General features: G+C 42.3%; 4 protein-coding genes across 5 annotated transcripts; 2 read left to right on the top strand and 2 right to left on the bottom strand.

Moving 5' to 3' along the window:
• Positions 1-9,224: 9,224 nt before the first annotated feature.
• On the bottom strand, positions 9,225-10,658 carry LOC308111621 (progonadoliberin-1-like; the record flags this gene model as incomplete). Its single annotated transcript, XM_080466583.1, has 3 exons — positions 9,587-10,658; positions 9,403-9,501; positions 9,225-9,272 (listed from the first exon to the last, which is right to left on the bottom strand). Exons 1-3 carry the CDS (start codon positions 9,725-9,727, stop codon positions 9,225-9,227), a joined length of 288 nt encoding a protein of 95 aa, XP_080322709.1. The 5' UTR covers positions 9,728-10,658.
• Positions 10,239-18,615, bottom strand: kctd9a (potassium channel tetramerization domain containing 9a). Its single transcript, XM_080468335.1, has 12 exons — positions 18,497-18,615; positions 18,088-18,209; positions 17,959-18,002; positions 17,783-17,879; positions 16,646-16,704; positions 16,428-16,556; positions 16,257-16,324; positions 16,070-16,165; positions 13,849-13,998; positions 13,013-13,118; positions 12,793-12,926; positions 10,239-11,865 (listed from the first exon to the last, which is right to left on the bottom strand). Exons 1-12 carry the CDS (start codon positions 18,542-18,544, stop codon positions 11,749-11,751), a joined length of 1,170 nt encoding a protein of 389 aa, XP_080324461.1. The 5' UTR covers positions 18,545-18,615; the 3' UTR covers positions 10,239-11,748.
• Positions 18,616-18,980: 365 nt separating this feature from the next.
• Positions 18,981-24,321, top strand: ankrd39 (ankyrin repeat domain 39). The gene is made up of 4 exons (XM_080466816.1): positions 18,981-19,357; positions 19,438-19,541; positions 21,882-22,085; positions 22,165-24,321. Exons 1-4 carry the CDS (start codon positions 19,267-19,269, stop codon positions 22,309-22,311), a joined length of 546 nt encoding a protein of 181 aa, XP_080322942.1. The 5' UTR covers positions 18,981-19,266; the 3' UTR covers positions 22,312-24,321.
• Positions 24,322-36,724: 12,403 nt separating this feature from the next.
• On the top strand, positions 36,725-69,329 carry fgfr1a (fibroblast growth factor receptor 1a). Of its 2 annotated transcripts, none has more exons than XM_080466667.1 (18): positions 36,725-37,390; positions 42,060-42,240; positions 52,358-52,600; positions 53,070-53,156; positions 55,200-55,372; positions 57,236-57,359; positions 58,176-58,366; positions 59,515-59,659; positions 62,420-62,610; positions 62,948-63,093; positions 63,247-63,368; positions 64,167-64,277; positions 65,641-65,831; positions 65,913-66,035; positions 66,118-66,188; positions 66,289-66,426; positions 67,655-67,760; positions 67,858-69,329. In XM_080466667.1, exons 2-18 carry the CDS (start codon positions 42,087-42,089, stop codon positions 68,032-68,034), a joined length of 2,493 nt encoding a protein of 830 aa, XP_080322793.1. In that variant the 5' UTR covers positions 36,725-37,390; positions 42,060-42,086; the 3' UTR covers positions 68,035-69,329. The 2 variants fall into 2 exon arrangements, with proteins under 2 accessions (XP_080322793.1, XP_080322792.1); XM_080466666.1 differs by lacking the exon at positions 59,515-59,659 and adding an exon at positions 58,581-58,731.
• Positions 69,330-69,914: the final 585 nt, after the last annotated feature.

The following is a 69,914-nucleotide window of genomic DNA, read 5'->3' as shown; positions in this document are numbered from 1 at the left end:
CTGTGTACGTCTCATCCTCCCATGCTGCCCACCAAAGTCACACACACAGCACATATACATATACATATACATATACATATACATATACATATACATATACATATACATATACATATATACACACACACACACACACACACACACACACACACACACACAGACACACACACACACACACACACACACACACACACACACACACACACACACACACACACACACACACACACACACACACACACACACACTGTGTATGGTGTATGGGATGATGATTCTGCTAAAATGTGCTATACAACAACCATATATCAACTGCAATAAAACTAAATAAAAGTGTCAGTAACAGACTCTGTCCTAGCAGCAGGTTTCCACCGCTGTATATATATATAAACATATATATATCATATGACACAGTTATAGCTTATGGTGTGGTCGGCAGAAAAGGGCACCTTGTCGCGTAGCATCTGTGGAGTTCAATTGCATCGAAATGTTTACTTCATCTGCTGTGAAAATGCCTGTATTAGATTTTCTTTTTCTTGTTATACATTTATACTGCACATTGTTTTGTTTCATTTGTTACAGCACAGAATATATTTTTTTCTATTTCTTGTTCTCTTGCAGGTTTGATCATCTATATCAGCAGTTACTAACCTTGGTCCTGGAAGACCCCGGCCCTGCACGTTTTAGACTTTTCCCTACTCCAATGTACCTGATTCAAATGAATACTCTGTGTAACGTGGAGTTTTATGACGATCCATTGATTTGAATCAGATGTGTAGGAGCAGGGAAACATCTCAAAGGTGCAAGGCAGAGAAACACAGATATACAGTAGATAGAGTATTGATTGTCTATAAGTCTCTCATTGAAGGCACAATTCCATTATGAAGCTGGTGTGTATCGGAGAGCACTTGTTCAACATTACGTTGTTGTACAACTTAAATGAATATGTTTATATGTATGTATAGTGTACAAACGTTAAACCCTACTTCAAAATATTAAATATTTCAAAATCCTTCCGAGGTCAACTTCAGTGCGCAGCCTTTGTGTGCATTATTTAATGGGGGTGTGGGGGGTGGTCTGAGATTACAACAAATTTTAGATATGCATGTCGTGTTAAATAAATTAGTGTTGTGTTTGGGGCAATACATTTCAAAAGGCGAAGGGAAGAATACAAAGGAGAGATCAATGGGAATTTGTTGGCAGGGAAATATATGTCTTCTTTTGTATTAAAGAGGAAGGCAGATGAACCCAGAGAGAAAGGAAAGGTGAAAGTCTTTGCTCTCTTGTGGCTTTGGTGGTATGTCAGGAGGTCAGGCACAAGATGTTATCACACCTGACAGAAAGAAAATCCTGCTCTCCGGCCAAGCTGTTTCCAAAAAGCAGTTTAGCCCTGAGGAGAGCTCTCTCAGGTCCTTGTCAGCATAATTGACTGTGCACTTCCACTTCTTTGGCCCGGGCCAACCTTTACACATTGCGAATTCCCCCTTTAATTCATTATTTCCCTCCTCTCACCTGTCTGGCCTGTTTCGGAGCCACTGAGTTAAGTGGCAGTTTTCATTTGGTCTGGAACAAAGGACCCGAGCCGCCGGAGGTGCCGACGTGCGACAGAGCTACTCGGCAATGAGTGCCAACCTGAATCATGCCATTTTGCATTGTTACCCATTGTAGCCAGGCTTTGGGCGAATTAGTGCAGTATGAAATGAAGCTCAGCTGGAGACAAACACTTAATGAATCCACAGGGCCAGACTTTCCTTTTCAGTGGAGCAGTTCCAGAAAGATTAGCATCTCGGCTCCCTGCATTTTAATTTAGAGAGATTCGCATATAAGCAACCTCTCCAGATCACAGGAACAACGTGCACTACTTGGCCAGAGATTTGCCCAAGCTGTTGTTTTCAGCACTTAAATTCTCTTCCGTCATAATTTGTCTGTTTTATCATTCAGCAGAATTCATCCTGTTTTCACTTGTTCCAATATTAATAGCAGCACAGTCTATAGTGTAACATGGATCAGAGGATTTCACGAGGTGAAAGACCTATGGAGAAAAACAAATGTTGATTTGCTACAAAAGGATTTTTCAAGTGAAACTCTTTTCTGCGATGGTGCCAAACAACATCAGTGTCTGTGCGCGCCTCTGATCCATCGTGAAGAGACACTTATCTTTTTATTTTGGCAGATGAAGAGGTCAGATTGAGTCGGGCCGACTTCCTCTGGGGAGATAATCATGTTATGTTAAATACTAGCATCTAGGATACACTGAAACGTCCAGGTATCTCATTTACAGGTCAAACATGGTAGATCAGCTCTGTCAATATTTTCCCGTTCCCGTATCTTACAATCAAATTGCCTTAATGTTTCCGCATGGTGTCAGATGCTTCCTCGCTCATCAGATTCGCAAAGGAAGGGTTTATTTCAGGCAATCTAGCTCCACTGGTTTGATCTATTTATGAGTTCAGACATCATAACATGAGCACGTTCATGAACTGGACCTCAATCACACAAATGTCATCGTTCAAAAGCATTTCTGAGCGATAGATAGATAGATAGATAGATAGATAGATAGATAGATAGATAGATAGATAGATAGATAGATAGATAGATAGATAGATAGATAGACTCTTGCAAAAGCATCTCTACAGTCTTGCCCCGCCAATTTAGGACCCGGCCCCTGCGTTTGACCTTCCGATTTCTTCGATGGAGGAAAAGATGACAGCCCGCTTCAGTTGCCTGGTTACGGCTTCCTCGAGGTTTCCGTGGGTCTCCTTCAAGCTGACAGAGAGCATCCAACTATTAAAGTCACTTTATTAAGCGCGGACAGTGGAGTCACGCCACGCCGAAGCATGGAATCACCTCACCCAGATGGTTTCTGATCGCGCTTGAAAAGAAGGACGCAAAAGCAGGCAGCCGGAGACGTTCCATTTGTCAGTGGGGGGGACTCGATGACGCACGGCAGACCGTCTTCTCCTTTGACTTGAACTGACTAATGAAACTTAAATAACTGTAGCAGAAAGATGTGTACATCCTGATGCCTTTTCATGGCAGGGCGAGCGCAGATATCATCAATTATCTTCTTAGTAGCATTGCCCTTGAGAGTGACACAAGATTTAATGCTCCATTATGCTTCTTCTGTCTTTTGTTGTTAAAACAGACAGAAGAAGACTAGAAAGCAAATAAAAGAAGGGTTTCTCAAAATGCAAAACAATGACTGTCATGCACGCTGCTTCAGCTGCTGTCTTCCTGTCATAGCAAATAAAAATGTCTGCTGTGACGAAAGTCTATTGTTGATTCATCTTAACAAATTCGGAAGGAAAAGACTGCCAGTTTCAAACATTGTTTCTACACACTGAAACTTCAGATTGTCACAGTGAGTTACATACACATATACAAATGCCATTTGCAATTTAGCACGCAGTCCAATGGTTTGGTCAAGCAAATGTTTTGTTACATGCATCCTGTTTATACTTCTTTAATGGGCCTTGTTCAAAGATTTCAGCTTTATTTAAAGTAAAAAGTACAATTGATCATATCACTTTAAAGGGTTATATATGTACCTCAAATAGTCTGAGTCGTCTTCCAAAATTTGGGGTCCAATTCAGCGAATTCATGATTTGTTGTTGTGTGAGTTTAGTTTAAAAGTTAAAGTTTGATTTGAAAAGTCCAAATTCAATTCAATTCAATTCAATTCAAGTCCCAACTCTTGCTTTCGGAGTCTGGGTGTTGTTCTTTTATGTCTGATCGCCTTGCATGGCAGCCGCCTCCATTGGTGTGTGAATGTGTGTGTGGAGGGGTGAATGTGATTAACAGTGTAAAGTGCTTTAGGGACTGTTTAAGCCAAGGAAAAGTGCTGCATAAGTGAAAACCATTTAAAGTTCAAGTCAAGCTTTAAAAGTCAGTTATATTGTATATTCAGTTCACTGAATTGTTCTGGAAAATCAGACTGAAGAAGGAGATAACAGCTTTTCTTAATGCAATATGGGTGTTTGAGGTCAAACATCTGGCTGTTGCTCCTCCAAGTGGTTTTGCTGATGGTGGCTGTGGGGTTTGCATGTTCTCCCGGTACATGTTTGGCCTTAACCAGGCACTCCGGCTTCTTTGCTCAACCAACAGAAATCCAGATTAAGTTAATAGGTTGAACTAAATTGACTTTAGGTCCCAGTGTGTGTGTCATTTGTTCCTCAGTGTGCTACTCCTGCACAGACTGTAATATCCCTGAGGGTTCATGCCTACGACTTGATTTTGAGTAAATATCACATATGCTGCTGTGAATTTTGTATATTTTCCCCCTGATCACTCTTAACAAAAGACAATATTTGAAAGCAAGGCATCGACTATATGTCCAGAGAGAATAGCATCCATGACTTCAATCACATGAGACCTTTGGAAAGATCATTTTCTATCATGTATTTGCTGAGTAACACCATGGTGACAAAGAAAAAAAACAAACATACTGTGCAAAACACCTTTTCTGCTGAAGATAAGAGCATGGTCACCCTGTTCTCTCACAGTCACCAGGTTATTACAGATATCACTGCTGTTTCACCGTCAAATCACCATGATGAATAAACTTTGTCCAGAAAGTCCAGACTTTATTAGCAAACACAAGTGTCCTGGTCAAATAATTGTCTTGCTGCTAACCTTAACCCTTTTATAATTCTGGGAAATGCGGGGGCCGTAAGTGAAATAAGCCAGGCAAGCAATCTGTTATTAAAATAAATTAGCTCCAGGCACATGTCCTCAGTGAGCAAATATAATAAAGCGTAATGAATGTTAATAAATAATTTTTAAACTGGGATTTAATAGAGCTTTGCAGACTATAATTCAGCCACACTAGCAGTGAGACACAGATGATGCAGACACTGGGATTTGATTTTTGCAACTTCTTTTGAGAAGCAGACATTTGGAGAAACAACCCACTGAAGGGACAAACACTCTGGTGTTTCCTGTTGATTTTTAGTTCCCCCTGGTGGCTGAACGTGTCACATTGTGATTGTACGTGCAGTAAAAAATAAAAAGAATACTCCATAAAACTAAACTTGCTTTTTTTCCCAGTTAAAGAATTGTATGAAAACCGGATTTACCCACGAGTCCCTCGTCCATGAATAAATAAAGATGTAAGCTCTTGGTTGGAGATGCATGACAGGAGAGCTAGTGCACAGTAAAGGGTAGACATTTAGGAGAAATCAATAATAATAATAAAACATACAGAGAGTAGAATGAAAGGATGAAAGAAACAATGTGACCTTTCTCATTTGGAGTTTGGGAAAGAAGTAGATGATTCATTATCTCAAAATAAAAAAGGGAGTTAATGATGAAAATGATTGAAATCCTACATCTAAATAACAAGAATAAAAGATAGATGGTAGATCAAAGAAAATAATGAGAAAATGACTCAGTCAGTGAAGGGTACATGTGAGTGAGGAATAAAAAATAATGAATGGAAATTGAGAGAACATGAGACGGAAAGAAAAAAGGAGGCAAAAGGGAGAAAAGCTTAAGATGTAAAGAGCAAGAGTGAGAAAACTTGAAGAGGGAAAAGGAATTTATCCCAAAGTAATGAGGGCAGAAGTTTAGAGAGGAAAATGGAGGAGCCCTTAGCTTTACAATGTCAGAAGAGACACAGGAGAGGAATAGCATGAAGAGGAGGAAGAGGACAATCACAAAAAGTAAACCATGAAAAGGATGGAGGAGAAGACAGGAAGTGTGAAGTGGCTCAGAAAGAATGAAGATGGATGTGAGAAACCAGCGGGCATGAATGAAGTACAGAGAGTCTGAAGAGGAAAAGCTGAAATTGAAAGGCTGGAATAGATGAAGTGAGCCAGTTTGGAGAGGCAGGAAGATGAAGTGAGGACAGTTTGATTGGACTGAAAGAAGAACGAGGGGGAAAGGTGGATTAAAGGAAAGGAATGAAGAGATTAAATAAAAAATACTCCACATTTCTCTTTGTGTTGATTGCGTTTTCACCAATTCCTGTTTTCTGTTTGGCTCCTGCTTAGTTTCATGTGGCAAGCAGCTGTTAGCCGGCAGTGTTATTTTCCTCTTTTTGCTGATGTGAAGCCACATGATGGATGTACGTATTTATTATGAAGGAATGTCTGCTCACAGGATTGAATTGTCTGCAGCCTCCCTGGGATAATTGGAGCTAATCAGTACAAACATCACAGAGCATTAAAAATAATGAAACTGAGTGAAGCCATCACAGGCCTGGACAGCTGCTCTATGAGAACAAATGGTGGTGCAAAGCAAGAAGGACGTGAGTCGGGCTCCCCACAGCTGGTATAAGGGAGAGGTGTTCAAAATAACAAGAAATGTAAGGAACATGAACATTCATTGAAAACTCAAGATGGATTGTCAAAAACCCCAAAACTGTGTAACTCCTGTATCTGTATGGTCCTGCCCTGTTCTACCCTGACTCTAACCTGTTTCTGCAACGTGTTTTCTTTAATCTCTCCTGTGCCGTTGTTTTGTTCTGGAGAGGTTTCCTCCTGTGCCAGCTTGATGTGTGGATTCAGAATAAAGCCTGTGCGTCCCTCCCATGAGCCGTGTCAGACGTGTCTTTGTCTCACACTAACCAGCTGTTGCTTCAGTATAATAAACTGCTTGTTGCAGGTCAACACACATCAGCCGGCTGACATGTTTGCCTGTTGCGGCACATTTTTGTGGGAAAATAAAAAACCCCTTCAGTCAACAATTTGTTATTTCCAGATTTTTATCTTCAACTCAAACCAAACATGGGCACATTTCCATTAGACATGTTGTGGTGAACTTATTTCTTTGCAGCGATCCAACCTAATCTCTTTCTGTAACAACACTTATCATATATACCGATTATGTACTGCTAACATTATACTTGTGTCGTGATTTTCCAACGTGAGGACGCTTCATTTTTAAGTTTTGATTACCATTAGTCTAAATAAATTAAAGTTGGCCTTCAATGTAGAAGGAAAACTATTGAATTGCATGAATCATTTACACCAATTGTATTACGATTCATAAGGCGTGTGGCCTGCAGGTCTGTTCAAGACAAATATATAATATATTCCATCCACTCAAGCTGGAAACAATATATGCTGAAATAAAAATAATTTAGGGACGAATAAGAAAATGTCAGGATATTTCTTGTTCTGTGATAGCTGTAATCCATCCAATCTATATTCTTTCTTGCTGGGTCATAATGTTTTATACATAAATATATAGAGCACAGAGAAGCATCCAGACTTTTGGGAGGAACTTAAGATATAATCTCTCCGGTGGATCCTGGGCAGACCCCAGGGACACGCCTGCTGTCGGCCTCTAATGGGAGGCAACTGAGGGGCATCCTAATCAGATTCCCAGACCACCTTAACTTGCTCCTCTTAGCGTGGAGGAGAAGCAGGTTCCACTTTGAGTCCCTCCCTGGTGGCTGAGCTCCTCGCTCTCCCACAGAGAGTGAGAGCAGAACTCATTTCCTCCACTTGTATGTGTGAGGATCTCCTTCTTTCAGTTCAGCAACATCTGGACGAAGCATGACGGATGAAAAGACGGATTACTTCAGTGTTTGTTGCCTGCAAATGTCCAAGGAAATGTTTCCTGCTCCGACGTCTGGGTTTCAGTGAGTGATGTGAGAGGAGGCTGCGTGTAATTCAGAATGTGGAGCAGCCGGTTCTCCAATGTACAATGTAGAGACACCAAGGGAGCTCATTATAACAGTCTACAACCTTCACTTGCTCACACTCTGTATTTAGACCCACTCATTTACATTACATTTCTTTTATTTTCTTTCTTTCCTTTTTTTTTTTACAGGCTGAAGATGAATGAAACTATGTTATCTCAGAATTCACTGTCATCTGTAGTGAAGCCTTGTTACTTCAATCAAAACAGACATTTCAGAAAACCCAGAGACTTTGGGTGCTGCTGAAGACAAGGCTGTACAAAAATCTGTCATCCCATAAAAAATTTGCTTGAATACAGTACTACATCTGGTGTACTCAATGTCTCTCTGGACCGGCGCGACCTCAGGTTGACTGAAGAGCGGGGGATATTTGTGGGATTTTAAGAAAATCCATGACCTGTTTTTCCTACAATACTCATGTTTGACTGTATCATTTTGGAATTAAACAACCAAATACCTTTAACTGCGTAGTGTTGAGCTTACTGTAGTGAATTGGCCACACACAGGCCAGTTTGATATCAAAAAAATCAAAAGCGGGAAAATGTACAGTATGAATACAGACAACATCTCCAAAGGTTCAGTTGCAATACAAAATCTATCACATACAAGTTGAAATGTCTTAAAGATAAGTACAATCTACTTTGAGCGTGCACGTTTTCACTCCCCATCGTGGCAGGCTATTGCTTTGTTTAATGTTTTTACTGCTGTTTCTCTGAGCTCTCCGATATGAGCGTTGTTCCCATCTGCTGTTGAAGACTGTGTCTCAGTGTTGTTTCCGACCTTCAAACTTACTCAAACGTCACGATACAAAGGTTATTTTTATTGATAACTTGCTGTTTATGTCATTTTTCCTCCGCCCCAGTGAAGACCGTTGACTCTACTTTGTAAAACGACATAAAACCTTAATATTCCTGCTGCTCTTCATCCTGCACTGTTTCACCAATCATCTCCATATCTTCCTTCCCTTCATCTATGAATCTTCTCCTGCCCGGTCGCTTCATCTCCAACATCCTTTGTCTCATAAATCCTCAGCTTCCTTAACCATCTCCACCTATATATCTTCTCTTTGTCTCAACCTGAGCGGCCCTTCTGATCTGTTCACTTATAATCCAGTCCATGGCCGATGAAAGCTTCAGTATCTTTATCTCTGCCACCGCCGGCTCAACTTCCTCTCTTTTAGACAATGCAATGGCCTCCAAACTGCAGCAGATCTCACTACTGTTCTCACATAATACGAGGATATATTTTAAGTAAATGCTTATATTGTCCTTCCTGTACATGGTCAGCCAACAATATGTCTCCAACAATGGTGTGGAAACAGATGTGTTCCTCTGCCAGACCCAGTTCTAATCACGTTACCCATCATACAGCAAACACAGAGGTAATGTGGATCTTTTCCGCCTCATTGGCAATAATATTTGCACCACTTTGCTGTCGTCCGTGTTATCAAAAAGCCGTGTTGTAAAAGACATTTACTGAAGTAAAAGAACCCGCAGTGCTCGTTTATTAAGCTTTGTCATACAATGACCACAACAGTTATGACATGCTGAAGGAAAAAGTTTATTGTGGAACTAGATATTCATCATTTCCCATATGATCTGTGTCCATTTCCACTGTCGGTCACACTCCCCTGAGAGAAAACAAGAGATTAAATGTTTCAGAATAAACCCACATTTTATCAACAGTTTGAGATACCCTGACAATAACAAAAGGAGGCATCAGTTAAACAAAACATCTCATTATAGACGAGCTAAACTTACAAGCAGTCCTTTCATCCTGTAGATCTTGGCGAGCGGCGGCTCCTCCGCACAGCCCAAAACACTGCATGGTGGGTCCACATGTGGAAAACCCTCGACCATCTGTCAAAAGAAGAAGAGATTAAAGAGAAGTTGTCCTGCCGATACTCTTTTAAAGGTGAGAGGGGACGTGAAGACGGAAGCTCACATTCCCTAAAGTGTCGGCCAAGTTGTCCAGCTCCCTCTTCCCTCCTGGGCTCAGTCCGTACGACCAGTGCTGACAGCAGCTCTGTGGCAATACGATCCCCATCAGCAGCAGCAGCCGCAATGCCAAGGTCCCCGCAGCCATCCTGGGAGAAGAGAACACTCATATTGCACATATACACAAGCTCGTAATTCATCTTTAAAATTACGATTCCAGTATTAATTCTGACGATGTCCGAATTCCATTTTTCAAGAGGCGACTTCTTACCTTCTGTAAATAAAACACTAAACCTGTCTGATTTATTGCGCCGTCTCCGGTGAGCCCCGCTGCACACCATTTTCAAAGGCTTATATAAGCCTGTTCTCCTCCGACTCCTGCGCTACTTCACCACAGGAGGTCAGAAAGTGGGATTAAGCCACACTTTGCAACACTGGCAACCCACAGAGCCGTTTAAAAGATTAAACTAGATGCGATTGTTTTTTGGGGTTTTTCCCTCAATAAGTAATAAGCCACATGTTCCTTCACAAACAGTTTTTCTGCAGCAACTCAAATGTAAATTCATTCAGAAGTGAGAAACAATAGGTTTTGAAAAAAATCAATCAATAAAATGGATGAAACAGAATTTCTTCTTCATAGCAGTTTATTCATAACAGTCTTTTATGGAAACGTGTTTCCATGGTCGAGTGCAATATTCATAGACGGGGAGAACCACAGCGCTCCCCATCTCAAACAGAAAAGTCCACCTCTGCTCCCTATTGCATTCAGCGAGACGCATTCAAATAAATAACCGTAGCTCCTCCATTGATTTTTTATTTTTTTTTCCCACACTCAAGGTGAAATACACAACATGATTGCCTTCATCGTTCATTCTCACAGGCCGGGTACCTTTTCATTTATCTGAGGGAAAAGTATTGCATCGGAGCAGCTTTGAGCTTCAGTCCGAGAAACTGCAACCACTCAAAGACGAGCAAAGTTCACACATGCAGACAGACGCAATCCAGAAAATTAAAACTGAAGGGAGATCCTTCACCAAACAGCTGATGACGCCCGCCTGTACACTGACAAAGGACTACACTCAGGAAGTTTTTGGAAGCTCTGGATTTGATTTACAAAGGAGTACAAGCACCAAATATTTTGTTTTGTTTTGGTGAAAGAGTATATATATATATATATATATACCATGTTACAAGTTAACATACACTTGTGCAAATAGGTTCAAAGCATGATTATGTGATATACAAAATGACACGAGACCCATTTCCAGGCAAACCCACTTTGACAGCATCAAACTAACAAAACGGCTTTTCCGGCTGGATTATCTTCTCAGAGCGGGAATGTGGGGAAGCCGCTGACTGACATACAGAAAACACTATGATACGCCATGCCACATTCAAATGCATGCAATTGTGGATCACTCACACATCAGATTAATAGAAGAGGTAGATTCACAGAGCACGGGGGGGGTGGGGGGGTAAAGTAAGAAAGGAGAAACCTCACAGCTCTATATCACGTATTGCATACCTAAGCTGTGTTTAAAACTAGTCTGTAGCATAGTTTTGAAATGGTGCACTTCAACAGCACTTCCAGCCTCACAGACTGTGCTATTATATGGCTTTGGCTTGCATTGCTTTCTTTAGAATATGGTAAAATCCAGCAAATTTAAGTTACAAACTTAAAGAGGAATATATAATGACACAGTTGTTGGTAGGTAAACTCTCCTAGTTGTGCTACAGCAGCGTCCAGTGAAGCTCGCTGCTCTGAACTGCGCCGCTCGCAGCTCGTCTTGATTTTCACTCCTATTGACACGTCAAGTAAATACATATTACGCAAAGCATTGAATGAGTATAGTAACGGGATTGCATCCAGATACAGTTACACAAGGAACATGACTTTGTTTTGGTGCTATAGTGGACACAGCTGAACATTAAAAGTAAACAGCCTACCTACAAACAAACAAACAAACAAACAAACAAACCCTGGATAAAGTCTAGTGCAAGATATTTAAAGCTAACAAAACGTTGGTGGAATGCCGGGGATGTGCAGACAAATAACTGCCCTGCAGACGGATCGGACAAAGAGGAATTCACTGCATGACGGGCCGGAGAGGAACGAGCAATAAAAGAAGCGGGTCGAGGTTCCGGGTGGAACTGCAGGAGTGTGTGGAGTTATCTGACGCTCTGCGACATGTGCAGAGGGGTCAGCATCTCCTCGAAGATGGCTCCTTTAACATTGGACCCTCTCAGGTTGGCTTCTTGCAGATCACAGCCGGACAGGTCACAGTTCTGGGAGAAGGAAGGGGAGAAACGAAGAGGGAGGATGAGAGACGGCAAAGAGTAAATGGAAAGTTGTATATGCACAGTTCGATACGACGTCGATTATTTTCATCAATTAATCTAATTACTTGAGCGTGTCTGTGACTTTCAAAATGGAAACTTTCAGTTCGCATGAACAGCGACGGCAGTTTACTGCAGCTTTCCAGACAACACACGTTTCATGACCTCTCAGAAAAGACTCAGAAAACAGCAAATAAGCACAATTTAAAAGCAGGAAACAATTATTGCAATAACAATACATTGTTTGTTTTCCAGAGCTGCGGCTCAGTCTCATTATGTTTCGCAAAGCCTTTAATGAAACCTCAGCAGATGCGGTGAAATCTTGTCTTAATTAAAAAATAACCTATTGAATCAGCCAAACTGATTTTGGTCACATGGGTGATTTTTAAGAAGTTGATGCTCATCTTTCAGCCCACCAAAATCAAACTGAAATCTCTAATTGGAGGCTTTTATTTGTAAAATTAGTCTAATGACGCTAATAATGTTGAATATATTTGAGTTTTTACATGGCAGTGCACAAAAGTTTGCACTTTAAAATGAAAGAATAAATTTTACTTTATATGAGAATTTTTGCTGTATTGCAGTCGTTTTCAAAGTGTGAGGTGTGCCTGTCCTCGGCTTCAGTGACCCATGAAATCTATAGTTCAGGGGGAAGCCTTTTCCAAAAATAATGTTTTTCACACATTGAAAACGCCCGCTGTATTAAAACATGCAGTGACAAACACAATCAAATCAATGAGGCACGTAAAAAAAAAAAGAAAATGTAATGTGCTTAAAAAAAAAGACTCATAATAGGTGCTTTTATTGTGGTGAGTCACTACATTTGACCCTGTAAAGCCGCTCTGGAGATAATCCCGTCGGACAGCTTTCGCGTACCTCGAGATCCGTCCCCGCTAAAGTGGCTCCCCGCAGGTTACAGTTCTTCAGCTTGGCGTTTTTCAGCGTGGCCACACGGAGGTTGATGCCGGTCATTTGGCTTCCCTCCATGTCAACTCCTTTCAGATTAGCACCTGATGGGGAAACACAGCCGCTTGAAAGCGAGCAGACGACCGCGAGGCCGCCTCTTCTCTGACGGGGAGCCGCCGTGGCAGCTTACCTTCCAGGTTGGCCTTCAGCCCCGATGGATCCTCAAAGTTGCACCCTTTGAGAGACGCCCCCTCGGCGTTGGAGCACAGCATCTTTACCCCTTGTAAGTTAGCGCACTTCAAAAGACAAAGATTGACGGCATCTATGTCAGAATGTTGTTCACAGTTTGAGTCTCTTCTGGTGAGGATTACAAATAGTGTCTGCTTCTCCTTTTTTGTTTAACGAGACGCGTGTGGAAGTACAGACACATCTCAGAATATTAGAATACAATGGAAAAGATTATTTAATCTATAACTGTCAAAATTCTACATAATTTAGATTCATTGCACAAATTGAAATCCGATTTCTTTTTTCTTTCATTTTAGCTTATAAGTTAAAAAATAGAGCATCTCAAAATAATAAAATAATTCATAAGATCAAATGTTTTTCTTTTTCCCTCATTTCTTTTAAAAACCAAGTCTCATCATTAACAGATCGACTCATTGAAAAATAAAAAGGCTTACAAATATTCATTTAAAAATGTGAAAGAACGTTTCAATTACAATAGATCGTTTTCAATTCACTGGCATGTGTGTGTGTGTGTCAATGAGCCTGTTTACATGTGCATTAAAAATGCAATCATTACAGGGTAAAAAGGAAAATATTACAACCAAAGAAACAAGTCCAGTATTCACCGAAAAGAACAAAAAAATTTAAAATTAAACATGCATCACGAAGGAAAGAAGAAAAACCTTCTCTTGTCCTGTGGTGAGGTTATTTTAGGAGCGTTCACCACAGGTCCTCTGGTACAGCATGTGTAACATCAAACATTCAGTGGCTATAAGAACCAAGGGGTTACACACTTACATCCAGGTTGGCTCCGGAAAGATCCGCCCGCTCCAGGTTGGAACAGCACAGGTTGGCGTGCGTCAGGTTGCAGCGGCTCAGGTTGGCCATCTTGAAATTGATATAGCGCAGATCCAGTCGAGACAGATCGGCGCCGCTGAAATTAAGTCCCTGAAAACAAAAGAATGACCCAACAGGAGTCAGATTTTTTAATTCGGGGTCACAGAACATACAGAAAGACGAGCAACTAAACATTTCCACGTGAGGCGACAAGATAATATATATGATCGGTGTTGCCCTTTCTGTTAAAAAGTACATTTTAATAACAAGTAGTGATTAAATTGCTGAGGCGAGAGCGGACATTAGCAGAGACCTGCTTCAACTGTAAAACAAGATAACTCTAATTAGATAGGATTCTATCTGCATATCATGAGGTAATATGCTCAAGAGGAAAACTCCACCATTCTTAATGTTCCTCTACATTTAAACACGGCTTCGCCTCTATTAACCCCGTTGCTTCCTTCATGGCACGCCTTATTAATCCTTCAACATGCAGGTTTTCTTAAGCTCACCTATCTGTGTTTCACTGCGGAGCAGGCAATAAGGCAGCTTGCTTCCACTGCTGCAGTCTGAGCACTGGTTCTGTATTGGCTGTTGTTTTATTTCCCTGCCGACTTATAAGATCATTTCACAAGAACACGTCTCTGTATGTTCTCATTCATCCACACTGATCTCACAGATCAGGCTGGGTTCGGTTTTGGGCACTCCTGATGTACAACTTGCTACCAGAGGCCTAAAATGTGACCGATCGACCGTCAACATTTATGACAATTATGGAGGCGAAATGTAATTTTAATCAACATGAATGCTTGTATTTATTTTTTCTTTAAAGTTCACAGTCATCAATAATTTACTCACGTTAGGGAATTCGGGGTTGTGGGGGTTACAAATTTGTAACTGAAACCCGGAATAAGTGCATTTGTGTTTTGTTTTTGTTTGTTTTTTAAAAAAGGAAGTTAGCTGACATGATAGCAAGTTATGAGAAATGTAAATCATACTTTGAGTTATGTAATTAGACTGATTACAGGGCAGCTGTATCGCAGTTGGAGGAGCAGTTTATGGTTAAATTGCCCTGTCCAACTGTCCTTGAGCAAGGCACTGAAATCCAAATTGCCGATGAAGGTCGAGCGCGCCTTACATAGTCGTCGATGCCACTATTGTTTGATTTGGACTCCCTGTGAGTGATTCTGTATCCAGTGGTGTTTCTAGATGTAAATACTTGGTGGGGCAGGACTTTATTCCAGGTGTAGTGACAGCACTGGATGCCAAAGTAAAGTGGCTGCACCACCTTTTAGCCACATTATAACAACCATATAGGCGCTTATCCAGTAAAAATGTTGAGCCTTGGAGACAGTCGATCAAAAAAAAAATTTTTTTTAATTAAATTTTAAAAAATCGAGACCAGGTCCTGCCGTTTCAATGATGAACGTTCTACTGCGCGACCACTGGTAAAGCTGCAAATTAATGACATTCTTGGAAAGTGTTGATCACCGTGTCACTCAGTTTACCACCAGTGACCTTCAGTTTGTCAGCTAAAGTAAGAGTTTCAAACTTCTACTCGTAAATAAGCCACCTAATTAATTTAGATTTTTAACTGTTTGTTAGCTTTAGCGGCTAACAAGCTGGTATTTGTTCGACTTGCTCCGGTTCTGTGAAGCTCCGCCTCAATCAGCGCCAGCCAATCAGCTCTGAGTATCTAAATGACGTTGTTAGTGGGGTTTCAGGCTCCAAACCCCACGAGACATCAAAATCATGTGATCTGAATGAACGGAGCCTCAGCCTGAGCATGAACACTGACACTTTACTGCATCCAATACACACTGCATGGTGAGGGAGGGGCGAGCGACACTAATGCACCATCGGTGTGGATCAGGAGGAAACACAACCTGGAACCGCAAGAGGAGACCAAGAACCAGGGAGTACCGTCCTCACACAGTCATTATGTGCCATATAGGAGGAAGTTTTATTCACAGACAGGAAAATATTGTAGATAATCTTAAAGAATTAATAGCATAAATTGCATGCAGTCCTTTCTGATGACACCAGGTGGCGCTCAGCCTCACCTGCACCTAATGACCAGTCGCCCCTGTCTGTATCCTAACCTTGCTTTTACCATAGTTTCTCCTGAGCTTGGGAACAAACACTCTCCGAGGAGGATTTAAAGACATTCCTGAGGTTGTACCTGACAGCGGAGCTCTGACTTGGTGGGTGTCGCCAGAAGAAAACGCACAAACTCCTTGCGGGAAATCGGAGAGTGATCCTCCGGAGGCTGCGAGCTCTGTTGTAAATATGAGCAGATTAAAAAGTCACAATGGATTGGGAATGACATGATCCCATCATATTTGGAGTTCACCTTCTACGCTTTATACCTTGATTGAGGCCTCCAGCTGTTCAGCAAGCTGCTCGATCCCAAAGAAACGCGCCTCCTCAAGGACGCCTGGAAGACATTAAGGACAATGATAGCGGCTCTTACTGGGGCTCTTTTCTCGACTGATCCTCTGTTGACCGACTCGGGTGGACCTCGTCTTTCGGCCTCTCACCTCGTACGTTTATGCCTTCATTGATGATGAGCTGGCCGTGCCTCAGGTAGTTAAGAATCGGCTCAAAGTATTCGGGGCTGCGATCGATGAGGTAAGCCCCGTGCTCGTCCTGCTTGTTCCCCCAAACGTCTGAAGCAAACATATCGACGAGCCCCCGTCAGAGAGAAGCCTCGCATGGATGAACAAATGCATTATTATTGATTAAATTGTCAAAGTACCTTTCTCTCGAAACATATGAGCGAGCATGCTCTCCGGCTCTTTGCTCACCAACGTGCTCCTGAACGCACCGAGCAGAGAGAAAACAGAGAAGAAAGAGCATGAGTAAAGTCTGTGGTGAACAGAGGTATAATCCATGTTGGATAAGGTTAAATTCTAAGATTTGAACTTTTACTTTTTGAAGACGGCTCAACAGAAGATATACCACTGATCTTACTCTTTATGCTTAATGGGCTTTACTACTCCAGTTGGTTACAGGATCTTTCAAATGTATAAAGTACAATATGCATCTATTGAAATTGGAATTCAGACTTCCTGGGTTCAGACATCATTGCACTGACAAGTCAGAAAAGATCATAAATCTAATAAATTATTAAGCCTGCGAACACGTGCAGAGATACTTTTATGAATTATAAAATGCGGTGCACCACTAAATGAAAGCACAACAGATCACTTCATAAGACACCTTACATGAAAACTACAGGCCGACTTACTTTTACGGCTCCTTTGGTTGAATGTATAAATCAATATGGATGCTCACCTGCATAAAAATGATTAAATTTTAATTTTGTCCTGATGTAAAGGATGCATGCCAGAATTACTGTACGTCCAAGCATTTCTCTCTTTTCATCAAGGGAGTGATTGTGATTCTTCTTCTGAACTGATTTACTGTATGAGATCAGTTTGGCACCTGAAAGCAGGTGTGTCACACAACAACAAAGTCACATCGTTTCACTTCCTTGTGCATTTGTAAGAGGACTTATTCAAGATTCAGCAACAGTGTTTATACCCAAGGGTAATTCTGTCACAATCGGTAGTCTTTGAAAAGAAAAGTTGAAATAAATAAGAGGGAACCATTCGCAATCCACTTTGCTTCCAGACACTTGTCAGGCATAAACTAATTTTAGGGAACCAAACACAACAAGCTCAGACCTCAACGTGAGAGTTGATCATAAAAAAGTAAAATAAAAATACAGTGTGCGGCCTGAATAAACGAAGGGATTTGAATATGCACGTCCTTCTTGAGGCAAGGGAGTGTCTCCTTGAGGTCATCCAACAGGTTCTCCTTCAACTTTATTAGCAGCCTAACAACACGTTTACACAATTCCCAGTGGATGCGGTGTTTGGATCGTTCATACCTGGTGGTGGTGAAGAGACGCCCACCGATATTCAGGGTCAGCCAGTCAGTGTGGGCTCCCTGCAGGTCTGATGGAACCTTGGCTTCATCTTGAGGGTCTGTGACAAGGAGGGAAAACAAACCCCTAAAGCAGTGTGCAAACCTTCCACTGAAAGGGCAATTCTGAGGGCAACTCACCAATAAAAGGGTCTCCCTCTGACACGTACAGCACATCATCATCTCTGTTACAAACACAGATCAAACACGTGATGAGGGAAACGTCTCCATTGACATCGGATTGAGTTTTCTGGCTGTAAAGGAGCTCACCTAATGAGGGCGATGTCATCTATGAGTCCACCTTTCCCATTGTAAAAATAGGAGGCTTTGATTCCTAACTTATTGCTGGCTACTGATAGTAAGTCAGACAAGGTCCCGTACACTGCTACAACCTGAGAGGAAAACAGTGGGATTAGTGAGGATTTAATCCCAACATTAAAATGGGGTTTCACACCAGATTAATGGACTGCATTCGCAGGCTTAAACAGTGATGGAGATGAGTTATCAGCTTGAGGTGGTGTGATATCGTGGTTCATTTTGGATGTTGTGCTGTGTTAGATCTTGTGAGGTTTTATAGTGTATTTGAAGGGTGAGCAGTGTTTTAGTCATGCTGAGTGGAAAAATCCAGTCATTCTGCGGCCCGACCTCCACACACTGATCACCCCGAGTCATCACCTACCTTGCCATTTTTAGATGTCCCGTTAACAAATAATGTAACTCTTCTCATTCTTTACGCGCTTTGGTTTAAGAGTGACTTGAACAATAAAGTAGTTTTCCCCCTCCCAGCTAACTACTCGCTCGCAGAAACAAATGAAGCTGGTTAGCTAAAGCAGCATATGACCACAACATGAGACAAAAGAGGCCTTCACAGCTCCCAGAGAAAAGTAGGATTTATGAATCTCGTGAGGTTCTCTTTAATTGTTCTGTTTGTCCTGAGGAGGTTTGTTTGCATCCTCATCATTTTCTTGCACCTTTCGTTTTAATTCTTTGTCACATAGAATTAATCTAGCATCTTTTTTCTATACTTCAAATAGAGGTTATCCTTGAAGGGAATCTGCAAACATTAACATATAAAAGTCCCAAAGTACATGAAGGCATCTTTCCCGTCTCTGCTCTCTCATTGGCCAGAAAGCTGTTACGTAAGTACGTTGCATGCGTCAGGCAGACTGACGTTTTTTTTCCTACAGTGAGGAAAGAGTGTTCGTTTTCCTGGTATAAACATGTTTTCTTTACGTTTTTTTCGCAATATAACATAACCGAGCTTCTCTTTCTGAGCTCATTTGTTGTAAATCGTCTTGATGGTGGTGTTAATGCACCACAATGTTGTCGTTGACCTCACTGAGAAGAAGAAGTTGTCTAACATGTGAACCTTATGGTCTCTGAAACTTAATACTTTTTTTTAATTTATATATATATTTGAGTTTTTGATCGACCTGCCAGTGAAACATCATGTCAGACAAGCATCAGTGTGCATGCTGCTCTCACCCAGCCTCCGCTCCCAGTGTTCACCAGACCCTGGATGAGATGGACTTTGAACGAGGTTTGCAGACATGATCAACAGTGTCACCCAGATGCATGCACAGTGTTGCAGGCTTTATGATAGTTTGTCTTTCTGTGCAGGTATCTGGTCTGCTGCAATTGATGGAGACTTGGAGAGGGTCAAGTCTTTCGTCCAGAAGGGGACAGACCCAAACGTGAGAGACTCAGCAGGATACACAGCTCTGGTGGGTCCTGGACAGGAGGAAGTATCACTCTTTTACTAAAACCTACAAAAGAGGGAAGCCGTGTCGAGCCTTGTTTGTGTACCTGAAGCTTTGTGTGCAAAGTTCCCTTCGTACATTTTACATCATATTTTCAAAGCAGCTTCTTCATTTCAGGTTCAATCTGATTAGCATTCCATTTCAGAAGTGGAAAGAGTGCTGATACTTAAGTACTCACTTAAGTAAGAAAAAACCCTGTCAATACTTTAAAGAATATAATAATAAGGTAAAGAATTAACCTATCTGCTCCAAAAATCCAGACCAAAATATTTAGGATCCATAAAAGTGTGAGTTTATTCAGTTTGTGTGATTTTGAAAGTAGTGAAGTTTATTACCTAGTGTACATTCTTTTTACGTTTGAGTAAAACTTCTTTATTTGGGCAGTACACAGATATACTAACAGTGTGTATTTGTATTGTGCTACTTCCCTTGTTCTTGGGGGGAAAAACTCTTTCCACTCGTTCCTAACCTACAGAAATCAATTCATGCTTTTTGAATAAATGTTATTGCAATGTAAGAGGGATGTGTGAAATGTCACAAAGTCATCTTAAGTTAGAAACACTCAAATTTATCACTGAATTCAAGCATATTGTTGGTAATCTGTAGGAATGTAGCTGTTTGGGGTTAGGGTCTGTCTTTAATGTGCTGCAGCAAGCTTTAGTGCAATTGCTCTTTTTTGTGACACTTGTATGCATGTTTTTATCACTTCTGCTTTGTCTTGTGATTCTAATGTTGAGATCTTTATGTGACTTCCAGTAAAATATAAACAAACTACAATCAATTCTAATAGTCATAGTCCATCGTAGAGCTAACACACACTCACAGTCATGCAAATGGACACTTCAGCCGAACAACTTGTCGAACAGATGCTTGGATTGTGGGAAAAAGCCGGAGCACCCTGGGAACACATAATTACAGGGAGAACATGCCAGCTTCATGCAGTCTTTCTGTGAGGAAACACGACAATACCTTTCTATTACCCAAAACAAAGACTGGCTTACTCCTAAACCATCGTGACAGCCACACACTTTGTGTTCACCAGAGTATTTCATGCAGATACACTGTAGGTAGGAAGAAAAAGCATTTAATTATACAGAGCAGATAAAAGATGAACCTGAAGGTAGTGTCTCTGATGGGAAGTGTTCTAAGTGTGGGAGATTGACAATGATTCAGATTAAGAACAAGACCAGATTCTCCAACTATTGCCATACTTAAAGGTAAGGTATGTCGCATATAATAATATATCTCTTAAAAGATAGTATATAAGTTAACATATCACTATGTTTTTCAATTAACTACCTATGTGTTGTTCTGTAACCATGTCTGCTGATGCCAACAAGTCAAACAGCTAATCTAAATCCAGCACCCAGTTTCTCATCAGTCCGATAAGAAAAATGGGAGATTGAATAGGAAACAGAAGAGAAGCTATTGGAGACCTTGATAATCCCAAAGTGAAAAACAAACTGATAATAGTGGCGTCATCTAACCTTTACATGCTGCACATTTAAGTAAATGTGTGGCTCTGTGGGCTGGAAAATGGGAACAGAAACTTCAGTGCAGTTTTTATTTGTGTCCCTGTAGGGCAAATGGTATTGCAGTAAAGTATAAATACGTACATACATACTGTACATACTGTACATACATACACACATGAAATAAAACATTTAAAAATCCAAGAGTGAGGGGATAATACTGTGTGCTGAACATCAATAGTACTGAATCAGAATTGTAAGATACACCAAAAATAGGTCGGCTCCGACACCTATCGACTTTAAAATCAAGGTGGTTAAAGTGACATTAGTGCATCTTGTGAGTTTCTGCCTCCTGTGAGAAGCCACACATCAAACCAAATTAGGTCTGACTCCTCCTACCCTGTCCCGAATCCAGGAGGGAAATGGCTTTCGGGACGAAGGAGTGCTTCTACCTATTACTCTTCGTATGCAGAAGTCTGAGCCAAAAGCCAGAAAGCAAAAACTGGAACTCGGCATGTAAGGGATGGGAGTTGTTGGAACAGATGGCATGAGCCTTCCTGATTATTTGTCTGTTGAACAGATCAGTTAGAATCTTACTGTTCAGTGCTTTTTATGACCTGGTGCTGAAACCAAACCAGCAAAGGATAGAAAACATCAGCACAGATTCAATGCATGATCAATAAAATAAAAATCATAAAGGACTTATCGATTTGGAACTTTGAAAACTTCGTCAGACGGTACAGCTGTTGTTGCCTTTTTTTGAGGAGATACTTGCAAGATAAATCTGCACAATAATAATTAAAGGAAAATGTGTGTGTGTGTCTTCTCATAGCACTATGGGAGTCGCAGCGGTCATCTGGCTGTATGCACCTTCCTCCTGGAGAGCGGCGCCTGTACGTCTCCTCAGACCCCTGGCGGAGCCACGCCGCTCCATCGAGCAGCTTACTGTGGCCACCTGGACGTGGTGCGGCTGCTCCTGCGTCACAGAGCTGACCCGATGCTCTGCGATGACGATGGTTCATCCGCTTTGCATAAGGTACACAACTGTCGCACCATTCTCATTCCCCACTTTACACCCGGGCCTGCGTTTGCTGATTTGTTGATGTCCTGAGCAGGCTGCAGAGCGAGGCCATGGGGGCGTGTGCCAACTCCTTCTTGACTGCTGCCCGTCTCTCTGCGGCGTGGTGAACAAGAGGCTGCAGCTCCCACAGCAGCTGGCACAGCAGGAAGCCCTGCAGCAGCTTTTAAAGCCACCGCGGTGACGGTGACAGACCCACACACACACCTGAGGCACGGTTCACGTCACACAAGTGATTCAAGATGATCCTTGCTGAGGATTTATTAAGTCAGTATTTGACTGAGATTCATCTCATTTAAAACATTTATTTTTGCACAGTTACACTTAAAAGTGCCTCTGACAGGAAATATCTAAGATTACATTACAGTTGGGAACTTTTTTTTAATACTGTCCTGTTTTTTTACATTTTGAATGAGATGCATCTCTATTAATTACACCGTCAAAACATCACACCGTTTCAAATACATGTCTGTGGAGGATTAGGAATAAGACTTACGGTCAGGGATACTCCTGTGAAATATTAATAACAGACTTCCTGGTTTCTTTCTCATCATAGCCTAAGAGTAAATAGGTTAATATAATTAGCATTGGTAGCAATGTACAATAACCCCAATTATAAGATGACTCCTGCTTGAACTAAGATCTTTCTCTGAAAAGCAGATTCATTGTTGTTTTTAAGAAGATATACATTAGATTTAATGGGGGGAAAAAAGACAATAACAACACTGGAATTTACCAGATGGCGATGAAGATGATAATAATAATAAAACATATTTCTAGTGCACTTTTCATTAAAAAAGAAGCAACATAATGGTGATGAGACACAAGCGGCTGCAGTCACACTTGAGAGACACGCTCACTGACACGTTCACTCAACATTGCAATTTCGCTGAAGTTATCAGATGCTTCCTGGTTGAGTTTACACTTTTATTTATAGTCTCCAGACGATTCCTCACACAGATCCCCTCCCTCGCAAAGTCAGCTTCGGTTATCGTCGCTCTCAGGCTCCGGTAATGCCTGCTCCTCCCTGGAGCCTCTTGTGTTCAAAGGAATATGATAAAAATCCTAATGTCGATTACTGTGGGAAACAGCGAGAGAGAGTAATAAATTACTGCCACAGCACTTTGAACATGTGCCCGCTTGATGCAGCAATATCTATTAAAGCTGGAGTCCAAATGCTCCCTGCGTTGGAGTATTTATTTACATTTATCAAAATAATGGTAAACGTTGCTCGTGGGAGGGCTGCAGCGTCCTGTAGTGGTTAACAGTCCTGACTCTTATCAATGATGTCCTTGGTTGAAATAAGGGTTGGGATTTGGAGAATTTATGTGTAGTTTGCATGTATATTTCTCTGGAGTACCCCGATGAACGTGAATGTGTGAAACCGTCTGACTTTCTGTGTTTAGTGACCTGTCCAGGGTGTAAACTCTCCCTGGGATCGACTCCAGCCCCCTCACCAGAACACAAATGGATAAAAATGGTGACAAAGACGAGTAGATGGGCGTTTTTTAGGGAGTATGAATCTTTGCCAGCAGGTGGAGCTGTTGTCTTTGAAGCAGCTTGGCATTTTTCTGAGGACACCACGTGAATTGGATGGCCGCAAAGAGGGTGACCTCATTCGATCCTCCCAGTTTGCTGCTGGAAAACTAAACAGTGACTGAAAGAAAGAAAAGCTTCAGTGTGGCTGTCACAGCCGCGCTGGAAGCGAGACAGCTGATGGAGGGACAGCGGTTTATATCCCTGCATGATCGCCGCTTCCATTTACAATAAACTGAGACAAACATTGCAACGTGATCTTTGTTTATGACGTGGAAACTATTTTATAGCTTGAGATGGTTCACGTTTTTGAATAGGATGTTGCTTTTAGGACAGATCATTTGGCTTGCGGTTTGGCGCGAGTCGTGTTTTTTTTTTTTTAATCTGTTTCAGCTGTGCTCGTTTTTATATGTTTGTATTTGACCAAATATGTGGGACCTACTGCTTCTGGTGTAAAGTATTGGAACCTATTGGCACGGCAAACAGATGTTGATGCTTGATGGTGTTTGTATTTTTGAATTAATTCCAACCACACAAGTGTCCGACAACCTGGAAACTCTTAACTCCATCACACATTTTTATAGCTCCCTCAAACTAAACTGTTGTCCCAGGGTTTTATTATTTATTTATTTATTTATTTTCAATAAATGTTACAAGGAAGTAGCAGTCTTCAGCTTTTGTCGTGCCACTTTCACCCAAGAGTCTTAAGTTAAGTGTTAAGTTAATAAAAAGCAGCGTGCATCCCTTCAGTGTTTTGTGTTTTAACGGAAAAAAGAAGACAAGCTCTCCGGGTGAATGAAGCAAGTAGACTTTTTCTTCTGACACACATGGAAATACTTACAACTGTTGTCCCGTGCACTCATTCAAAGCATGGTCAATAAGTAACACGTGCTCATACTATACCTGCAGTCGACACACCAAAAAAAGAAAATGCAAACCCCAGTCAGAAACCTCTGGAGGAACTTTCATTGGGTCCGCTGGTGGGTGGTGTTTCCAAAACTACCTTCAAACCACATCCATGCCGTGACTGGAGGGGTGCCAGGCCACATCTGGAGCTCATTGCAGCTGACGCCACACAGCACAAGGAGATGGGGTGTTGGTGGGGTATGTTGAGGTGGGTGGGAGGATGGGGGGGGCGGGGGGGCGCATTATAGCTCAGAGGATTGAGCCGAGGGAACTGTTTATGCTCAGTGACAAGTTCCTACTTCCACGCAAATTGAAAAGCCGTGACTGAAATCGCCTCTTTTGATTGCCACACGTCGGCGATGGCGCGGGGTTTTGTGCCGCAGTCCTGTAAATGGAAACAAAAGCGCATCGTGCGCTTTGAATCCAGCCCGTGGTTTTTGACGAGGTTGCGGCCCGCGAGGCCCGCCCACAGCCCCCTCTGATTGTTCCTGTTCCAGGTTCCAAAGTAACGTAATCAAAGTTGATGTCTCAGATTTGCGAGCAGAGAGTGAGGTAATGAAAACCCTCTGTGTCACTTGGTAAAACTGGAGGAATGTGGAAGGGCCTCATTCTTTTTTTTTTTGTTGATAAATTTTCCCGAGCTGGTTTGAATTTTGAGGCTTGCTTTAACCTCTTTATGTGGAAACAATCAAAACACCAGCTTCCGCTTGGTGAAAATAAGCAGTTCTGTCAGAAAGAAAATGTTTTTTTTTGCACTTTTTTGAAAAGATAATGCTGGTTAACTGAAGTTTTTGCTGATACAAACATCACAACATGAAAGAAAGAACGGGACGGGGTTTTAATGTCTGGCTATTGGAGAGCCTTCACGTAATGTGAAGACTTGGGAAGGACTCCACAAGATGAGGAATTTGGACTACAGCTCTGTTTAGCAAGATTTATTTGGAAAGCAATGAAACTTCCTGGCCCTGGAACCCACTTCCACCATAATGAGCCCAAGTTAAACCAGGACTGGATGTTATTTTCCTCAGAAATAGAAGGTGGTCTGTGTGCCATGCTTGCGTGGAAGGATTTGAAGTCGGAGCTCAGGACTTTATTTTTAAGTACTCTTTAGTCTGTGGGTGAATGATGAGAACAGCTTGTCCTTTGTGTGCATATCCAGTGTTTGACATTGTATTCGAAGTGTAATATGTGTGTCTAAATTATAAACAAGCGTGAAGGAACACACACACACACACACACACACACACAAGAATGAAGTTCATAGTGTTTTGTGTATCTTTTTTTTTTTTTCATTTCTATTTCATTGGATCACAAACTAAAGGGCCTTTATGTATTTTGAGCCAACTTGCATAAGAACGAGCGCTGCTCTTTGGCCTCCCAGCTGCCCCGGCAGAGCCCAACCTGACTGAGCCATCCAGAAATAATCAAGTAAATGGCTGGCAGATGGGCACACATTAGGAGTACAGACTCTGGCATGGAGGAGCGCTCCACCTCATCTATCCAGCGTCTGGGGGAAGTAGGGAGGGTGGTGGTTGGGTGTGGGGGACGTGTGTAATCAAATATATGGGAGCTGCTCCTCAGAGATGCTGCATAATCCAATTACGGTCCCCTCCCACTTCAAAGAAACACGTCGTCTTGTGGTTGATGTGATGTCGCAGATCTTAGGCTCCCACTTTCCAGGTCAGCGGGCGATGGGATCCATGAGTCCAGAGGCTACGGCTCAGTTCTCAAAGGTTAATCAGCACTGTGACTATGGGAGGTGTCGCCGTCGACGTCAGGTGATCCAGACAAACAGGGGACACGTGACACACACCTTCGGAGGCTGCACACTTTCATCTGCACACACAATGTGTCTTCGTGCAGAGCAGATCCATCATTTTTCATCAGGCAATTGATTCTGTTTCATCCAAAGTAGCGAGATTGCAGTGAAAGCAACGACAGATTACACTATTGAACTTTGGGTTCGGTGTTGCTTGTGCAGGACTTTGAGAAGCAGTGCACAAAACTTGTGCTCGACACCAATCATGGCAACTTAATCAATTTTATTTGCCACTTTGCTTCAGCACTGAATCCCACATAGTGCTCCTGATTGATTTTCTTTTTTGTTTTACTTGACGATATGTAAGAACATATGAAAGCCATACACACATAATAGATAGATCAGTGGCAGAATTTCTATTTTGAAAATATGCCTACGTCTGAAACAAATGACATATTTAGGTATTTTTTTGTTATTAATAAAATATTCCCCTGTATGATTTTACTCCAACTTTATGTCTATTGGATTTTAAAGCAATCTCCCATTTACATCCTAATTGATATTTCCTGTTTTAATATGTTGAATTGTATATGTCAGGAAGCTTTTTGCATTTTTGAAATAAACGGTAATCTATAGGTAAAGCTTATTGTCGCTGCTATTTATTGCTTGATGACTGTACTTGACACAGAAACTGGATTAAAGTACCCTTACTTGAAGTCTAAGGAGATTTTAAAGCTATAAACGATAAAATGTGTGTATTTTCTTAAGTATTTTGATTGGTGCCCTATAAAAAGATATTTGTTATGTTAGGCTCTAATCTGTACAATGTCTGAACACCCTGCTGTCCCTGCTGATTACGAAAAGGCCTCAACGAGACTCCGTGTGCTGTGGAAACGCCGGCGCTTTTGTGTTGTTATGAGTGGTTTTGTGTGCAATGGTACGATTTCCCAGATGTTTTCCTGCAGATGGATGGTTAAGTTTCTTTTTATTGATTATGGAGATGTAATCTTCTCAAAAGCATGACCAAACAAACGACCCATAAGCTGTTCCATATGAGTCAGAGGACAATTAATGAATCTTTTGGGATCATATATCTGTGTCCCATCAGCGCAGACTGTTTTCTGCAATTCGTACGGTCATGGATCATCTGCTGGATCTCCTAAGGAGCTCTGCAGGTCTGCTCCGTCTACACTGTGTTTAGTGCTCCTGATGTTTACGCGCTGAGGTTTTCTTACCAACCAGCTCCAAGGAATTTTAATGTCTGATTTCTGTTTTCCTTCTGCTGGCGATGTTTACCTGTGTTCAAGTTTAAGGCAACATATTTCTGGGGCTTGTGGTCATAGTCAAGATGTGGGGCTCCTAGAAACAACCATAACAGTAACAGTGTCTTTCTGCCAGTCCTGCTTTAATAAAGTTGCAGTATTTGACGTTCGAATCCGCTGATGTGGGTTTGTGGCCACAGCTGCCCTGTTTTCCCCCTGTGTCGCTGCTAAATATAATTGTGATAAAAATATCTTTAATTATAAAGCACGTTTAATAGGAAAAAAATGCTTCTCTGTGAAGGGAAAAGACATTAAAATCATTAAAGGTTATTAGAGACATTACAAAAAGAAAGTAATGATACATAAATGGCTTCATATAAACTGACAGAACAATAAAATGAATAAATAGAGAAAACAGCTGACTACATGAGACATGTTAAAGAAAATAAAGATTTTTTGGAAGATTGAAAACAGCACAGATGAAGTTGCTTTAAAGAAAACTATGATTTCATGGTTCCTCAAATAATCTATTAATTTTTATAGAGTTTTGATTTAAGTACAAAACAAGTCAATTTTAAAATGTATTCAAACATTGCATGTGCTTGTCAGTCAAAGATAGAATCACTGGAGTTTAACCACGTCAATCTGATTGCAATAGTTTTGTCTTATTTTCTCAATAGTTTTGTTTTATTGGGAACGAAAGGCGTTTGGTGATGATATTATTACCAAACAACTTATGAATCTATTAAAATACCTTTTTTTTTTTTTTGCTTCAGTTCATAACCACATGCACTCACATTCACACCTAATTACAATTTTAGGGTCACCACTTAACCTCACGTGCATGTTTTTGGACTATATGATATAGTGAATTCAGCCCCCAAAATATTCTATATGCTCAAATAGGTTTAAATAGTACTGAAATTGTACTGTCACAATGCAGTCCTGCTCACAATCACTCCTACGGGCAATTTAGAGCAATTTAGAGACCAATAAACCTCAATTGCTTGTGTTTGGAAATCAGAGTGCTGGAGCAAATACACACACACACACACACACACACACACACACACACACACACACACACACACACACACACACACACACACACACACACACACACACACACCCCGGATTCAAAACAGGGATTTCTGACTGTGAGGCGAGAGTGCTAACCACTGCACCACTTTGCAGGCCACTAATTTTCTAATGATTTCAATTCTATTTCTACATAAATGTGTCAGTAATAATAGTAAACGTTATATGACAGAACAATATTCTGTGGGACAAATGCTTCTATATTATACTTCAGTTTTGCTGGTAACACTCAAACTTCGGTGCATTTTGAACGCTATCATTGCTACAATTACAACAATAAAAACTCTGTTAAAAACCAAGTTAAGACATGAGAGTCTCAGTGCACACAAAGACAAAGTTCGACAAACTCTTGATTTTATAAAAAAAAAAAATTGGTGGATTAGATCAGATACGGTCCCATTTGTATTCAGATGTTAAGGAGAACAGATGTGACCACATTTAGTCTTAATAATGAGTCCCAGCACAGGCGGTGGAACATGGAGCTGACACCTCATTCATTAAGAACGCCACACTATCAAACTGCAGCGCGGCCACAATGGCGCTGACAATACTTCTATTCAGTGTGAATGACTAGGCAACGCAACACCGAGCTGCACGTGTAATTGAACAAGATGGTTACGCTGATGAACTAAGACTCATAGAGGCACGCCGTTCCTCTGTCAGCAGGTGCCCGGCACACACTGGCCCATTCATATGCGCATTCCTGTCTCTCTGCTCGCGGCCCAGCAGGTTCCTCCCGGCCACTCAGGACAGGGCCTGACACACACAAAGGGTCTTCAATCTGCCTCAGACAACAGCCAGCATAAAGGCCCGGAAAGCCACAACAGCATTATGTCAAAGTGTTGGCTGGGGGTGGCGAGCAGAGCTTGGGGGGCCCTGCGTAGGACAGGGGCGCCGCTGATGGATGGATGAGGGCCGGACGGAGGCGAAGCAGTGGAAGGCCCGGCTGAGGTTTTTGTGCATAAAGGGGGATATTTGTACTTGCCCGGTAACAATGGAATGCAAACACAAAAAGGGAGGACAATAAGACACCACTTTGGGGCGATGAAGAAGCTGCTAGGGAAATCATCATGCAAAGCGAGGATATTGTTCACTCTGAGGATCGCCTGTCTCTGTGTTGGTTCTCATGCTGATGTGCGGCTTCGCCAGCCTTCAGTTTGCGTTTGCATAAGGTATCCCCGGCTTTAACAGTGTCCGGCACATTTCCTTACACTGAAAGGAAATGAGGAGTCGTCAGAAATGCCCCACCTCACCTTGGAACAGACTGTGCTGAGCCTCACCTTTTATCAACCGACTTTAAAACCTGCACAGTCCATGGTCCTATCTCGGCACGATGACTCATTTATAGTATCTTTGTCTTGTCAAACAACCTGAAAAAAACATTTCAGAATTACCTCAAATTGTGTAATTATTAATTAAAAAAAAAAAGAAAATCATAAACTTCATTTCCCCCATTTTACAGCCTTTCTGTGTAGTGTTGTCGGTCAGCTTGTCTATGTGTTTCTGCAGCTACCGTGGCATGTCCACATCACAGAGACAGGTTAATGATCAATCAGGCTTCCCTCCAAGTTATCCCCACATAAATGAGTTTGCCGCTTTTGTTTTTCGCATGTGGAGTAGTGACCCGATATACACATACAGACAGTATATAGACAGTATGTCTGTCCAGGGCTGCTATAAACAAACAAGAAACCTCTTTTACTAGTCTGCAATTACCTTCTTTATTCCGTCGCTTCTGCTCTGCAGAGTTTTGTTTTTTCTTTACCACCCGGAGCTTTTTCTGCTTTCAAGAGTTGAAAAGAAATCCCTCATTTTCTTTCATCAATGAAAACAATGAGCAAGTAAACGCTAACCATCTGTTCTTACTTCTGCCGCTGCTTTTAAGTCTGTCGTTTTGTTTTTAATCATGAACAGATTTATTGAAATGCTGAGGGAATGCTCTATCTGCGACACAGAGTGACACAAGTCTATAAAATATGTGGCTCCAATCTGCTGCGGCATCAAAGATACTCGCAGTCGTGTTGTGATGCTGAAAGCCTAAGATGTGGCTGAGGCCTGCACATGCACGCCTAACTCTCACTGTTAGTTACCCTAATAAACATGCTTGGGTTTTTTTTTTTTTTTTTTTTCCCTCTCTGGTATGTGTGTGTGGTTGTCAGATTCACACTCCATATGCGACATGGTTTGCTGCTCTCTTTGAAGATAAAAGTTCATTTTGAGCTCAAAGTGCACTTGAGACGCTCTAAAGCAGTTAAAAGTAAGAGTGTCTGAATGCTGCTCAAACGCAGTGTGTCTTTTGGCATCTCAGTCGCTCACTATTACAGGAAGAAGCCAGCTTTTGGGGAAATACAGTACATGTGTCCACTTTCCTGCCGAGATCTCCATGAGGAGATGGATACCACTCTCTCATGTCGGTGTGCCGAATGGCTGCAGCCGGCTGCCAGTCTGCTCAGTGCAGACCAACACCTCTAAATTAATACACAAATCCACACAAAAATACTCAAGTAGAAATGCAATTTAAGAAAAGAACATTTGGCCTTGCATAGTCGAAGAAGTTCACTGTGGCAACAATCAGAAGACGTTAAAGCACCGAGAAAAATGTAAGTCCTGTTTGTGTAGCCACCTATGAAATCACATAACCACTGTTTATAGTCTTTGTGTTGAGCTAAGATAACTTACAGTTAAAATTGGCTTTGCAATAATCCCTAATGAGAGACTGTTTCTATTCTCTTTGTTCTCCCTGTTTCAGTTCAGGATGGGAACACTGTCCCAACTTTTGAGATCAGGCTTCAAACTTCCATAAAGGGGCAGCGGTCCGTTTTCATAGTAGAGCTGCTTTGGGTTTAGACTGCTATTATGTGTTTTTCATCTCATAGCATTTCTAATAGAGAGAGAGAGAGAGAGAGAGAGAGAGAGAGAGAGAGAGAGAGAGAGAGAGAGAGAGAGAGAGAGAGAGAGAGAGAGAGAGAACATGTAATTATGATCATGAATGTAAAGAAAGTGACAGAGATGAGAAAGTCTCAGTGTATGTCTCTCAGCAGTCTGAACCTATAGCGGCTTAACTAGAAGACGATGCAGGGTTGTCTGAATCAGCTGGAACTTTAAGCTTTATTAAATAGAAAAGTTTTCAGTCTAACCTTAGAAGAAGAAACCATTTCAGCCTCCCTAACTGAAACTGAGAGCTGGTTCCAGACCAGAGGAGCCTGGGAGCTGAAAGCTCTGCCTCCCATTCTACTTCTAGAACCTCCTTCAACCTTAAAGCAGCACTCTGAGAGCGAAGCTTTCTTCTGGGGTAACGTGGGACTAACAGCTCTTTAACATATGATGGAGTTTGTTTTTTCCACAGCCATCTATGTTCAAAGAAGATTTTTGATTCCAATAAAGACGAAGCAATATGTGAGCGATGTGATCTCCTCTGCCACTCAGCACTCTCTCTCATTGGAGACTTTATAATGGTCGGGTCTATAAATAACAAATGCTTCATTAATTTGTCAACGTGTTATTGATTTTAGTGACATTACGCAGGTGACGGAAAGCAGCCCTGCAGACTTGCTTGATGTGGGGCTCCATGGATACGTCACTGTCAAAAATAATTCCCATGTTACAAAAGTAACAAGTAACAAAATCAGCTTACGTTTTCTACTGTAAATAGAAATAGCACTTTTGATCCTGGCTTACTTACATGACGTTTTTCTATTTTGCCAAATGCCAAGTTGCTTCCAAGAAGGAACTGTGAATAAATGACAGTGAGAGAATATATTCTAACATACTAACCGTGATGCTGAGCATACACCGTGTCATCATTTGAGCACTTTAACCTTTAACTGTGTGCAATTCAAACATCGTGTTGGTCGCTGTGTTTGTTTTACAATCTCTCCACCTGTGATCAAAAAACCCTTAATAATGGGACAACAAAATGAAAGATGCAATTTTATGCTGCATGTTATGCCTTGTCTTCCTAGTTTTCTGCCCGTATTACCCACAATGCAACAGCGTACACATCAGTGTGTGAAGCTGATTCCTTAGAGAATACCCCGGTCGTCTGCAGGGACTTGTAATTCCACTTGTTCCAAATGCCACAATAAACCTTTTTTTTCCTTCTTATTTCAGGCTGGACTGATGCTGAAAGCTGATAAATCTCCTGTAGTTCTGCCCCTTGAGGCAGCTCATCAGACTTCATGCTTTCCCCTGTGGGAGCACAAAAACCTAAATTCAACAGTTTCCCATATGGAATTATATTCTAGAAGTCCTATAAACCGACTTTTATGTGTACAGTGAGTTTTTGGAGCTAATATATTTATTCTTCTGACTGAGACCACCTTGTTCACGGTATTGTAACGTTTGTAGACGTTTGTTGTCTGAGAATTTCGATCTGAACGTAAATAGTTGGTTTGAACCATTTTTGAGAATGTTTTACTTCTATATTGTTAACAACAGTACTTTTGCTTGTGGTTCTTCCCAGGTTAAGTCTTAACCTTGAGTCTGGGTGAGTTGGGTTCAAATTTGCAGCTGCAAAGAACATCCAGAATAAAAACTGTGCAAAGCTGCAGTGGCTCAGTGTGGTGACCCCTGCAAAGGGCATCAGCTGACACTACCTTACTTTCTATTTACACCTCTGCTCAGTACTTGAACAGATATTCAATCATTTCTTTGGGTAAATTCACAATATTGGGTTTCCTTTTCTTGAATAAACACACGGTAACTCATTTGTTGGTGAGATTAGCTTTGATTTTTCTTCTGTGTGTTCGTGGTTTTTCTTACAAAAAAGTGGCATAAGTGGCAAAAGATGTTTTATTTACCCTCTCTGTTAATAATCCTTTTTTTTTTCATTGTCATATGAACTGAATCAACAAAGAAGCCAAACATCCTTAAATGTCTTACCAAATCCTTTCCTGGAGCTTAACTCATTTGTCACTATAAGGTCATGTTTACTTCCACTCTGCAGGAGAGGTTGTAAAATACTAGAGCAAAGACAAATGCAAAACCGGAGAGTTTTTGGTTTTTTTTAATCACTGTATTTTTACTGTTAATGACTCTGGTGCTTCTTGTTAAAGCTGAATTTGGATCTCAAATGGTTAACGTACACCTCATCCATTGCTCTTTGTAGTGTGCATGTTCTTCCTCTATGTGCATGGGTTTTCTCTGAGTTGTCCTGTTTTTGCCTCCAAACAATCCAAAAGCATGCATTTGATATTAATTGGTGACTCCATCTTGCATGTTGGCGTCAGTGTGTGTGGTCACCCTTAAGTTGAATAAAGACGTAAAGAAGACAGATTAATCTGGAATAACGTGAATGCAAAAAAAAAAAAAGAAGAAGAAGATGAATGTGGACGTCCTTTACCCCATCGAAGGTTCAAATTGCACAATGAATGAAGGGCAAACACATGTCGCAACGCAAATCAGCCTCCTTGTCATCTCATTCTTTAATCGGATCACCAAGCTGGGCTTCATGTGTCTCTTCTGCCTCAGTCGTCAATCATTTGTCGGCTGTGACGGGACATCAAAGACCATATGAGCACTTCGGATGTGAACCATGCACTTGATCTGGCAAAGCAAAACTTTCTGTTTGCGCTGCACTGGCACACACATTTGTAACCCTGATGCCTTTTGAAACTCGTCCAGAACATGCGATCTGCACAGCAGAACATTAAAGACTCTTTTATAGCTGCTTTCAATAGGAGGTGGATGAATGTTCTGCCAGTGAATTTATATTGTTGTTGTTGTTGTTGTTGTTGTTTTTGAACCTGCAAAGAAAACAACACACATAAACCCAATCTCCCCCCTTAAAGGCCACACACACATCAAACAGAAATGATCTCCAGCACTGACAAATCCCTGTCTGAACACATCTCCATCCAGCTTGTTCTCATTTAATGTGAACACAGCTCATTAACCCTTCAGTGACAGTCTTATTATATTTGATGACTTCTGCATTCTTTCCTGTTCCTTTCAAACTGGTTATTTTACACCTGTACTGTGCTCGTGCAGGGTTCTAGATATGTGTCCAACATGCTTAGGAAGTCATGGTGCTCATTTTCGCAAATAGTACATTTTAAATTTAGACAGAGATGCACGTTACTCTCATGAGAGAAATCCAGATATCTACTCAATGTGGAGACTTTTTAAGCAACAGATGTGTGATTTTATTCAGCATGCAATTATTTTCATCACGTGTACATGGAACGTCGGTCTGTATTTTGGTGTTGCAGTTAGAAATGATGCCTCAAAGCAAAAAGGTCTCCAGTTTGAGTTCAGGTGGGAAGGCTTCCTGTGCTGAGTGTGCGTCTTCTCTCCGGTTTCCTCCCACAGTGAATAAACATAGATTTGTGGCTGATGAGTGACTCTAAATCACCAATAGGTGTGAGTGTTTGTCCTGTGGTGGACTGGGGACCTGTCCAAGGTGTAGCCTGCCTTCGCCAGGAAAGCTGCCATCGGCTCCTCCGAAGTTGGGTAAAACAGGAAATGGCTAATTAGAATGTTTTACATTGACTTTAGTGAGAAAAAGAAAAATCCTTTTTGTGGTTTTAATTAATGGCCTTTAGATTGTGGATCAAACTCGTCTTTATTCACATGAAGTACACTTGAAACTGAAGTCAGCATCACATGGCTTCCACACTGTCCAATTGGATCCCTCAGATAGTGATTTGGTCATTGTGTGTGTGTGTGTGTGTGTGTGTGTGTGTGTGTGTGTGTGTGTGTGTGTGTGTGTGTGTGTGTGTGTGTGTGTGTGTGTGTGTGTGTGTGTGTGAGGTGCTGTGGATGGCAGGGGGAGCCAGGGTTCTACAACCACGCACGGCCACGCGTCAATTTCACGAGTGACAACGTCAACTGAACCGGCAATGGATGTGTCTTCCTTTCAAAATAAGACCAACCACTGTCAACGTCAAAAGAGAAACGGCACAGGGAATCAAAAACGAAAAGGTTCACAGGGAGCAACTTTGAACTCTGAATCCCTTTTCGAGGCATGAAATATGCAGTTATTTAGTGTTTCTATTCTGGAGATGTTTTGTTTTGTTGCTATGCTTCTCTTCAATTAATTTGTATTTTCTTTCATTTTACATCCATTATGTATCATGTTTTTGGTCATTGTGTTATATAGTATGTTGCATCCTCGTTCGTTTTCCTTTTTTAATTACTTCATATTTCATCTATTTGTCATATTTTGTGACTCCATTGCGTCTCATTTTGGCTGTTTTACATCCCCTTAGTCATGCTGTGATTTGGTTCATTTGTGTCTGCCTGTTTTGTGAAGGAATTTATTTTGTTTTGCTTATTCAGGGCTTATTTTTGGTCATTCTATGACTATTTGATGTCAATGTATGTATTATTTTGTTTGTTTCACACACCTCCAACAGTGGTTGTTTATGGCTATATCTTGGTTGATGTGTGTCTCTGCTTGTTTTGTGTAGTATTTTGTTTTCAGTCTCATTGTAATAGTTTCGGCATACTTTTGTCATTTATTTTTCAACAGTCTCTGCACTTTTTGGCCATATTGTACATCTATTTTAACTATTTTAACTAATCTGTTTTGTCGGAGTCCCCCCCATCACTTTGCAGTCATTGTATCGTGTTCTGAGATCCATCCATGTCTCATCTGAATACAGGGTGTCTAATTTTTGGTTATTTTATGTCCCTATGCACTCTTACTTGGTTGATTTGTGTTTCTGCTGATTTCATTTGCACTTTTCTTTTTCATTTCCTATTAGTTATTTTACAGCTTGTGTACTTTTCTGTGTATCTCTTTTTGGTCATTATAAGGCTAATTAAGGTCCATATGTGTCCTTTGCACCTGTCTGTGATTACTTTGTGGCATAACTTTTGGTTGTCAACTTATTTTACGCAATTGATTTAACCCAATAATTCTTTTTGCACCCCTCTGCAATGTTTTAATTTTGTTCTTTTTGTGTTGATTTGCGTCTCTGGAAGGTTTGACTTCAATGCAGTAGTTTATAGCGTCGATCCTGGCTTTTATTTGACGCCGGGAGAGGGGGAGGTGCGTGCGCGGTTGCGCGCTTGACGGCGCTCCGGTGGATGATGCGCACACACTGAGATTTGAGGGGGGAGGTTTGGAGCAGCTCGGACTCTCGTTGTTTTACGGCATTTCTCCGCCAGGAATGGTCCGAATACTTCCCAGGATTCACTTAGAATAAAACGCCGTTTCGTGGAGAAAAGATAGCCCCCGATCGATATTTCGTTTCCGGATCTTACGCTAAAGAAGGTTGAACAACTTTAGGAGAGAGTTTTCCGACTTTAATGACATCGAGAGCGAAACGTTTTGGGATAAAGGGAGTACCTTAAAAAAAACCAAAAAAACTACCGCATTGGCTCCACTTAAGTGGTTTCCTAGGTAAGAATAAAAAAAAAAAGAGCTTAACTGAAATTCTTGGACTTTTTTCCTTACGTTTTGTTTTCCGCTTCGTTGATTTTCTGAGTGGAAACCGACGTGTTCGTTGTTTATTTTTTTTGTGTGTCTTTTCGCACAAGTTTGGAACAAAAATGCGCAAACTTGCGAGCTAAGCGTCTAAAAGTTTGGAGTCCAGAGGGTGGGGGGTGAAAAGGCGAGTTTTGTTTTTAAGAGCTTTGCGTTGAAGTTTGGATTATCTTTTAATTTCCGTGGGGAAGTTTTCCTGCATCTAATCCGAGCTGTGGAGTCTTCCTCGTCGGGATTAACGCTGGCTGTTCCGCAGCTCCCCGCCAGTAAGGTGAGCTGCTCCGCACCACTCCTCCGACTCATTGTGCCTCTGCTTTCTCTCTGTTTACAAGAGAAACTCAAACCTTCTCTGTCGGGATGTTGTTTTGTTTTGTTTTTTAAAGTTGCTACTTTTGTATTTAATCTGTAAACACGTGTCGGATTGTGTCTTTTCTCCTTCTTCTCGGTAACCTTTTGCAGCCCAGTGAAGTGTCCTCACGTTGCGTGCATGAGGGACACTACAATGGGTTGCATGTGTGGAAACAACATGCAACACGCATGCTGGATAATTAAATCCAACAATCAGCAGTAGTGATGCACATTACTCTAAAAAAAGATTCATCAAGGTGGGGAAAAAAATAAAAGTCTGCTTTGCTTTTCTATTGAGGCGCCTTTAATCCACATGTGCTCACATCAGGGGCCAGAATCCAGAAAAAAAAAATCTAATGTTTGAAACAAGCACACGATGTTGTGTTGTCTCCTAATAAGAGGAGTTTGGCCTCATGGATCCACACATTTTCTGACCTGGTTTTGCTTTAATGTTTGCTCTCTGCCATAAATTGTGTATTCTCCCCGTAAACAAAACTTTTTCTCCCTACCCTCCCGATCTAAAAATGCAACCTCAAGTTAACTTCTTTCTAATCACAGGGCATAATCCTTAATGAGAAATACTGTGAAGTTAAGAGAAAGGAGGAGAGAGAGAGAGAGAGAAAAAAACCCTCTAGACAGTCATCATTACTACATCTGTCATGAAGACTGGGTTTGGAGGGGCCAGCCTGATGTTATGCAAAGCTTTAAATGTTATGTTATAAGTGGAGAAGGAGAAGATGGATGGTTTGGAAGTGCAGGGTGTCCACAGGGAGTTCACCAAGGGGGAAAAAAAAAGATCTTCCTGAACCATATAATGGGAAGTGAGGAATCCTTCTGCCTTTTAATTTACTGGGCTGCTCCCCTGGCTCAGACTTTTTGTCACTTCAGCTGAATTTGTGTTTTCAACCAAACGTAATAAAAGATTCAACGTTGGATTGACAGTTTCGTATGTTTGTGTGGATTTTGCACAGGCTGATAATGTTCTCAAGGTTGTTTTTTTGTGTGTGTGTCTCAGTGAGCTCTTGTTTTAGTTCAGGATTGATTCAGGCTTGTTTCTCTTTGTCAGGGGAGGGAACATAAACACTTACTGAAAAGCACTTTGGGTTTTAAGTGTCAAACCAAATGGCACGGTCTCCGATGGCTTGACATTAATTGTCTTTACATTTGAGTGTAATCTCATGACACCCGATCTCCCGCCGTGGCACGCCGGAGGTGAACCTCTCGATTCAGACTGTGTGGCTGCTAAGAAGAAGAAGAAGAAGAAGAAGAAAAAAAAAAATAGAAGTGAGTGTTTTTGTGCAAACAGGAGCCTGGGGGAAATGGTCTGATGCTCGTCTGTCCACTGGACTGCAGCCGTGTGCAGACCGGCCTGTTGCTGGCAGGACGTGCAGACTGGACAGGACGGGGGCTCCGAATTTGGGAGCTGAGGAATTTTATGCATGGATGGAAGTGAACAGTAATTATGGTGCAGGCCATGTTATGGGTTAGGCCTGTAACCTTTGTCTTTGTATAATGAGAGGGGCTAAATGTGTCTTGTGTGTTCTAATCCGTTTAGTTTAACCCCCTTTAGTGTGGCAGCGCCTCAGGAACGGGGCCTTCGTTTCTTAAGTGCAAGTTGGATTTGGTGATCTTGATTTTAGTCTCTTTTTTTAAATCCTGCATGATGTGAAACCTCAAATATAAAGAAGGGAAGAAGCACGGCACAAACCAAAGGGAGAGGCAAAGTATTTTTTCTGCTCTGTCTTGGGGATGAATACATTTTTGTCCACACATGCCAGATGAAGTGGGATCTGAATAGTGACTGTTACACACATTTTCTTCCTTGTGTGTGTGTGCTGTGGATGGGTTTTAGCTGCTTAGTGGCAAATAGAGATGACTGCAGCGTTTGAGATGTCACATGTGGGAGAGGCATTTCTTCACGTTCCTCTGCCTCGCACCGTCACCAGAGCGCCACCAGTCGGTTTGAAAGCAGAAGAAATACATTCTTTGTGTCTTTTCCTTTTTGTTTTATTTTTTTTAAACTCTGAATTTCTCTTTATCTTTTCATGTTCCTCGAGTTGTCCTTGATAGTAAAGTTAACATTTGGGCCGTGAACCGCTGCTTTGAACAAAATACATTTCAGGGTCACCTCACCTTTTTCTCCCCTGCATTTCAAAATCCCAAAAATAGATGGTGCAAGAAGGTAATCTGCAGACTGATACTTTAATCACTACTATTACTGTAGATCAGAATCCTGTAACGAAGATAAAGAAATCTTTACCAGATTTGCAGATTTCCACCACTTTAAAATTCAAATTGGTCATCTTTGTGAAACGTCTAAATCCGTTGAAAAATTATTTAAGGGGCCAAGGTAACTAAACTTTTATTATTCATGTAGGATAAGGTTAGATCAGCCTCAAATCTCATTGAAAGAAAATGTTCCGCGAGCAACAGGAAATGCATCGTCTCTTAATCAAAGAATTAGTAAACCGATCAGTTATTGGCTGAGAACGAATGATTTTTCAGCCAATGAGGGAGAATGTCTTTCATTTCATTCTCAGACAGACATATTGATCCTGGCTTGTTAGATTCAGACTGTTGGCAATAATTACCACAGTAATAGGATGTTTTTAGCTCGAGACCAAGAAGCTTTGGTGTCGGATATTAACACAGATGTTAGGAACAGAATTCGCTGGGAATGGCTACAACGAAAAGTCACTGAGGATTGAAATTGGGGGAAAAGATCAGTTAGATCAGCGAGACACTTGGACAGTTTAAGAAAAGCAATGTTTATCAGAAAGCATAACGATGCCATTGACTATGATTCCTGTGGCTGCGTAGCGCTGTTGGTTTGTGCACCGAAAGTCAAGAAACGTTCAGAAAACATCTCACTTTGTCAGAGTAATTATTCTGTGAGGTCGGTGTTTGCCAAGTCGACATCGACTGTCAGTCTTTCTAAAATCTTACATGAGTCACACCTTCACTAAGTTGATTTTCATTGTCAATATAATATTGATTGTTATACTGCTCTTCTCCAAAATATAGCTCAAATGGGTCAAAATTGCTTAAAAGCTTTGGTTTCAGGGGGCTATGGCCTCCAAGAGCACCAGAATGTTCAGGTGCAATCATTCGTTCCTGTCGCCATCCATGGATGTCATTTTTTTCCAGTATGAATTTGCCTTTTTGTACAACAGTACCGTACCGTTTCTCAGCCCATATTGAATGTTAGCATTCACAAAACACCTTTTGCACTGAAGCCAAAAATCCCAAAGTAAAAATAGGAACAGGACTCCATCAGCGTTCACCTGCCTGTGTGTGGGTCGCTCTCTGGGTGCAGCTGCTCCGAGGCAGGAGACGAGCGGCACGCTCTGCGTTTGTATGGTAAGACGCACTTAATGTTTAACCCATGGGCCTGTGGGAGAGCGGCGTGACAGAACGTTCTGTCATACTTTGGAGAAGCTACTTCCTCCTCCTCCTCTTCGAGTGCGGAGCCTTGTTTTTGGTGACCAGGGCCCCGGGAACGTGCGCGGCTGCTCTCTGCGGTTCCTTCTGTCTGGCAGCAGAAGCTCTTTTCTTGGAGGCTTCCCAAACACTGACTCACAGCTTACAGAGCAGAGATGACCAAGCCCCCCCCCCCCCCCCCCCCCCCCCCCCCCCCTTCCCCGACCCGACTCAGCAGCTGGAACACTAGGGCATTCTTGGAAAGTGAAATTGAATTGTTTTTTTAGGAGGACACAATGGCCGTTTCAGCGCTCGTACAAGTGATTACGTCTTAACGGAGCCACGTCGGCACACGGCTTTCATACGAGTATGTGCATCAAGCTGAGGAGGAAGAGGAGGAGTGTGGTCCTGTTGTTCTTGTCTTTTTAACAATATGATGAGCACTGCGGTATCATGATTTCATTCCTTCACCTCTTCTTGACAGCTCTTGGGAACAAATGGCTGCACAGAGTTGGGGGGGTGGTGGGAGTGGGGGGGGGCTTTGTGTTTGAGAAGAAAAACCAACTGTTAAGTGATAGATCTCTCAGCGTGGAAACGATGATGGGCCGGCAGTCTCTCACTCTACAAGGGTGTCACGTAACGGGCTGTAGTTTCTGTCTTTAACAAATTCTTCTTGGGGGCTTATGGGGGTTATGAGCGAGTGTTAATCTCTGCAGCCAGATGTGGCAGAGGCGATGATTCCAGCAGATGTGCACTCGAGGGTCACCCAGTCCTCATGTCAGAGGGCACTTATTCACCCTTGGAGCCTAAACCGAGCGCAAGCGGCAAAAACCACAAGTTACCTTGGTGGCGTTATCTGGGAATGATGGCGGTCTTTGTGCAGGAGGAGGTCAATAACACCTCATTCCTTAGGGGCGACGGAGACCAGCCAGTATTTGTTTGTTGAAGTTTTCTGCAAAGGCCCAAAGTTTCCTCTGTGTTTTGTGCTCGCTTGGCTAAATGGTGACGTCCCCACCATGCAGTCCTCCTACTGAATATTTTCTTCTTCTCTGTTGGGGCACAGCCAAACAAAGTGTTTTTGTCGTTGTGAAATGTGAAATGAACTAATTCCACCCTGCTGAGGGACTTCTGAGGGGTGCCACGCATTCATTTGTTTTCATTATTGTTTTCAGCTGTGCTCTGCGAATGACCCGCTGCCGATGCCCCAAAGATCTGAATGGAGTTGCAGTCGCAGAGAAGCCAACAGCCGTAGCTCCTTCGGCAGGATGCTGATGAGGCCAAGAATACTTCTGTTTCTGGCTTTATTTGCCCAAGTTTTAAGAACCCAGTGCCGGCCTGCTAACACTGATGACGGTAAGATGAGTCGACTGCTCAAAGCTTGCTCTTTTCATTTATTTGTCCGATGCCTTTTCCAGTTTCGGTGGGGTATTGTTAAATATTTAGCGACTGAATAAACTTATTAAGTCTGACTAATCTCGAGCCTTTGCCTTGAGAAACAGTCCATTGATAAGCACAGCTTTGTTCTCGGTACAGGAATGTAATCCTAACACACTCCAGACTTTGTTGAAGTCTGTCCTTTGTGACGTCGGTGCTCCCTCACCACCCCCATTTGCTCAAGTCTGATGTTGTTTGTGAGCACTTTACTACATCAGATGTGGCACCAGTGTCATTTCTTTTTCTTCTCCTCCTCATTTCTTCACCCTGATCTCGTCTGCTCTTCTTTTGCAAGTGGATTCACAACAGCTCTTTACAGACAAAAGCCTGCCAACGATTGTACGCTTGTTTTCTAAAGTGGACGTGAAAGTTTCCGGTAAAGAATACAGCCCAGCCTGGCTGTTACACAAGTTCACTTTTGGGAAGGAAAAAAAAAAAAAAGAGGGGGTGGAAGAGGCACTGAAATCAAATCCTTAAAAATGTGTTTCTTGGATCTGGTCCAGCGGTGTAAACGCTGCCCGGGCTTGTGGGTAGACGGGTTTGGATGTTTACACTCTGCCGTCGGAAGTAGAGAACAGCAAAAGAATATGATAAAGCACAGCGTTATAATTGAAATAATTAACCAAGAGGGTCTCTCTCGGGCTCGAAGCCCTAAAATAAACTTTCTGCGCTGTGTTTAGGCCGGCAGTGGGACGGGGAGGAGTAAATGACTCCCATCTGTTTCCCCGGGGCAGCTCCACTACCTGGCAGCCCTCACTACTCTCCTTTGTAATGAAAAGGTATTTGTTGTCACTGAGACATGAGTTCACTGCCAGCAAACTATAAATTAGCCCTGTTTTGGGGTTAAAAATAAAAAAGAGTAAAAGAGATGCTACCTTAACTTATGGTGGAGGATGGGCTTTCTGGGGGGAATGTTTGTCTTCTGAGGTGAGCCATAAATCTCCTGCGGGGTGGGGGAGGTCCAATGCGTTTTCACTCTGGTCAGTTCCCGATCACCAAATGGCCAGGTACTAACCACTTGCCTTGGTGCTTTTCCACATGCTCCCCTGCCGATTTTTGCTTGGGAAGCCACCCCCCCCGCCTTCCCCCGCTGCTCCCCTGCTGGGTGACGGATGGCTTCAGCTGTCGACGAACAATCACAGCAGAAGCATTTGGTTGCATTCCTTTTGTCTTGGGTGGAGAAACAAAATAGCTGTATGGAAATTGTCTTGTTTCATTCACGCTTCATTGTTTGTCTCAGGTGCCTTTTTTTTTGTTATGTGTCGTTCATTTGAAAAGGAGAGCTCGGCACGTTGAGTGTCTTCGGGGGGCCACATGGACAGCCATTCAGATGATTGCAACCCCCCCCCCCCCCCCCCCCCCCCCCCCCCAACTATTTCCTCCTGTATGATCACTTGCCTGGGTTTTTAATGATTTTTCTTTTTTCTTTTTGTTGTTGTGACTGTGACATATCGGGAATTTATTTTTGTGGTTTTCCTCTACTGGCTTTGCTGTCAGTCAGAGTAGAGGAGCCACTGACCCCTGAGGGCTCTGAAAAATGCAGAGCGACTGGAGTCCTGAGGAAGTGTCTTTTCAGACAGAGACGGGCGCCCGGAGGAGCTCAGCTCTGCTGACTGGAGAGGGAGAGGGTAGTGAACACGGCCAGCATCCTAATCACAACTTTTTGGATATTCTCTACTAAAATCTAAACACCGTCAAACAGTGAAATCTTATTTTCTTTTCACACTCTTCAGCTGATAAGGCTAAACCCCGACCGTGAGAACATCAGCTGAGTAAATCATCAGTCCTGATCACTTCGATGCGGCTGTGGTTTAAAATAGGTTTTACGGCAAATCTTCAGTAGGATTTCTTGAATTTGTGTGACACTTCCGCATTTAAACCCGTGAACACCAATGTCGTTTTTCCATTTGCACACAAAAAAGGCACAAAAACACCTGATTGACTTGTGCTCCAAGTTTGTGATTAGATATGACACAGTATTAGATACTATCTTTATGTATATTTATAAGACACTACCTTTAAAAATCAAGTGGCCTTAAGGGCTTCTTTAGGAAAATTTGTTACAAATGTTTTCACAATGAACGCAAAACATGAAAATAGCATAAAATGTGAAAAATACATGCAAATTATACGTTTTTTGTTATCCGTTCATTGATGCACCTGTCTTTCATTATCAACTCGGGGTTTCAGGGTGCTGCAGGCAGTCGTAGCTAACTATGGGTAAAATGCAGGGACAGATTTATTATTGTGAATGCATTCAAACCTTAATCTCACAGATTCAACCCCACAGATTCACAAATCTTCATCCCTGCCTTTTTCTTTCAGTATCTAATTGGCCGTCGTCCAATAATTGCTGTTTACCTATTTTCTGTTTCCGTTGTAGCAGACGGCTTAATTATGATACAACACCTAATAAAACACACCCTATGAAGAGTTTGTTTTCACCAGCAGTCATTTCTGAGTGATGACATCTTTCAAATGTGTTACCTCGTCTGGGGTAGAAGTCAAAGTAGATTAATGACCACAGGATTGATATATATTTAGATTTAAATGAACGGGTCAAGTCAAAACTGCAGGTTGTTTTATTTTGGTCCTGACAAGGACTAATCACCTTTTTCATGAATTATCAGGCAAGAAAACTGTTTTCATTTGTCCGTCACTCAAGTTCTATTCAAATTTGATTAAATATTTCTAAATGAACAGACTGTACATGTAATGATTATGTTGCTGATGACAATAACTTGTTCCTCGAGTTTGATGCCCTGAGCACTTCAGGCAAATTGTTGTAAATATACTAAACAAAGAACAACAGGAACAGTCATACTGCTTATTATAACCTCTGAAAAGTCTGGGTAGGTAGGTCACCTATACATGCATTGTGTGCATGTATTGAGCAACAAACCTCTTTATTGCGTGACCTCGTGACCTCCTGTCGCCGAGGCAGCAGAGAAAAGCGGTGCTACACCTACGCCAATCTAGTTTTTATGATGTTTATTCATTAAAAGGCCTAATGTTAACGCTAAATGCCGTGGAGCTCATTTGAATGACACAGGAGCCACTCTGCGGTGCGCAGTCACCCCTGGAGCTCCCCTGCGTTAATCCATGCTGATTGTAGGAGGCTCATTTAAGAATGAAAAGCTCCTCCCTTGGAGTGCTTTAAGGAAAGACGGTCGCTCCGCGAATTTTTTGGGGAGCTTGCTAATGAGCATTGTCCTCTTCTCTTGCTTCCTGCCGGCGCTGCCTTTTGTCTCTTATCAGTCCCCTCTGCACGTCGCCCGCCCCTTCACTCCGAGATGGTCAATAGCAGCAGAGGAGACCGTCTCTCTCTCGCTCTCTCGCTCTCCCCTCGTCTGTGCCACCGCCGACCCTCCTGCATTCAACCATCACTGCAGTGAGAGCAGGAAATCCCAGAAGTCATTCACGCGGCATATTGCTTCCTATGTTGTAGTCAGAGAAAGTTCCGTAGACTGGCGCCAACTCTTCCTTCTTGTTGGTCCTGCGTTTACAGGCTGCTGAGCTTTTCACCCGCTTGTTTAAAAGCCCTCGCCCTGCGTGTGTGCGCGTTCACCAACATTCCAATCGTCATTTGTTTAATTAGGTTGATTTTAAATGATGTCAATCAATTTTGTTTTACAGATGGTTGGGGGGGAAAAAAACAACAAAAAAAACATGAGTGCGTGTTGCAGGCAGATTTCTCTCAGAAAATGTGGCCCCTAATCCATTTTAATCCAATCACAGTTGCAGGAAGATTAACTGAGATGAAACATCCTGAGAGTCAAAGGAAGTGTGAAAACGCACTTACTTTGTTGTTGAAGGGTTAAAAATGGATTCCCTTGCAGTGTTTGTTGGCAGGCCATTTACACACTGAGCTTCTAACTCGTGTTGGCGCTGATAAGATTGTTTTGACTACATTGTGTTTTATCTTTCTCTACTTTTTAAAGTTGGTCACGGAGGCACAAGCCGTCCCGGCTGTGGCCTAAAATGAAGCAATGGGTCAATTTTTACAGCTTTTGTGGTTTTATTTTTTTCATTTTTTTATGATGTCTGCAGGCAAATGACTGCTAGGATGTGGTCGGTGTCTTATCAGCGTTATCTCCGTTAGGAGGGCAGGGACAGAAACACTGGACAGCCTCCACACACCGAACACAGGCCTTGTCCTGCTTAGATATGTTAGTTATTGACAAAAACAGTATTTTTTTTTTTTTCCCCCCTTTTCAAACTGAAGCCAATAAAGTGTCTAAATTATGACATCTACAAGCATGTGTGAAAAGAGACACTTGTACTAGATTTTATTGTTGTTTTTTATGTTCAAGCATGTTCAGTTGATCTTCAGCCGAGACCCAGAAAAGTGTATAAATAACATTTAGAGGAACTATTTTTTTTTTCTGTATTAAACAAACTGTACAAGTTGCAGCAAAGTGCTGATGAACACTGAACAGAGCAGTAATGGGCTGCCGCTTGGCAGCTCCAGCACTAACTCATGGTTGCTCCGTCTACGTGGCATAAATTTAATCATCTGCTCAAGTATACAAGGAACCGTACACACACACACAGTGTGCATGCTCCCAAGAAAACAAGATGGATGCTTATTTATTTGGGATGCACAGCTTGTTGGCTGAATTTGCTACATCAAGAAGTGTTGGCACACAGGACGGGGCTCGGTGATGACGATGATGGGAGTTTGCCTTTGTGGATTTATTTGCCCCCAAAAAAACATCTCCTGCACAATCCTTCATACATCGCTCTGCAAACAGAACCGACTGACTCTGTGGACTGTGCAGGACTGGTGGTTGATCAGGGGAGCAGGTCATTAAAGTTGGTTTTTGAATAATAATGATAGGGTTGTGGGAAAAAACCTCTTTGCTTAGGAACATTTTATAATGTTCCGATTTTAATCAATTAACGTTTCACAAGACTCTCATTGTGCAAGTAATGAGGCGCTTTGGCTTAATCGGGAACAGAGTCGAGAAGGATGCAAAAGAAAAGTCAATAAACGCAAGAAGAAATAAATGCAGCAAACCACTGGGCTGTAAAGTGTAGTGTGGAAAGAATTCTAGAGAATGATTATTGACTTTCTACTGAGAATCAATGGTTTGCCTGAATCTTTAAATATTTTTTTTTACTTCATTGGTTGTCTTTTAAAAAGTATAAACATACAAAAAGACTACAGACTGACATAATATTTGAAATCTGTGCATGATCGGTGACGTCAGCATGATCATATAAAGCAGATTAAGATTGACATTTTTACTCGACTGCCACAACCGGAGTCAAACTTTGTGTTTGGTTTCACATGTCCTGTCATTTACACTGATTCATACACTGGGTGTGGTCTGGGTTCCTTACCTTGGCAGCTGGTGACGGAGTGCGAACAGTAGAGGTGGGGCTCCGGTATTTTTAACTATGATCCCCATAATCAAAGGAATCACATTTCATTGCTTGGAAATTTTTGTTTCAGTTTAACTGTCCATGATTCTGATTGCAAGCAGTGTCCTTCATTGTGGATGAGTCACGGGTACAACGCTTGCCCAGCCTCGAAGCAGCTCTTCATTCATAAAGACAGTTGCTGCTACACACCTATTTAACTCCGTGCTGACACCAATGTCTAATCAGACAATGAAACGGAAGCAATGCAAGTCATTTAAGAATGTGGACAGTTTGGTGGCTTCAGTATGAACTAATATGGGGATTTTACACTATGTATGACTTTCACGCATACTCTTAGGTTTACGGAGAACTGGTTTTAAAATAAGAGAAAATATACATTGGATCTTCGTTTATAAAGAGAACTTCTGACCTAATTGTTTCCAGCGGTCAGAAGAGGATGAAAACTAGTAGATTATAAAAAAACAAAACAAAAAGCCACAGTAACACAGATGAAGACTTAACTTGTTAAAACTGAGGCACGCTGACAACCATCTCTAAATGTGTGTTGAAACTTGAACCAGATGTGCCGCAGAAGCAATCCCCATCGGGTGCCACCTCTGTCGACAACTACCAGGAAACTTAAGTTGCATAAAAAACAAAAAGAACACGCGGCACCATCCACACTGGTTCCAGCTCCTGCTGGCGCTGCAATGGTGTGAGGGATAGTACAAAATAAACCTCATAAGTATACGTTTCTTTGGAACAGATAACCAGCCTCCGAGCAGCACAATGTCTCAAACCACCAATCATCTCAAACTGGTTTCAACAACATTAGTCTGGACTTAAACGGCCTCTGCAGCCCTCAATCCAGTGTAGCACATTTTGAACATTTAGAAATATGGAAAAGACGCTTGTATAGAGGCACACGGGCAACAGGTGGAGGACTGGGGATTCAGTCGTTCAGTCTTCATCAGGTCAAAATGACTTTTTCAACAAAGCAGTGTGGATCGACAGAGGATTGAATCACTGTGAGCTAATACTTTTGTGGCTTTAGTACAAATAATCAGGCACGCATTCAGTGCGTTTGACATCATCTTGACCAAAATATCGAATGTTTTCAACGCCTTAATGAATCCCTGCCCTGAAAACTAAAGGAAAAAAAAAAAAGTCTCTCTGGTTTCATTAGATGATGTCTACTCTCCACATAGATGTAGACGGTTGGTTGTTGTCTCTGTCACGTTCCTCAATAGAATAAAGGTTATTGTCATAGTTTCAAAAACGATGCAAAAATGTTTTGAATCTCTAGCTGGCCGTGCAAAATGTTAACAAAAAGAGGTTGGTTTTGGTGCAGTTTTGTTGATTTCAACTTGAAACAAGCCAAATAAGAATATAATTGAATTATATAACTCCACTCCTTCAACCCAAATAAAGAGGAAACGATTCAACATTTCCACATAAGCAAGTATACGTTCTTGTGGGAAGAAGCCTCCAGTTGGACCAGACGGAGGTGTGGTCGTCTTGTTGAATCCAGATATGATGTGGTGTTGTTCAGGACTGTGTTTAGCAGGTGTCATGATATATAATAATTCTATTTAGGATTTTTCTTCTATTCATGTCCTTTGCCTTTTGTTAATGTCCAGAAATCCTTTTTTTTTCCTGTCCAACTGTCTACAACTTTTCCACTGTGCCTTTTGGTCTTTCCAGAAGCAGCCTGGAAACACTGATGTGGAGGCTTCTCAACACAGCCGCCTCAGTTTTTAAACTTTCTCGACGACTTAATGTAGACATGGTCCCAATGCCTCTTCTGCTTTTCCCCCCGTTTTGGTTTTGTTTTTGAGGAGAAAGTTGATCCTACCCCCTGGCCCCTTTTCCTGCTGGGATTAAGGGCCTGTCAGACATATGTGATCCAGGAAATACCTTTACTAGGCCCAAGTGGGGTCACCATGGCAACTGGCACTAGAACCTGCCACTGCAGGCCCGCTGGCCCGCCGGCTCGCTCCTGTGCACATGCTCAGTGGCCTGCTCTCCCGGCTCCCTCTACCCCTTTATTGTTCGGCGCCCTTTGTTGTGATGGTGGGAGGGATTAGTCAGATCTGCTGATGTTGTCCCGAGGTTTTTCTGTATAGATGTGCTTCCTGTTGTGATCAGGGGGGAGCCGCGTTTATGAAAGCACGGTGCACTTTGAGGATAGTTTGAAATAATCTCACACTGAAAGGATTGTTCACCGCCACAGCATTCGATTATCCAATTCGATTTTTGTTACAGTGCCAAAGGGGGCTGTGGAGGAAACAAGGATGAGTAAAAGGATTTTGCATTAGAGAGTGGCCTCGGGGGGGGTTAGAAGTAGCTGCATGGCACAAACAACACAATTTTTTTCCAATAAAGGTGTTGCGTCAATTCATAAATGAGTCAGTTGAAAGAAAAGGAGATGTTGGTTTCAGCTTTGCGCACTGATTTCTTGTTTTTCTCTGTTTAATGTTGTTTTGATCGTCATAGGCTGAGGGCAATATCTAGTAGAATATCCTCAAACGTTAGAATTGACAAATCTACGGTGTCTTTAATGTTTCCTAGTTGCTGACGACAAAACTGTTAAAGATGTCACAAGATGTGAAAGATGACATAATTCAGGGACTTTGTCTGTATAAGACACTTTTAACCCTTACATTCATATCCTGTAGTTGCTGACAAGATCTGACTTATGTAATTTTCATAACCATAACTCAAATGAGTTTATAATATCAAGAAAATTCCCCAAAAAACCTACCAGAAAGCAGAGAAACTGAGCTTTTTGCCATTACGTTGGTCCACATTATTTTTGTCATCCCACAGTCCAATCACAAGATTAATGCGTGTGCCTCATGCAGTTTGCCAAGTCAAAAACACAGTCATACTAAAAAAAACTGCCAAACGTATAAAAAGAAGCTGACGTTATCTTGGAAAAACCGTCAGAAGCCGTCACTCCTTGGACATTTTTCAACAGTTCTACAATCATTGAATCAGAGTTAATTAAAGCACCACCGTCATAAAAAGGCTATGAGTAATGGAAAATTCATTAATTCAAGCTACTCCCACTGCCATTTTTAACAGTTTCAATTATTGTTGTTAAATATTTGAGCTGAATAAAAGAAAAACATGATATATACCTATGAGTCACTCGATTCAACAAACGATGCAGTTTATGAAGTCCTGGCTTTTGTATTTTATCATCACAGGGCACTAAGGCATACAGCTATCTCAACATAAACAATTAAGGAATAAATAAGAAATGTCCGTCGTTGTTCTGTCGGGATGAAACGGGCATTTTACAGTGCAGGGATCGAACGATTTTGAGATCTAGTAGTTGTCGAGTTGGAATAAAAAGCGCAAGCATGTTTTTACAGCTATGAAATCAAAATAAACCCAGGCTGTCTATAATTGTAGTCATCACACGATCCATTTCAAATACACATTATTTGCAAACTAGTTATTCATTATCTCACCCCATTAAATGGTTCATTACTGTCGACATTCATAAAAGTACTGTTTTTTCCCCCCCCGACAGTGTTTGGCGGGGGGGGAAACAACACAGTAAACATAAATGATAATCACCAGTAAAGAAAAAGACCTTAAGAATATAAATGTCTTTTTTCCCTTCATGTACATTTTGCTTCAGCCTCCATTTTGTCTCGGCAAGAAACTTAAAAGATCCTTAACTGGACCCAAACAGATGAAATATCAGAAGAGCTTTGGGATTTAGTGAAGTAGCTTAAGTCAGTCAACAGATACACACTATAAACCAACGTCCATCACAAGAGGACATAAATGAGCAGGCGGCGCCACAGGGGATTAAACTCCTTAATTATAGTTGTGTTGGTTGTATCTTTTCACGTCATCTCCACATGAACCTTCGAGAACAGAATTCGAGTTCAGCTTGGTAATGAATCCTCTGCTGAACAAACGTCACGGTCTCTTTGAGAGCACGGATCACCTCTGATGTGTTGCGCCACTACCGTCATTTCAGACTGGAAATCATCAGTTTCAGCTCGAAGCGTCTCATTATCCGATTGTTGTTTCTCTTCGCGGGGGCTGCGTCTATTGTGTGTCTTCTTGCCGAGGTAGTGTGATACCAAAACAAGAATGTCAGAGCGATCTTTACCTTTTGTAACCAGACAAACAGCCGTGCTGTGATGGATACCTTGTCAGTGTAATTGGGTTACTCCCTCCCCCTCTCAGACTATGTAGTCATTTAGCACAGGGGGGCTCAGGTGTCTCGCCTGGTGACACCTCCCCTCTCTTCATTCCTTTAATTGAATTTCACCTTCCTCTCCCAAGTAGCTCCTTGCCTGCCAGACGATAGGGCTTTGACTAATTTGGGGTTCGATTTAATTTGGGGGAGAGGTAGGGCTCAGCGGTGTGCCGTGAGGAAATCAAAGATGGTCTTTTCTGATATTTCTCTGAGGCTATTTTATGATTGATTTTTATCTGAAGTGTCTACAGTACACGTATAGCCCGATATAAAACATACAGATGTGGTCCTATTTATAATACATCGAAACTTAAATGTCCTGCACTAACTGTGTGTGCTATTTGTGCGGGTCACATTGATGTGTGTGTGATGGTGTGAAGTCGCAGAGTGGTAAAAAGTCCTCTGAGCTGCTAAGTGGGCCCCCCCGTCCTGCTTCCTCTGTAGTCTCTGCGGAAACGCAAGCCGAGCTGTTCACCCTCTACCTCGGGGAGCGTCTGGACCTGACCTGCTCGGCCAAGGACTCTCCGCACCCCGTCAACTGGACCAAAGACCATGTCGCCGTGGCGGACGGAGACCACACACGCGTCCGCGGCGGGCAGCTTGAGATCGAGGCGGTGGAGCTGACGGACGCCGGGCTGTACACCTGCACCACCTTCGGCAACCACAGCGTCTTCTTCAATGTTACCGGTGAGTTGTGGACGCTGAAGGGGAACGTCTTTTTGTTTTTCACAGAATTTGTAGACTTATTGATTCTTCTCATTCACATTTTGTCCGAGTTTTGAGGTACATTTTGAGTTCAGCGGGTGACATAAGGCAACACAACGTGGTTTCATTTACAATGTATAGCAGATACCATTGTGTAGTCACTAGAAATCATTTTGTTCGTATCATGTAGAGAGTTTATTGCAGACATGTTTAAAAAAAACCAATGAAACATCCACATTCTTTAACATAAACTGACATTTCAAGCTTATATTTCAAATGACTATTGCTTATAAGTTTCAAAAATCAAATACCGTTTCTCAAAATATTATGATAGATCTCATAACTTTTTAATTATTCAGAGTTTTTTTTTTTCAAATGCATTGTATGCTGACCGTTAAAACAAAACAAAAAGTCCATTGTGTTTTTACACCAACTCTCTTTTCGTCTCTAGTTGAAACTCTGGCCTCGTCAGAGGACGACGATGAAGATGAAGAGTCTTCATCAGAGGAAGCCAAACTGGGCAGTCAGAAGCTGCTGCGTAAGTGTGGGGGGGGTCACTTCACGTTATTAATACCGCCGTAATAAGTGGTCATTACTGAGTCATGCTAAACTCACAGGGTTCTGAGTCATCCTCATGAAGGTGATTTGTGGGCTTTATAACTCAATTATGAGCCCGTCGTGTGTGTGTGTGTGTGTGTGTGTGTGTGTGTGTGTGTGTGTGTGTGTGTGTGTGTGTGTGTGTGTGTGTGTGTGTGTGTGTGTGTGTGTGTGTGTGTGTGTGTGTGTGTGTGTGTGTGTGTGGTGTGGGTGTGGGTGTGGGTGTGGGTGTGGGTGTGGGTGTGGGTGTGTGTGGGTGGGTGTGGGTGGGGCGATATTGGAGTAATTGATTTCTGAGTTATTTTTATCCACCCCAGTGACTTTTACATACTTCTTTGCTGAGTAATGGTGGTAAACTTTAGATCTCCTACAGTTTGTCTGTAGAGCGATTTCGACACTTGTGATTCATCATTTAGTTACTTCTGGCCTCCCAGGAGTCACTGAGCATTGGTCAGCTGGTCAGCCTTGACTCTGATTACACCGACTACCAGCGCTTTAGTCCTCCCTGCATGACTGGACTGGAATGTTTTTAAGGCCACAAGCATCTAAACTGACCTTAAAGTTTTATGTTCATTTTCAGTGCTTCAAACCCTGGCTATTTGTTTAGGTGAAATGAATTATGTAATGTTTTGTACTGCAATTTGCAGTAGCAATGTTTTTGTGTGGTCAAAATGATGGTAGAATGCTTGCTTTATACTGCCTGAAAATAAGTGTAGAAGATAAAAACATGACTTTCAGTAAGGGAGGGATGACATGGGTTACACACGTTTCCAGACGTACTGTGTAACTATTACATCGTCCGTCCTTGCGTGGTTGATTGGGTAACGTCTTGACCTTGTATGCGGCGCTCCAGGGTGTTACGGCAGGAAGGGCATCAGTCTAAAACTACTACAGCACAAGATGCAATAACTTGCTGTGGTAACTCCTGTAAAAAGCGGGCAGCGGGCCAGACATTTCATATATTTAGTAAATTTGAATTTTAAAGAAGTTTATTCAGTCCAGGTTTAACAGAATGGTTTTCGTCTGACATTTGTTTTTTAACCATTGTTACTTTTGAAAAGAAGATCTTTTGAAAGTTGCACACTGTCTGTCGCCTCTAACTTATAATTTAGTCGATCAAGAAAGTCGATGATAGAACAGAAACTGCACGTTCCTGTTTATGTCACAGTAGCTGTGTTCACTTTTCTGTCAATTGAAATTCTTTCTGATTGAGACTTGTCCAATTTAGAAGAACATCAATATAAACTTATGACATTAAGGGATATATGCATCAACAATGTCATCTTGTTCAGTCAGTGGATCAATCCCATAATGCTTTGCACCTGGAATCTCACAAGCGTTGAAGATGGACCTGTTAAATCAACTTATCAGGCTTGTGTGTGTGTGTTTTTTTTTTTTTTTTAAAAACCACAATACCAAAGAAGAGGGCGATAATGTGTTTAAGAGCAGAATTGCCCCTCGTTCTAACCGGTTCTACTTTGCGACTGTCATATTTCTCAAAACACCGTCTGTGACATACAACTGTAACCGTGGAAACCGTCTGTGTGGTTTACATGGACTCTAATTTGATTAATTTTGGTCCATGTAACTTCAGCTATTGTGATCATAATTGTTGTTGTCGTAATATTTCGCACATTTAATTAAAAAGGTACTTTATGAACTCTGACAGGAAAATGTGTTAATGCATGTCTACATTTCATCTTGTACGCACCAATGAAACGAGGGGAAAAGGGATCCTATCAGATACCAGTAACTGACGGCACACAGGCTATATGTGACCCCAATGCTTTGTGGCTTTTAAGGCCATTTGTAATGATTAGAAATGGTCATATATGGGACAATTGAATTAAAGATGTTTAAAAGCCTCGGTCTGCAGTTTTGTCCACCTTGTATAGATCATAATGGTTATTTTGTGTCTTTATAAAAGTTTGTTATTCATCCCATAACCGCTTCATTCTCCCTTATTATTATTATTTTTTTATAGCCATGGCCCCCCAATGGGCTCATCCTGAAAAAATGGAGAAGAAGCTTCACGCTGTTCCAGCCAGTAAGACTGTGAAGTTTCGATGCCAGGCCAGCGGAAACCCAACTCCCACTCTGAAATGGTACAAGAACGGGAAGGAGTTCAAGAGAGATCATCGCATTGGAGGCTTCAAGGTTAATGACCACAAAATATTTTGAATATTTCTACTTACCAGCTTCCCCTTACTGACGCCAGTCACAGCACTTCTTAATGAATTCCGGCAAACATGTTGACGACGAGTGGTTGTATGATTTCATCCACACATTAGATCACCGTTCCCTCCCCTGGAGTAAGAAATGCTCCCTGCAGGTAAAAAGAAAGGGCAGGTGTACACTTCTGACCTGAGAAACAATGTGAAACGAAACCCAAGGCCTCCTAAAGAAATGATGAGCCATAGTAAAACCTCCAGGTGGGCAATCCTAGCCATCCGTTTGAATGAAGAATAACATTGGCTGCCCTCATTTTAGCTATCGGTGTAATAGCGACTCTGTAATAGCGACTCTGTAATTACACCCATGCAGCAGTAAGTTTACCAACCATATCTAGGATGTGTGGTGTGATTGTTCTCTTTGTTAGCGTCTTCCCGTTTCCAGACAGGGATGTGTGATGATAAACTGCTGACAGTCTGTGGGGTTATAATGGCTGATAAGACGACGCTTATCTCCATTTATTTAACGGGTGCGGCAGCCGACCGACCGTTCACCGTCAATGGCATCCTGGCCACGTCGAAACGATCATAAATGATCTGCGTTTATGTATTTGTGCGAGGCTTCTGCGAGACGATATTTATGAGCATTACTGTGGGTTTCTCGGTGCACCCGGTGGCAGTTGCTCCACAGGTGTAAGACGTATGTGCAAAGACTGAGAAACGAGCCCCTCCTTCCCCACATCTGTTTTTCCCATCAAGGTGTGGGCCAGTCCAGCCTTGTCTCGTGCTTCCCCAGCCCATCTTCCTCCCCAGCTGGGACACATTTAGGAGTTTCCTCTCAGCTGCCTGCTGCCCTCGTCCTGTCCCACACCCCCCAGCCAGCCAGCCAGCCAGCCAGCCAGCCAGGCAGCACACTTAACCATCTGGCTGCTGTTTTTTCAGTCAAGGTGCAAAGGTCTGCATTGGCGGCCGGGGACGTTTCTCTTCCCTCCCACACTCTTGCTTTTATGGCCCGGGCTTCTATTGTTCATATCGTCTGCATGGAGACGTTCAGGAGGGAGGGAATAATGTGGACCACATGTATATGAAGCCAAGCACAACACATCTGGCAGCAGGCAGCTGGACTCCCTCATCACGTTTTTAGTTAAATGAGGGAAACTGTATGGCTCGGTCTGTGTATATGCATGTTTGATGTTGCCATTGCCTTAGAGGTTGGCTGGCTAATCACACACTGCCGGTCTTGGCAGATTTATGGAAGAAAAATTATAACATGTCTCAGGGAAAAAAGAAAAAATAACCAGACTTCAGTTGCTCCTAATAAGACAAGCTGGGGCAGATTTATATAAAACATGGAGCCATTTTCCTGTGGTCTTTGTTGGGAAGGACAAAGGCCTGCTGTTAAACAGTGGGTAGTGTCACTGAAACAGGGTGTAGTGTGTAATCTTGCTATCATCACATCATACATCACTGACCTTGTTAGTCGTTGCGTTCAAATGAGCTCAGTTTGATTCGAGAACAAATTATGTTGGCAGGAAGTAAGAAAAAAAAAACCAAAACGGATGTTTTCAAGTTTGTCCTGTTAAACATCACTGTAGCTTTGTGCATGATAATCAAATGTCATTCAACATTGTGGTTTTGAAGTGGATCCTTTGGAACTGAAAAGTGTTTAGTGAATTAAGTTAGACAGCGCTGCCAACAGTAGCCATTTTAAACTTTCAGTAAAGCAATTGCAGCATCCAGGCAGCATCGTCGGCTGCGTCTTGTATCCTGAGCCATTTATTCTTCCATGTTTTTGAGTTGATTGCTTGTTATTGAGTTGCATTTGACACCAAATACCTTTTGATTTCAGGTCCGTGACCATGTGTGGACCATCATCATGGAGTCTGTAGTCCCCTCTGACAAGGGAAACTACACCTGCGTGGTGGAAAACCAGTACGGCAGCATTAATCACACCTACCAGCTGGATGTCGTCGGTAAGAGTCCAGCGTCGTCGTGTTGATCACGCTCTAATAAAGTGTGGCGCTTTTCCCAAATGCTCAGGGAAGCAAAACTTGCTTTAGGGTTGAATTGAGACTGAATTTTCTTGATAAACTGGGCCTGTTTACGTTTTGGCGCGAGTGATGGATCCACACAGAGGAGAGAAGCGATTGCTCCTCTCGGACCTGCCCTCTGACTCCGTCCTACACCACTTATAAATCACAGTCCCACTTCCTCCATTACTGCCGTCCCCGGGGCTTTGGCTGGCTGCTGGAGCAGGTCCGCAGCCCAGCGAGCACTGACATCGGTTCAATGAAAAGAAACTACTGTCACAAGTGCTGACTCAGTCCCGGCGGATGTCTCGGTTAGTGAAGTCCAAACAGCTGATATCCTGCCAGATCCTTGGCTTCTGAGTTTTCTTTAGAGAGTTATTAGTCATCAAAGTGGAGCCACGAGAACATTTCTTTTCGCAATAACGACATCATTTGAGACACTTCATTTGCTTGCGCGTGTTATGAAGCCTCCTCCCAGAATACAGCTGGGAAATGGCTGTTTTTAAATCCCCATTATAGCCCATGATTTAAAGATTGTAGCCTGAAATTAAAGTGACAGATGCAATAATTGAGGTCACAGTGTTTACCATCAGATCGAGTGTTTCCCGTAAGAGAAACCGATTTGATTGCTTTTCCAAAAACCACTCAGCCATTTGGTCCTCTTAATTCGTTGCACATTTTTGTTTGTCTTGGATATTGTGTTTCTACTTCATTGCTCAGAAAACGCTAAAACGAAGCCCTTTGTGTGTCCTGCCGCAGAGCGATCCCCCCACAGGCCGATTCTGCAGGCCGGCCTGCCGGCTAACCGCAGCGTGGTGGTGGGCAGCGACGTGGAGTTCGAGTGCAAAGTGTTCAGCGACCCTCAGCCCCACATCCAGTGGCTGAAGCACATCGAGGTTAATGGGAGTCGCGTTGGTTCTGACGGTTTACCGTATGTCCGCGTCCTCAAGGTAGGAGTTCAGGGTCATCTGTCCGCCACCAACGAGCCCGACGCAAAGCTCGTTGAGGCAATAGTTCAGATTGTTTGTTTTACTCGCTGTAAATGGATTTTTCTTGTGATGTATTTGAGCTGTTTTTACTCTGAAATGAACCCCAATTTAAAGCTTGTTCTTGTCATTGACGGCATGTTTCTGTTTTTTGCACACGACTTGTTTTTATTTCCAGCATTCTGGGGTCAATAGCTCGGACGCTCAGGTGCTGACCCTCTACAATGTGACTGAGGAGGAGAGCGGAGAGTATATATGTAAAGTGTCCAATTATATAGGAGAGGCCAATCAGTCGGCCTGGCTGACGGTCACCAAATATGAGCCCACAGGTAACCGCCACGCAGCAGTGCAGGGACGACACAGTGGATGCGCTTCTAGGACCACCTGGAAATACTAGAGCCATATAACTCAAGACAACCTCAGCTGTTTCTCTCCTCCCTCTCTCCCTCCCTCCCTCCCTCCCTCTCTCTCTCTCTCCTCGGCACTCCTGACTGTAAATGACGCTATGGAAAATTCCCAGCAGAACAGTTGAAAGTGTTTAGTCTCAGGTTTATGTTGGATCCCTTCTCATTCCTGCCTCATGCCCGCCCTGTGCCCGCCTAATAAGGGCCTCGCTTGCCATCTTCTATTACTCTCGCTCTCTTGCCCTTCAAAGTCCTCTATGCACAGCTCACAAATTCTGCCTCTCTTTTCTTTTCTTTTTTCCTTCTTTTCCCAGCTGTCATCCTCTGCTTACCTATGTTGCACAGACCTCCCGTTGTTTGCCTAATGTGCACATAGCCGGAATGAGTGAGAGTGTGAGTGAGCCCTGTTCTGCTGCGGAGTTTTCCATGCCCATCTCGTGCATGTAGAGATGAGACTGAGGTTATGTGATGTGGTGACGGTGCGTCCCAGCGTGGGGTTCAGCAGTACAGACCTAACCTAACCATCTTTTCCACTAACAGATCCAGGAGGGCTCTTCCTGACAGAGTCCTCTGCCGGGGTGTTACTTTGGTGTTGGATTGAGGAGGAGAACGCTCCTCCATCCACTTTCTCTTTCAGAACCTTTTACTCATGGTTACTTTCTCCCTCTTGGGCCTCTTGTTGGGTCTGCTTCCTTTGTTATTTTCTAGACCGCTGGCCTTAACACCACGGACAAGGAAATGGAAGTCCTTCAACTGAGAAATGTGTCTTTTGATGACGCTGGGGAGTATACCTGCTTGGCGGGCAATTCTATCGGTTTCTCTCATCACTCTGCATGGTTGACCGTGTTTGAAGGTATCAGTGGTTCTGTCTCGTATTTCTGTCATTTCTTCTTTTCCCACCTCAAGCCTGGCTTTCTGTCTCTACATTTACCAGGGAAAGGTCTTTTCTGACTTCAGCTCTGGGTGAAAATGTGAGAGGAAGCCAGGGCACATTACTAAAGCTCTCTCTGCTCAGCATGGCTCGTACTCCATCTTAACTCTCCAGATGGGAGAGTAGGAGCCATGCTCTGCCGTGTCTTTCCAACGAAATCAGCAAATGCCAAGCAACCCAAACATCTCTGCTCTGTGGTGTACCAAAACAAAATAAACGACCAAACGGAAATAGTCCAAGGACCTCAAAGGAGGAAAAACATTTCCAAGTTTATTTGAATGGTCTCAGCCAGGTAGAACCCCACATTTAAAGACGGGTTGTTTGGCAGCTCTGATCAGATTTCACTTTGAACTGTCTCCTCCATTCTGCTCTGTAATTGGTGTTTGCATTTGATTTGGTGTTAGGCTGATGTTCTTTGACAAGCGCTACAAATGACATGCATTGCTGATGTCATTTCCTGCTGTGAGCACAGCGGCTGACTTTGATAATTGGCTCTCTGTGGTGGAAGTGGCTCATTCCTCGGGACTGGAATGGGCATTTCTCCCAATTATCAAACGGCTTGTCAGTTAGCCTCTTCACACAAGTGTAGCTCACTTGTGTTGCTGGTGTTGGTCATGGGTGTAATGGTTCACTTCAGTCGGTACGGCATCCTTGGATTGGGATGCATTGTTTGTCAACCTCAGTATAGTTCCCAGTATGAAATATTAAACATTTTGCAAAAAAAACAAAAACCCGACTAACTTTAGTTGGGACATTTACTTCAACTTGAGTTTTATTAAGAATCTAATTTAATCTTAGTCAAATTCTCAAAAGCAAATGGGCAGATAGGCTGAATCGTCCAGGCATTTATGAGCAAGACTGAATAAAATTTCCTCTACAGAAGATTAGTGTTATCCAAGAAATATTCTGACAGAATTATGATATTAGTCTAAGAATTTTTAGACAAAAAATCTGAATCAAAACAATTGGGTGGCCCTAATAGAATTTCCTTGGTTAAATTTGTATCAAAGAATAAATCACATTTAAGTTTTCTTTTGTTGTATATGTTGCCATTCATTCCAATTAGTTATCTGCTTGTCTAGACTCACAATATCTCCTTTTTTTAATGATAAAAATCCATTACTGTAGTTGAATTTGAATAAAACTCATGGTTTAGTGATCGCAACAGGATTTAATTCCATTGAAATGATTTAAAACTGCTATACAGAGAGTAAACTTGCATCCCAAACCAAGTTATGTATCAAACCTTTTTTTCCCACTAAGTAGTGAAATCCATTACACCCCTACTACTGGTATGGATAAACGTTGGTGTTTTCATTAAATGGGAGGAAAAAAACAAGATCTGAATTTGAAGGATATCTTTTATTTTATTTATTTTCACGTTAATATCTTGGGACTTTTTTTTTGTTTTGTTTTGTTTTAAAGAGCTTTTTTTTTTATTACTAGCACCAACACACAAATTGCTTTGAAAATCAAGCCAGAATTAGATTTTGGATATGTTATTGATCAATTCAAGCAGTTTTATTTTGTGAAGCAGAAATGTTCAGTGTTGTGTGATGTGTTGTTTTAAAAATGTAAAAGTCGGATCCTTTGCACATTGCCACATGGATGATACAGTATGTTAATCAACCAAAATGTAAGTTAACAACACCACGTTTTGTTTTGTGTTTTTGTAGCGTTTTGCGATGGTTTCTGTGTTGTGGCAGAAACTTAAGATTTGTGGCAAACAAAACTCCCACATTTTGTTCGTCTTCCCAATTAAACTCCACTTTTACGAAGCCGTAATCCAGTCAGAAGAGTTACGGTGGACACACGCTCTGCGAAAGGAATTTATTTGTTTTTCTTGAGGTGGTGAGGACAAAGAACAAGCTAGAACATTTTCTACTTCACGAGAGACTCCAGGGAGGAGGGGGAGGGAAAGAAAAAAATATGCAACGAAAGAGCGAAGGTGGCATATTTGCTTTTCCACATTCACCGTGCCCACGTCAAATTTCTGAGCAATCAAACAAGAGTTGCTGGACTGAAAACAAGAAAGCAGTCCCGCCCAGAGTTTTCCCGAATCAGGACCGTGAGAGACGGAACAAATTTTTATGTAAAGCCCTTTAGTGTAAAGCTAAAAAAAAATAAAGATAAATAAAAGTCAGAAGTCATGTGTGGCACATTTTCTGACATATTTTGTATTTAAGAATTAAAAGAAAAAGAAAAAAAAAAACTTATACTGTGTTTTTGTTAGCCACAAACCTTATTTTAAGATTCCCATTACAAAAAATCAACTCAACAATGTGAAATCAAGAAATTAAAACGTGTGTCTTGATTTTGGGATTATAAATCTTGTAGTAAAAAATAAGTAATGTCCGAAATCAAACGAGCCTTTGAGGGTTCGGTTTCCCTGCGAACACTTCTTAGCCATACAAAGCTTGAAAAGAGAAACCCTATATCATTGGGGGAAGTTTATATCAGATATGTGCTTGTGTCAGAGGCTCTGGCTTTGAAGTGTGTGTGTGTGTGTGTGTGTGTGCGAGTGTGTATCCGGTTTGTTGCATTTGTGACTACTTGAACGGGTGTGCTTGGTGTACTTGTGCATGTACATTCAGTGTTTTTATATTCCTGACAGCTGAGCGTACCCCTCCCTGACTGACCCCTGTCACCCTGCCCTCCACCCCTCCCCCCTCCCTCCTCTAGCCGTCCCACACTACCCCCCGGCCAGCCACACGTACTTGGAGGTGGTCATCTACTGTGTGGGCTTCTTTTTCATCGCCGTCATGATCGCCATCGCGATCATAGTCAAGATCCGCACCTCCTCAAAGAAAAGTGACTTCAACAGTCAGATGGCCGTACACAAGCTGGCCAAAAGCATTCCCCTGCGCAGACAGGTAACAGAAAGTAGATAGGGGGTTTGGAATATTTATACTTTCTCACATATTTGTCTAGTATTTGTACTGCATGCCATCAAATGTTGTTAAAACTAAATGCATGCCTTTAGAGAGCTTTCAGGTTGGGGGTGTTGCACATCTGGTAAGTTTGAGCATTCAGAGGGTGCTTAGACTCCGAGGTGACGGTACACTGTGCACTAATCACACACCTACCACTTCTACATGAGGCCTCACAGGAATTGTAACAACAAACCACCTTCTCCTTTCCTTTGGCCAATAAATGATCCTGGCGTTTGTTCCGCTATGAGAGGAGTAATGTGAGTGTGTCTTACCTCAGGTGTCTGTGGACTCCAGCTCCTCCATCCACTCGGGAGTGATGCTGGTCCGTCCCTCCCGCCTCTCCTCCAGCGGCTCCCCCATGCTGTCGGGGGTGTCCGAGTATGAGCTGCCGCAGGACCCCCGCTGGGAGCTGTCACGGGACAGGTACGTCAGCTGCACGTTTCACCGAACACTCACTCATAACCTGCGGGAATGGAAATATTATGAATTGACTAATGAAGGCGATTCCAAGCTGTTGGTAGATTTTGAGGACATGTTCCACACTTGGTCTTCTCATGCGTCTTCCTCCCGTCTTAGGCTTGTTCTCGGGAAGCCGCTGGGCGAGGGCTGCTTCGGTCAGGTAGTGATGGGGGAGGCGCTCGGTCTGGACAAAGAGAAGCCAAACCGTGTGACCAAAGTTGCAGTGAAAATGTTGAAATGTGAGTCAAATATTCTTCATCTATACTGTTTATTAAAAAAAAGTGTTGGGAGGAGAAGATTGTAATTTCAGATTTTAAAGTTAAGTCCAGGCTTTTGGGAGGTGAAAGCTTTGAAGACCAGTGCGATGAAGAGGTTATAGAGACGTCTGTGATTGGGCTCCTGCCACAGGAGAGGAGAGTGAAAATTTATGAGACTCTCTGACATTACATCAAAAAAAGCTGTTTATTATTATTAAACTGCCCAGAGGAGTGAAGGAGGGAAGAACGGAACCTTTATTGTTTCACATTTTAAATGACTTTTCCCCGTGGAGTATTTTTTTCTTGGTTTTTATTTGAATTTCAACAACTTACACATTTATACATATTCTTAATTTAGATAAACAATCCAGCTGTTTTTAGCTTAAATAGCACTGCTTTAAATGAGTTGAGATTTATTATGAATTAATTTAAGCAAGGTGAATTGGAGAAAGCTCTCATTAGAGTTGGCTGTGTGTGGATGTGGTGGTTAGATAAGTATGTGAATAATTTTATGGTAGAAACTGAATGTTCAGGCTCCATATCTCAAGGTTTAGTTCTCGTTGCAAGCTTAAGGAAATGATTTATTCGTTTCCTCTCAGATTGTCTCAATCGCATGCTCTATGTCCAATTTTTAGCGACCTGCTGTTGTCGGAGTTTGTAAGATATTTTTTGGGGTGTGAAAAAATTAACCACGGAGGAGTTTTTCTACCAAAGCTGCAGCCTTTTCGTCTACACTTTCTCACTGTGACCTCATGACCTTCATATGATTTCTCCTTACAGCTGATGCTACTGAGAAAGACCTGTCAGACCTGATTTCTGAGATGGAAATGATGAAGATTATCGGGAAGCACAAGAACATCATTAATCTGCTGGGCGCATGCACACAGGATGGTAAGACCAGACAGATGGAGGGGGGCCCCACTTCTGACCCGCCCCGGTCTGCCCAGGCCAACAATCACACAGACAGCACACACTCTTGTCCCTCAGACAGCGGCGTTAGTGTGTGAGCCTCGCGTCGAGGGGTGTGTAGGAAAGCATGCATAAGTGACTCTGACACCCGCTTCCGAGCTCGCAGTTTGAACTGCCGCCGTTACTCTTCAAACATCCCTGATGAAAATCTTTACGAGAATGAGCTTGACGGGTCTCTCGGTGCAAGTCGATCTGCTGCCGTCCACTTGCAAAGCTCTTTGTTGACTCCACTTCACTTACCGACTGTTTGGAAACCTATTTAGGGTAACTAGCTATTATGTCTTTTTTTAAGTTCCTGGTATTTAGAAAGTCTGCCAGCAGCTGCAGATTGTGTTTTCTTACTTGTCCAGTATCTCAGGATCTTAAACTAAACAGTTCTCTGTACTTTCATTCACAAAGACGGACTCTGTTTGATTATGAATAAGTTGCCTTCTGCAGTTTTGGCCAAATTAAAATGCTTCTACTTTTTCATGGTATGTTGCAAGAATGCACGCAGGCATGATAAGTTAGAGCAAAATGTTAAAAACATCAGCCCATGACAGGTTCCATTCCGGCCCATAGAATGACATGGCAAAGGGTAAAAATATTAGAACATACATCAATAATTTACATCTTTTCATGAAAGTAACACCCTGTCGTAAGAATAGAATTACTGAGTCGAGACATCAGCGATGTAGTGGTAAAAGATATCTAAGAATAGTTTTAAAACCCTAATGTGAAGGTACATTTGTGAAAGCATGCGACTGGCTGAGGATTGACAGGATTTTGTCTCGCGTTTAAAAAGAAATATTGGAGTTTGGATTGATCAGCAGACTTTTTTCAATGCGACACAATTCAAGAACATTCAAGCGCCAAAATACAGTGAAATGCTCACCAACTGTTAGGTATCATCGAAAATAGCTAAATATAATACAATCAGTTAATAGCAGTTCAAAAAACCACCACACAGACCCATATCCCTGCAGATACCAACACTCATGATTCACATGCAACTGAAGAGTTTGTAATCATTACATGTTGACTTTTTCATAATGTATTCATACTCCTTGGCGATCTAACAAAGGAAAACATTTGGAGTTTTATAAAGGTCTTTGTACAATTATTGGTCAACCCCACTTAATGTCTCATCGAGCTCTATGTGGTCCTTGAAATAGAACCAATTAATCGTTTGAAAAATAGAATTTTTATGTTCTGTATTCGTTGGCACCGACTTTTACCTGTGAAGGAAGAGGATGAGTCTTCGCCACATCCTCACTCTTTTGTTTGTTTTTTCAACTATTTCCAGGCCCTCTCTATGTGATCGTGGAGTATGCCTCCAAGGGTAACTTGCGGGAGTACTTGCGAGCTCGGCGCCCGCCGGGCATGGAGTACTGTTACAACCCGGACCAGGTTCCTGTGGAGAACATGTCCATCAAAGACCTGGTGTCCTGTGCTTATCAGGTGGCCCGAGGCATGGAGTATCTGGCCTCCAAAAAGGTGTCGACTTATCCCACAATCAGCTTCACGTATCAAATTCAATGTCACTTCAGTGTATAACGTCCGGTTTTATTTGTGCAGTGCATCCACAGAGATCTTGCCGCTCGCAATGTTTTGGTAACGGAGGACAATGTGATGAAAATAGCGGACTTCGGCCTGGCCAGAGATATCCACCACATTGATTACTATAAGAAGACCACCAACGTGAGTCTTTTTATTTTTCAAAGTGTAACTCACGAATGGGTTACTTTGGATTACACAGTAACGTGCACGTGTTTCCCCGCAGGGTCGTTTACCCGTCAAATGGATGGCTCCCGAGGCGCTGTTTGACCGGATATACACACACCAAAGTGACGTGTGAGTGTGGCGTGCCGGAGCTCCGTCAGCTCAAACTTTGTCGAGTTTTGTTTTCGTTGTGCAGAAAAGCTAGAGACTCCTGTTTGTTTTCCGTTGGCAGCTGGTCATTTGGGGTGCTGCTCTGGGAGATCTTCACGCTGGGAGGGTCTCCATACCCGGGCGTCCCGGTGGAGGAGCTGTTCAAGCTGCTGAAAGAAGGTCACCGCATGGACCAACCCTCAACATGCACTCATGAACTGTAAGGAAACACTCCACTCAATAAAACCAAAAAGATTTGTTCTTATAGGACGATTTTCATGATATAGAAGGAAAAACCTGCGACATTTAACAGTGTGACTATAAAACATTACCCTTATGGTCTAAAGTTTATCTTGATTTCACCGACTCGTTGCAGAGATGAGCAACCGGGCTGAAATAAAGCTTGTGTTGCGATTAAGAGCATTAAACTCAGAAACCTTAGTTTTTAGGATTTCAGTTTAGAAAACCATCCTGCGCTACTGAGCCTCAGTTAAAACCCCAAAGTGCACACTCGCCACTTTCATGGCAGCGGTGGGGAAACATTTTGGGTTCCCAGTTCATGTCAAGCAGTCTGGAAGTCCTGATGTGGTCAAGACGTACATAGTTGGTTTGTTTTGTGAAACTTGCTTAGGGAGAGAGAAATGTTTCAAATATTCAAGTGCATGAACTTGGCCTCAGTCAGCGGAGCAGTAAGCAGGAATCCACTGTTGGTTGATGCGTCCCAGCTTTTTGCTGATTTATTGTTATTACTCCGGGATAAAATCTCTTATTTTATCATAATTACAGTCATACAAGGTATTTCAAAAGCACATAAGAACATAAACGTCCTTTGAAATCCAGGTACAGTGGAGCTCCCGACTCCTGTGCTTCTTGAGTAAAACTCAGAGGAAGATTTTAGAGTTAATAAAACGTAAGTAGCAAACTTTGTGAGGATCTTAACACCTTTTGGAAGAACAAGTTAGGTCAGTATGTCTTCATATATAGGTGGTTCCCATTTTTTCATTTTGTCTGCATTATGTTTATATTACATTCAGATAGTTTTATTTTAAGAAACCATGTTCAAGCTGTCAAATTCTTCTTCTTTTTTTTCTTTTTTTGCATTTCTTTCCCTTGCGCAACAAACATGGACAATCTCATAAACATTATTATTTTAACTATCACAAATAATGCTTGTATGAAAATAATTGACAGATGCTTTAGAGCGATCTGGAGGAGATACAGAGGCGTGTGTCTTGTAACACTTGTTTAGCAACACACCGATGCTCCCCGAGATCGTTTGATGACCAAACACACCAAATACTTGAGTTGACTGAGCTGCTGTCCAGCTGGAACATGATGTTCAGCTTTGTTTGGACTCTCGTCACGTACGAGCCGGAGCCCACACTTGAAGTTGTTAAACGAATGCTGGAAGGTTCGCCGTGTAATTGTAATATCTATGATCCCTGCAGGTACATGATGATGAGGGACTGCTGGCATGCCGTGCCATCTCAAAGACCCACATTCAAGCAGCTCGTAGAGGATCTAGATCGCTGTCTGGCCATGACATCCAATCAGGTGAGTGTTTCTTTTCCCAAGCAAGCTGAGAAGCAGCGCAGGTGTCGGTTTCCGGAACGACACGCTGATTTTTCCTCCTTCCTTTTTGTGCCTACAGGAGTATTTGGAGCTCTCGGTGCCTCTGGACCAATATTCCCCAAACTACCCGGACACCCGCAGCTCCACCTGCTCCTCCGGCGAGGACTCGGTTTTCTCCCACGACGCCGGAGCGGAGGAGCCCTGCCTGCCAAAGTTCCCTCCCCACTCCAACGGGGCAGCCATTAAGAAACGCTGATACCTCATCTTTATTCAGACAAACGTTGATCTTTCCTCCACTCCTTGCCTCATGGGGTAGGACTCGTCCCCACATTCCCAGAGATGAAGCTAAAAAAAATACAAACACTGGTGCTCTGTGCGAAAGGAGCCTGGAGACGCCTTGTAGAACGTGTTGGATCACACGGACTGACATCCGCAGCCGTTTCCTCGTTCTGCTCGGTGGCGAGGGTTATGGGGCACTTTGTATTAGCGGGAATTGCCAGAAAAGAAAGGACTCCCACTGTTTCTCACCACTTTGGGCATTCCAGAGTTTGGTCAGGAGAATAAAACGGACTGACGAGGATTAGGTCAGATGTTGGTTTTTTGTTTTGTTTTTTTGTTTTTTTCTAGATTTCCTCCGCGGTCATTTCATCCATAGTGAACGACAGATTTCTGCTTTTCAGACCAAATCCAGAGAAAATACAACCAAGAGACGCGCAGCTCCATGGTCCACTGCATCGTTCACCGTCGTCTATTTTGTAAATACAGTTAGAAAATTATAAATCTGAATATATATTTACACTGTACACTTATTTTTATTACCATAATGATTTATTTTGTTTTGTACAAGGATGCATTTGTTCGATCCATTTTTAAATATAGTCCTTAGGGGCAGTTGTTACATGAGGGTATTTTATTAATTGCTGAGGATAACATGGCCAGTTTTTTTGTTTTTTTTTGCTGTAGCACAGCTTCAATTCCCCTAAATTTACTGCATAATCCTGAATGATGAAAAAACATATATATTGGGTTTTCTATTAACTGCCAGTGCTTTTAATGACACAACCGTGTGTGTGTGTGTGTGTGTGTGTGTGTGTGTGTGTGTGTGTGTGTGTGTGTGTGTGTGTGTGTGTGTGTGTGTGTGTGTGTGTGTGTGTGTGTGTGTGTGTGTGTGTGTGTGTGTGTGTGTGTGTGTGTGTGTGTGTGTGTGTGTGTGTGTGTGTGTGTGTGTGTGTGTGTGTGTGTGTGTGTGTGTGTGTGTGTGTGTGTGTGTGTGTGTGTGTGTGTGTGTGTGTGTGTGTGTGTGTGTGTGTGTGTGTGTGTGTGTGTGTGTGTGTGTACTGTAAATATCCCTGGTTGTCTGCCATTGGAGGAACCGACTTCAGCTGCCATCATGCACTTCCACTGTGCATGCCTTCCATGTGATGAACTTATCTTCTACTGTAAATGCTTTAACGGGAGTTACATTTGCTGCCATATAACTTCTGATGAAGGGTTGCAGAATGCGTGTCATCGTAAAAAAACAAAGATTACCCTAAATAAAATGCTATTGATAAACACACGAGTGTGAACTCCATTCTATAAACTGCTCAATAAATATTAAAAAAAAGTATGTATGTAATGTAAATTGTGTTTACAGAGACGGAGCAGCAGCCACTTCAACCCCCCCCCCCCCCCCCCCCCCCCCCCCCACCCTTTTACCGCAGGTTGCTGCGGCCCGATTAGAAATGATAATGCGCTGCTGACATCAGAAGAGATGTCGGCGAGTGCAGGGAGCCACAGCCGGCAGTGAACATGTAATTTATGATGGTGCGAACGGCTCGGCAAGTGCTGGTGCTACACTTCCATCCATCAGCCGGCCGCGCCAACCTTGATGCCTCGTGTCTGGCTCTGGCTTCCTGCCATTGGCCGATGCATCACCTGGATCGCAGTCTCCACGCAACAGGCTAAAATGAGCCGTGCAGCGCGGCTTGCTCTCGACCCTTTTGGAAAGCCGGCTCTCACAGCTCGGGTCAATGCAGTTAGCCTTCAGTGCATACTGTATTACAGCAAGGAGGGAGAGCAGTTCACTTGCTAATGGGTAACAGATCCATGTTCCGTTTATGCCAGGAGTTGTATGGGTTTGAACTGCTGGGAGTT

The sequence above is a fragment of the Lipophrys pholis genome (genome assembly GCF_963383615.2).
Source record: "Lipophrys pholis genome assembly, chromosome: 7".
NCBI lineage: Eukaryota > Metazoa > Chordata > Actinopteri > Blenniiformes > Blenniidae > Lipophrys > Lipophrys pholis.
Note: the sequence above shows the minus strand (reverse complement) of the source record. Positions and strands in the feature narration are given on the sequence as shown.

Coding starts and splice junctions, on each gene's coding strand:
- kctd9a (XM_080468335.1), bottom strand. CDS start 18,544: ATGAGAAGAGTTACATTATTTGTTAACGGGACATCTAAAAATGGCAAG. Junction 16,325..16,427: donor TGAAGGCATAAACGTACGAG/GTGAGAGGCCGA, acceptor AATGTCTTCCAG/GCGTCCTTGAGGAGGCGCGT. Junction 16,166..16,256: donor AGCTGGAGGCCTCAATCAAG/GTATAAAGCGTA, acceptor TATTTACAACAG/AGCTCGCAGCCTCCGGAGGA.
- ankrd39 (XM_080466816.1), top strand. CDS start 19,267: ATGTCAGACAAGCATCAGTGTGCATGCTGCTCTCACCCAGCCTCCGCT. Junction 19,358..19,437: donor TGAGATGGACTTTGAACGAG/GTTTGCAGACAT, acceptor CTTTCTGTGCAG/GTATCTGGTCTGCTGCAATT. Junction 19,542..21,881: donor CAGCAGGATACACAGCTCTG/GTGGGTCCTGGA, acceptor GTCTTCTCATAG/CACTATGGGAGTCGCAGCGG.
- fgfr1a (XM_080466666.1), top strand. CDS start 42,087: ATGCCCCAAAGATCTGAATGGAGTTGCAGTCGCAGAGAAGCCAACAGC. Junction 57,360..58,175: donor CTACCAGCTGGATGTCGTCG/GTAAGAGTCCAG, acceptor GTCCTGCCGCAG/AGCGATCCCCCCACAGGCCG. Junction 66,036..66,117: donor ACTATAAGAAGACCACCAAC/GTGAGTCTTTTT, acceptor GTTTCCCCGCAG/GGTCGTTTACCCGTCAAATG.